The sequence below is a fragment of the Acanthochromis polyacanthus genome, chromosome 4 (genome assembly GCF_021347895.1).
Source record: "Acanthochromis polyacanthus isolate Apoly-LR-REF ecotype Palm Island chromosome 4, KAUST_Apoly_ChrSc, whole genome shotgun sequence".
In the NCBI taxonomy this organism is placed as follows: domain Eukaryota; kingdom Metazoa; phylum Chordata; class Actinopteri; family Pomacentridae; genus Acanthochromis; species Acanthochromis polyacanthus.
Window position 1 is genome coordinate 12,515,698 of NC_067116.1, and position 72,089 is coordinate 12,587,786.

General features: G+C 41.5%; 2 protein-coding genes across 2 annotated transcripts; one reads left to right on the forward strand and one right to left on the reverse strand.

Moving 5' to 3' along the window:
* Nucleotides 1–21,507: 21,507 nt before the first annotated feature.
* Nucleotides 21,508–24,208, forward strand: igfbp1a (insulin-like growth factor binding protein 1a). Its single transcript, XM_022200740.2, has 4 exons — nucleotides 21,508–22,028; nucleotides 22,176–22,345; nucleotides 22,632–22,760; nucleotides 23,081–24,208. Exons 1-4 carry the CDS (start codon nucleotides 21,641–21,643, stop codon nucleotides 23,189–23,191), a joined length of 798 nt encoding a protein of 265 aa, XP_022056432.1. The 5' UTR covers nucleotides 21,508–21,640; the 3' UTR covers nucleotides 23,192–24,208.
* A 525-nt stretch (nucleotides 24,209–24,733) lies between these two features.
* On the reverse strand, nucleotides 24,734–53,962 carry igfbp3 (insulin-like growth factor binding protein 3). Its single transcript, XM_022200741.2, has 4 exons — nucleotides 53,363–53,962; nucleotides 49,825–50,072; nucleotides 46,955–47,074; nucleotides 24,734–27,897 (listed from the first exon to the last, which is right to left on the reverse strand). The coding sequence occupies exons 1-4, from the start codon at nucleotides 53,724–53,726 to the stop codon at nucleotides 27,772–27,774; spliced, it is 858 nt and encodes a 285-aa protein (XP_022056433.1). The 5' UTR covers nucleotides 53,727–53,962; the 3' UTR covers nucleotides 24,734–27,771.
* Nucleotides 53,963–72,089: the final 18,127 nt, after the last annotated feature.

Genomic DNA, 72,089 nt, shown 5'->3' on the forward strand with positions numbered 1-72,089 from the left:
GCTCTACGCTACACAATGGTAAGTTGTAATATTGAAGCAATTTAGTCACACGTGCTCAAACAAGAGTGAAAGATTCCAGTGAAAGACCAGTTCTGAAAGATGATGATATGGACAGTATTGATTCTTTAGGTTTGTTACATATGAAACTAGAAAAGCACTCAGAGAGCGCATACCTCCACCATGGCGTTTGTCTGTTTGTCTGTCTGTCCGTCTGTGTGTGTGTGTGTGTGTGTGTGTGTGTGTGTGCGTGTGTGTACACTTGTTTCTGCTATACAGGTGGGGACTTTGACCTGACTATTTGCTATAAAGGTGGGGACTTGTCTTACGGTGGGGACCTAAAATGAGGTCCCCACGGGTGGCAACACCGTTTTCTTGGCCATATTGTTGTTAATAAAAAATGTAAAAGTGCAAAAACGTTTGTTTAGGGTTAGGCATTGATTTGGTGATGGTTAAGGTTAGGGTTAGGGTTAGGAGTTAGATATGAATGGGAGTCAATGGTAAGTCCCCACCGGTATAGAAAAACAAACGTGTGTGTGTGTGTGTGTGTGTGTGTGTGTGTGTGTGTGTGTGTGTGTGTGTGTGTGTGTGTGTGTGTGTGTGTGTGTGAGACTGGAATTGTCCTTTGACCTTCAAAAAAATCCTGGATCCAGACGGTGATCCGGATCACCTCCAAAATCTAATCGACTGTTACTTTACTCTTCCGGACATCCTGTAAAAATTTGGTGAAAATCCGTCCATGACTTTTTGAGTTATGCTGTTAACAGACAAACAGACACACAGACACACAGACACACAGACACACACACACACACACACACACACACACACGTTTGTTTTTCTATACCGGTGGGGACTTACCATTGACTCCCATTCATATCTAACTCCTAACCCTTACCCTAACCCTAACCTTAACCATCACCAAATCAATGCCTAACCCTAAACAAACGTTTTTGCACTTTTACATTTTTTATTAACAACAATATGGCCAAGAAAACGGTGTTGCCACCCGTGGGGACCTCATTTTAGGTCCCCACCGTAAGACAAGTCCCCACCTTTATAGCAAATAGTCAGGTCAAAGTCCCCACCGGTATAGCAGAAACAAGTACACACACACACACACACACACACACACACACACACACACACACACACACACACACACACACACACACACACACACAGACGGACAGACAGACAAACAAACTCCGGTGATTACAGGTGAGGTAATTATAGAAGCCTGATTCTGTATTTTGAGACTGTCATTGGTACATTGCTGAGTTTTAACTGCTCATTGTCCTTGTTATGTGTCTTCTAGCATATAAAAACCACTCGATCCTCATTACGGTCACGGGGCGGGGTTATGGGTGGGGGTGGGAGGTGAGTACCCCGAGAAAACCCACGCATGCTCAGGGAGAACATGCAAACTCCATGCAGAAAGATCCCAGGAGGGTGTTGACGCAAACAGGATCTTCTAGCTGCAAGGCAAAAGTGCTAACCACCAAGGCACTATGCAGCCCCATATGAACATCCATCCATTCTCTATACACCGCTTTATCCTCACTAGGGTCGCGGGAGGGCTGGAGTCTATCCCAGCTGACTCAGGGGAAGGCAGGGGACACCCTGGACAGGTCACCAGTCTGTCGCAGGGCTACATATATAGACAAACAATCACACTCACATTCACACCTACGGGCAATTTCGTCATCAATTAACCTCAGCATATTTCTGGACTGTGGGAGGAAGCCGGAGTGCCCGAAGAAAACCCACGCATGCACAGGGAGAACATGCAAACTCCATGCAGAAAGATCCCAGGGCCAGACCGGTATTTGAACTGGAGATCTTCTTGCTGCAAGGCAAAAGTGCTAACCACCAAGCCACTATGCAGCTCCATATGAACATGTTAGCAAAAAACATTTTCGCTGGAGGGAGTCTTTAAGTCAGTCTGTATCAATAGTTGCAGCATCAAGAGGAAAGAAAGTTTCTTTTTAAATATTATTTGTGTGAGGGGCCCTTTTATCTGTTATGGTTATTGCTGAGACTGTTGACAGTGTGTTGACCTTCCCCCTTCACACAGAATCTCTATTTTCATTCTCTGTTTAAAGGCGTCAAACAAAGCAGTGGAAATGCTTTTCAACCGCATAGTCAAAAATGAACTTTCAGCTCATTTATTATTCATCATACAAACATAGTACTGGTCAAAAGTCTCGCCAGATCGATTCATTCAAGGTTTTTTTTTTAAAACTATTTTCTACACTTAACAAAAGAAGACATCATTTTATTGTGTTGAAGACATCAACACAGTAAAATGGCATTCATGGTTTTCCATGTACTGGAAAAAACTGTTCTAAAGCAAAAATATGTTTTAAATGTAACTTTTTCAAAATTTCCTCCTTTTGTTTGGATCAGATCTTCATACACTTTTCATCCTCCAAGCAGCTTCATGATATTGTCGCCTGGAGTTTTTCTAGTAGTCTTGAAGTAATTCTCACATATGCTGAGCACATGTTGGCTGCTTCTACTACACTCTGTGCTCCAACTCACCCCTGACCATCTCAGCCAACTCTAGGTAGGAATTATGGATTCAGGTCATCGGATGCAGCTCTGCATCACTCTGCTTCTTGGTCAAACAGCCCTAATAGAGTTTGAAGGTTTTTTTGGATCATTGTCCAGCTAATATATATATATATATATATATATATATATACATATATATATATATATATAGTAATCCCAATGAGCTTAAACCAAATTAGATCGTGTCTATGCAGCATGCTGTTGTAGTCAGTCTTCTTAAGGAGATCTTTAAAAAAACAAAAAAAACAATGTCTAGTAAAGTAGTGCAAGCAGTTCTCTTTTTCTTCTTGGTCTCCTACAGCAGTGGTTTCTTTGCAGCAGTTCCACAATGAAGCTATGATTCACACAGTCATCTCCCACAGTTAATGTTAAAATTGCTGTTTGAGCTTTGGGAAGAGTTGGTGTGGGCTCTAATCGAAGGTGGCTTTAATAGTTTATTTCTGAGGCTATTCTGATGAACTCAGTTTTGTCACAGGGTTTGGTGATTTCTGACTCTGCACTTAAGCTTCTAAAACTGACATTTATAAAGGTGCAGCTGAACTGCAAACAGTAAGGATGACCTCATGAAGCTGGCCTAAAATACTACCGCTCTTTTTTATATTTATTATTTTTATGGCCTTTTTTCAGCTTTATTGGATAGACAAAGTGAGAGAGAGACAAGGAATGGGGAAAAGACATGCAGCAAAGGGCCACGAGCAGGAATCGAACCCGGGCAGCTGCATCACAGGCCAGCCCTTATACATGGTTTACCTGCGTAACCCGTTGAGCTATACAGGCACCCCATACTGCTACTATTTTGATAGTCTCCCTGTACAAATTGCTGATTTTATTTACTCCCTTTGACTGCCATTCTTTGCACTATATTATTCTTCACCTGATGATTGCTTTAACATTAGTCCTGGGCTTCTTCATTTCCACAGAAAATCCCTGACAATGCAATGTTTAGAAATCAAATCTGAAATCTTTAACAGAGGCATCACAGAGCATATCATGTAATAACCTGAGGACCTACAACTATTGTGACTGCATGCGCCTTAGCCTGAAGTCTTGGTGCTCCTCATTTGTCTAAATTTGCTTTGGGTGGATCATAGATGTAAGTAACTACTTAGCCCTGCTGTTGTATTTGTTTCTTAGCAACAATGTTCATAGGTCAGTTTGATCCGAGGCATGTTAATTGTCCAAAAGTGACAGAAACCAAAAAATCTCGATAAATATTGTTTATATCAATTAAGTCTTTCTTTTCCGGTGTTTTTTATTGTCATTGTCAATAAAACAATGAAATTTGTCATTATGAATTCCATTCCAAAACATTTCAGTCAATGTTTTTTGCAGTGTTGTTCTTTACCTCTCACAGATCATGGTTCAATGAGGATAATTCACTCATTTCTCATGAAAAATGCATGTTAATTTTTTATTATAATACATTGGAATGATGTATATATAAAATACAACAGTTTTACATGACACTGATTTTTTTCTTTTAATTTTAGGAGGTGATTTCGATAAACTTTATCGAACAAAAGACACCTCTTTTGTTTAGGGTCCAACTGACCTGCTGATTTAAAATTAACATGAATGAGTCATGATGATTTGTGTCCACAGGCATCGTGCCACAAAATATAGCCCTTTGAAATTAGTCATTTCAAGAATGATTTTCTCTATTGAGTTGAGCATGGGATCCGCACGGTAAAAGGTGGTTAGCATCGTCGCCTTGCCGCTAGAAGATCCTGGTCAGGGCTTGGGATCTTTCTGTATGGACTTTGCATGTTCTCCCTGTGCATATGTGGGCTTTCTCCCTGTACTCTGGCTTCCACCACAGTCCAAAAACATACAAATGTGAGTGTGATTGATTGTCTCTCCCTGCGATAGACATAGTGATAGGATCGTGATAGACTCCAGCCCCCCTGCAACCCTAATGAGGATTAAGAGGTGTATAGATAAAGGATGGATGGAGTTGGGCATGACCAGCTCAAAAGCTGACTTGATGCCTGTCACATGAGTGGGCCCTGGCACTGTCTTTGTTATATTTTGTGCATAGATTTGCCTGCCGTATATTTGAGGGTAAAGACCACTGTAATTCATCATTTTTTGACTTGAATGTCTCGCGTATAGGAGTATGAATAGCAGTTTCCTCATTTGGTTCACAATTAGAATTATTCAACTCAGAATTAACCTCAAGATGGTCTTCATTTTCTTTCTCTCTCTCTCTCTCTCTCTCTCTCTCTCTCTCTCTCTCTCTCTCCTCTCTCTCTCTCTGTGTGTGTGTGTGTGTGTGTGTGTGTGTGTGTGTGTGTGTGTGTGTGTGTGTGTGTGTGTGTGTGTGTGTGTGTGTGTGTGTACTTGTTTCTGCTATTCCGGTGGGGACTTTGACCTGACTATTTGCTATAAAGGTGGGGACTTGTCTTACGGTGGGGACCTAAAATGAGGTCTCCACGGGTGGCAACACCGTTTTCTTGGCCATATTGTTGTTAATAAAAAATGTAAAAGTGCAAAAACGTTTGTTTAGGGTTAGGCATTGATTTGGTGATGGTTAAGGTTAGGGTTAGGGTAAGGGTTAGGAGTTAGATATGAATGGGAGTCAATGGTAAGTCCCCACCGGTATAGAAAAACAAACATGTGTGTGTGTGTGTGTGTGTGTGTGTGTGTGTGTGTATTTGTGTGACTGGAGGATATGTCTCACAGCTGCAAAGAAACAAATAGTATTTGACACTTCTGACCCCTTTAAGTCTCCACTTTGACTGCAGGGTCAAATTGAACTGAACAGTATCTATGTAATATAAACATGCGGGGGAAGGGGTAGCAACGATGTGAAATGAACCATTTTCATTTTATACATTGAATGCACTTGTTAAGCCAAGCACATAAAATTTTCATACAAAAAAAATGCTTTTAACAATTATTTTTAGATTATCAGCCCCTCCAGGAATTACATCATGCGATTCAGTATGTACACATGCATGACACACACCTGTGTTGAGCACAAGGTCAGGTAATGAACAGTCTTGGTGGATTACTGTGCTCTGAATGCTTTTCTTGTTAACTGACGTGACAAGCCATGAGCGCATATGCCTGAATATGTGTGTGCCAGGAAGTGAAATTAACTTTTTAGGCCACTGACAGGTATGTCCAAATATGACATTTGTGCCCCATGTTAGGCTATTATTCTTCAAATTATGTTGTTTACTTTTAGTTTTCAATCACAGCTTTTTAAATGTATGCACCAAAACTACATGTCCAGGTTGCAAAAAATGGGAGATTTTTCTGATTTAAGCTACAGTGGACTGTCTGACTTGAGCAAGTAATGCATCCAGTCACTCACCTCATTGTTGAGACAATTTTGTCATTTTAAAGTTATCGAAAAATTGGTTGAGTTGCTCCTAATCATGGCATGATAGTGATATTTACACACTTAGAATTATTGGAAGACCTATTTCATTGCTTCAGGAGATCAGATTAAAGAATTAAAGGTGTATTACTATTTACGCTCTGCCGTTTTACCTATTCATAATCTAAACCGTATATACTCTAATATATGTTAGTTGGTTTAACTTGCCAGGTCTTCATTTAAAGCATATGTGTATTGTATTAGGAGAGCCTTTTTAATGTGCCTGTTTCTGCTTCCAACTTACTTATTTGTCCCATACTTTCTTTTTCCTTTTAGATGTCTGCACTAATAATTTTCCCCTCATACATGTCTTGAATATTTGCCAGAAGAAATTAGCCTCTCTGTGGTCACTCATTTAATCCATGAAACACAGTCAGGTCCTTGACCATCTGTAAGCGCAAGTGTCATTTTGGTTTTGCTCGATTTCAAGGGCAAAAACTGGTTTGCATTAACCCACTGACCCACTTTACACATCACATTTTTGCTCAGAGTGGGTTCATTTTACAAAAGCGTGGAGTTATGAACAACATTGTTAACTACAACTGTTACCAATACTGGAAAAAAAGCTAGCCGTACATACTTTTGTTATTTTACTATTTACATGTTTCATTTTTATAGTTGTCTTCTATATGTGCCTGCAGTCCAACCTAAAAAAATCCCCTGAATTTTTGTGAGTTGACTCTTGACTTCACTGTTGTGTGAAGGAATACTGATTTTTTTTTGTTTTGTTTTCTGCAGCTAAGCTAAACATCTGAATATGTCAAAGAGTTTATTTATAATGTCATAACTTATTTTTTAAAGGGATAAAGTAGAATTTTGTTGATTATTTGTTTTAACAACAACAACAATAATAATAACAGTAATTATTATTATTATTATTGTTATTATGTTGGATCTACATACTGGGGGTATTTTCTATTTAAATATTTACATTTTTCACACTACTCTGCACATCAGCTTCAGAGAAAGGTTTCACCATGATTAATGTTTTTTCTAACAACTAGCTGCCTCCTCTGTTTTTGAGCCATGCTGAATTTATTTGATTTATCAAGAACGTTTTATTTTAGTTTATCTTGTCATCTCTCTGCACACACTGCAGTGTATAAACTTTTGTCAGCATTAGGTGAGTTATTAGTGGCCTCTCAGTTGTTAAGTTAGAGATTTGACCTTCATTGTGTTGAAATTGTAGCTGAAATATCACAATCCTAATCTCATAAAGACTAAACTAGCTGCAAAGCTTTAGCATTAGACATAACAGAGAACTGTGGTTCATCTAAAGTCTGTCATGTCTTTACTTTTTCCTTTTTACTGTACAAAAGCAGCCTCCTCATAATCTCTCTTTTTGAACAAGAACAGCAGTTCCTTGCTGCACATATTTATCCGTCCCTCTTGGAGATAATAAAGTTAAAAATAAACTGAAGTGGAACCACAAAGAGTCAATACAGTCAACATCACAAAAGGTGGTGACTGTGTTTATCCTTCTGTAGCTCTTCCTCTTGTATATGATCCTTCAGTCTTTATTTACTGCAGTGGATTCTTTGATGTGGATGTTCTGGACAGATTGTTCTATTGTGAATGAAGAAAGGATCTGCACACATAGAAAGGATGGAAGGAAAGGGGAGGAGGGTGTCTAAAGTAACAGCGAATTTGAATGTAAAACTCTATTTTGCTGCATGGGGACTTAATAACAGCTAATCCTACCAACAGCTCTCCTGACCCATTCATGAGACTGTTTCCAGTTAACTTTGCCAAGTGCAATCCTCTGGCTTGAACTTCCTCCTACTTCTCATTAGAGCCACAGCGAGAGAGGGAAGCACTGCAGCTAAACACACACACAGTCACTCAGAAAGAGAGAGAGGAGGAAACTAAACACAATGGACGCTGGCGCATGGGAGACTGGATTTCCTGGGTTTCCCACACACAAGTGCACAATCACAAGCTCACAAACATATACACTCATTTGGAAACACACCGAAACACACAGTCAGGCACACACGTGAACCATTGCGCAGTATGCCAAGACGCTGCGGTCTAACAAATAAATCCATTCCCCCATTCACAACCTTAAAGCGATGAGAGTGGTCCAAGACTCCTCTGCCATGAATGACCCCGGTTCTGTCTTCAGTCTTTTTCTCCCAGACCTAAATCTGTGATCAGCACTGCCTGTTTAATAAGACATGAATTATCCGATTAAGGAAATCTTGTGAGAAGGGGAGGAGAAGAAAAAGAACAACTTTTCTGGGAATTAGCGTCATTGTGCCCAGTCACATCACATTCCTGGCTGCTGAATCTCAGCTCTGAGAGAGGACGCTGGTCAACCACACCATGCCATTGATGTGTCCTGGGACCAGAGACAGTACGGGTTCAGTCACTGGAACCAGAGCTTCCAGCTGCACCAATACACCAACTTTCGATAGTCATAACAACACGTAGGTAGTAATTTAAAGAAAGTCCTAAATTACTGCCATCAGTTCTCCTGACCCTAAAGTAAAGGCCAAATCATGGCTTCCTCATTTGTATGGACTAGTAAATGTAGACTTCGAATGCAGAAATGCTTCTATTCATGCTACAAAGGGTACGTATCAGTTTGCAGCATCGGTGCATCACCTTGCTGATTATGCTGAACACACAAATGCACACTGGCCACCTGTGGATGTTTCTGAAAGGCTGTGACTTAGTGCTTTTTGCAGTATCTAGCAGCTAGTTACAAAATGGGATGTAGCACTGTGCCTGTAACTATTCCTGACGTGTGCCAAGTGCTGTGGCACATCTAGAGCCTGCAGCCAGGGTTTGTAGCCTTTCCCTCCCAAGCACAGGGGTCAGACATAGGATTATAAATTCTTGTGGTGGCACAACTGACGGAAAACATGTACAAACAGAAGTTCCTCTGAAGTCCAGCAGTGCCTTCTTGAGCTGCTAGCTGAGCTGCGAAGCTGCCTGCCTGGCTAAATACTGGAGCTATGTCGAAAATTCATTTCTCCATCACTCACATGTATGAAATGACAAATGAAAACAGATCCCAGGTTGAAAATAAACGAAGTTCCCCTTTAAGTGCAGCTTTTTTGATGAAGAATATAAAATGTTGTGGATAATGGGCATCTCCTCATATACCCTCTCCTCAACAAGCACTTATTTTGCTTTCCTGGTGCATGAGTCAGTGAGCTTCCTCCTCTAAATGTCTAGATAATGCAAAGTAAGACATGGGGTCAGATTTAACAGGAAATGAAAAGAAAAGAAAAGAAGAATGGACATAGCTGGAGTTCCACAACCACCACCAGTATGCTAGCCAAATAGTCACGCTACATGTCACATCTCAGACAAAATGTGCAGGAATCTTCTTTGGATTACTTTGTAAAGAGGAAGAAAAAGTGCTGAAAATGTACTATGAGAAGTGTGAGGCATATATCATGCCAATTATGAGGAAATACAGGAAGCAAATGAACCATTTGAACGATTTTTGACACATTTGAGTCTGCTTGAGAAAGACTGCTTACGCATATAGTGACAGATGGTAAAGACCACATGGTTTTCGCCACCCATTTGCCTGCTGTAAGAGAAAGATTTCTTCTTGCTGGGTCTGAGCTCTCATTAAAAGAAAGTGGTGGATTTTGCCTGATCAGATGAAATTGCAAAGGTCTACCTTAAAACCATAGCACACAGATTCAGCAACTATTGAGAAGAGGCCATGCACGCAATTGACAATAAGTCAAGATGAATAGATGGTCTGATGTGGAAACAATGTCCACTATGACAGGGGAAGTGTCTGGCCAAAGGCAAGCAATGCAGAATGTGTGGAAAAAGAACCACTTGTTAAAATGTCACTAAACCAAATACAAGTGTTCACAAAAATCGGTGAGAGTGAGTTGAAGAACACTGTAGACAGCAGTGATATATATATATATATATATATATATATATATATATATATATATATATATATTTTCTTTTTTACTGAAGCCATTAAACAGAACAGGTAGAGCCGCAAAAACAAATTTTTGCAGATTTACAGGTCGGCTCAAATACAGCCGCTGTCAGTTTTAAGTTGGACAACGGCTCCTTGGCAAATGTTACACTCACATACATAATCAAAATACTGGGAAGAGTGCAGTCATTGAAACCTATCACCCACAGCTTTACATCTGGCTGTAAGGTGCAAATGTAGCTTGAAATGCAAACATCAGAATTAGTTTTCAGGCTCAAAAGTGCTTTAAAGTGTGCCTGGACTTGAACCTCATTCATTTGGCAATGAAAATTATAAACAAATTTGCTGACAAGTTCACAAGTACAGGATTGTGTCCTAGTAAGTGCATAATCCATGTTAAAGCTAATGCACATCTGTAGGACCCCAACCAGATGAGTTCCCCATGCACTGTGTGACAATCTTATAGAGATACTACAGAACATGGCACAGCAGATTATTGTAACAGTCGCTCAACCTCAAAAATGGGCACCATACAGGTAAAGTCAAGGTGGGTCTTGGCAGAATTCATCCAAACTGGAGACCTTTAATGCCATTTTGGTACCACAGATTCCTCAGGCTTCAGTGTGACCTAATTTCACCACTGGATAAAGATTGATGGGACATATGAAGGACCTAAAGGTGTTATAGCCATTTTTGATGGCATTTAGATCTATGGCAAAACAAAAGCTGTTTTATGCTATGCAGCAACTCTCCAAAATAAAGCACCATCTACGCAGCAGCAGTCAAGCTTTTCAGACAACCAATGGCATCAAACCAGATTCAGACAACGTCAAAGCCATTAAAAAGACAGAACCACCCAAAGACAAAACCATTTTGGGAATAGTTAACTACTGGTCAAAGTTTGCATCATGCCTTTCTGAAAGACATGCCCCTACACATCAACTCTTTTAAGGATCCAGTAGTTTATATAAGGTGCACAACATGAACAAGCACTCATCACACAGGAAACATATCTTGATTCCACAAAGCAGCTGAAACTTCAAGTCAATACATCAATATATGAGTTTGGTGCAACTGTAATTCAGCACATAGCTTATGCATCAAAATCACTAACTGACAGTGAAATCAATTGTGCACAGATTCAGAAGGTATAAAATCAAGTCAAGACATTTTATTGTCATTTGTCATTATGCAATTAGTTTTTACCAGCCACATAACAAATTATTTTTGGTAGTATTGGCTTAAAGGTCAACATTAAAAGACATGGGCAGTAAAACATACAGTGCATTAAAAAACAGTAAAAATACAGTAAAAGAAAATATATATAAACAATAGACTGATTAAAGTACAGCAGTGCAAGGTGCAGTTTCAGTTCCATTTCGTTTCAGGCTTTTACAGTGAGTGTGCTAGAGGTTGTACAGAGTTTACAGCTCTGGGGAAGAAGCTGTCCTTCATTCTGCCGGTTTAAGTTCTTTTAGACCTTAAACCTTCTTTTAGACCTTAGTTTGTTACCAGGGTGGGTTGAATCTGCAGCAATGCTGTCAGCCTTTCTCTGGACGTGACCAACATAAACAGAGCGTAGGTCTGACAGAGGGCATCCCACATTCCCCTGAGCTGTCTTTACCACCCTGACCAAGTGCTTCCTGTCCTGTGCTGTGCAGCTGCCATACCAGACCACCATACCGAGACAGAGAATGCTCTTTATGGTGGTTCTATAGATGTTTGTCAGCAGCTGAGAATGGAGTTCAGCCTGTATGAGCCTCCTGAGGAAATAAAGTCTTTGCTGGGCTTTCTTTACCAGATGAGAGGCGTTCAGGGTCCATGTGAGGTCAGTGGTGATGTGGATGCCCAGGAACGTGATGTTATCAACTTGCTCTATATTCTCCCCGTGTATGAGGAGAGGAGCATGGGATTTAATGTTATATTACTTGGCTTAAAGTATTTTGTTGTTATATTTATGGTATGTCATAGTAGAAAGTGACTACAGAGCAATTGATCATCCATAATCTCATAGCAGTATCTCATACATTTTAAAGGATCACAGCTCCACCATCATGAACAGTCCTGGAAAAGAAGTATTTGTTGCAGAAGTGAAGGAAAACAGTGTCCAACACTGTCTGATCAGAGAAGCAACCAAATAAAAGCATCGACTTTCACATGCACATTTTGTACAGCAGCCTGTCAGCAACAAGAACTTCCTGGAGATTAAAGAGGAAAATGACGAGGACACTCAGCTCTCACTACTAAAAATACAATAGAGAAGGAAATGTTCCCAAAGGTAATCAAAATTTTGGAAACACGGAAATTAACCGTCTGTGATGAATGGCATTCAAAAGAGTGAAGCTTTTCATTTCAGTTTTACTACGTGCAGAAATGCTGCCATACATTTACACAGGGCACATGGACAAAGATCCATACATACTATTCTGGCTTGGGGTAGACAATCTGTTGAGGACACTGACATTCAAACAGTAAAAGCTAACGATCATGGTAGCTCATTGCATCGATCTGTTAACTTGAAGTTATAAACACAACATGGTGAAGGTGGATTACTGCAGCAGATATTTTGAACCTTTAAGCTCAATACCAAAACATCAAATGCTGTCAAGAAATACAACTTTACAACAAGCCTGCAAGCCTTCCTACAAGCCTGCATTATTAACAAAGCAATGGACTTGCTTTGTTAATAATGCACTTGAAGTTTTTGCAAATAGCAAAGGCACTCCTGGGCAAGAGCAAGGATATATGAAGACATTCACTGGCACAGAAACAAATTCTGATCACTGGCACAGCTGCTCATGTGTTAACATCTCTCCGCCCTAACATCCATTAACATCTCAAGATTGAAGTGTCTATTCAAATAAACAACAACTAAGCCAGTATAGGCAATATGACAGATCAGCAAAGCTACTCACACTTCTCATGCAAAACGGAGTGTGAGGCTCAAGGAACATGGTGGCTGTAAATCTGTAGTTGTCATGAAACCTGTTGACAGGTTGTACCACGTGCTCCCAGCAGAAGCACAAGATGATCACTGCTACAAAGACCATTTGCTTAGGGTGGTTCATATATGATGAATAACTGAAATACCATGGTGGACGTGTCAAGGTTTTGAAATTAATATTCTGATATTGTGATACAACCCGGTCTCACGGAGATTCGTGAAACTGTCACGTAAGTTTTAGTTTCGGTTTCGTGCGCACCAACACGATTTCGTCATGTTTTTCGTGCCGCTCACCACGAAATGTTTTTCGCTGTGGTAATCACATCTGAAAGTGGTTTATACTGGCGGATTCATGACGATCTAAGCTGTCCATCGGCGTATACTGCTTGTGTGATCGCGTTTGCGGCCGCCGGCCGCTGGACATTCTTGAAATTCCTATGCAAATTGGTAAGTGTACCACCGGCTTATGGTTAGGTTATGGTTAGGTTATGGTTAGGGTTATGGTTAGGGTTATGTTTTGGGACGATGTCATGCAAAATATAGCGTTGGATTCGCCACGGTTTTACATTAAAAATATAATATACACATTCTTTTGAAATACGTTCTGAGTGGCACGAAAAGTCCGCCGTTTAAAATACATTGGTGCGCATTTCGTGGTGAGCGGCACGAAAAACATGACGAAATCGTGTTGGTGCGCACGAAACCGAAACTAAAACTTACGTGACAGTTTCACGAATCCTCGTGAGATCGGGCTGTGTGATACTGAAATTGATCCACTTAAGCAAAAACCTAATGCCTGGTAATTTGTGTAGAACTGTTTAAGGTAAACTGTTTGATCAGTCAGAATGGCTACATTTTACAGTAAGTTGTAAATTGCTGATATTTGTTTTTCTCACATACATGGCACTTTCTTTTGACAAGAAAAGAGGTGTAGTATATGGAACGCTGATGTTAGGTTCTTGAATGTTACTTTAAGCTATAATTAGCTGAAGAGTACTGATCATTAAAAACTGATATCTCATGATGCAACATACACTACCATTCAAAGCTTGGGATCACCCAGACAATTTCATGTTTTCCATGAAAAATCACACTTTTATTCATGTGAAAACATAATTCCACGAGGGTTTTCTAATCATCAATTCTCCTTTCAGCACCATTAGCTAACACAATGTGGCATTAGAACACAGGAGTGATGGTTGCTGGAAATGTTCCTCTTTCACCCCTATGTAGATATTCTATTATGAATCAGCCATTTCCAGCGAGAATACTCATTTACCACATTAACAATGTCTAGACTGTACTTCTGATTAATTTAATATTGTCTTCAATGAAAAATCAAGGACATTTTTAAGTGACCCCAAACTTTTGAATGGCAGTGTTGCTTTACTGTTAATGAAATTAAGTTATTTAGAGCACATGCTGCTCCTCAAGCTTTTAAACATCTACATGACACAAAAGTAACACAAGTACAGCCCACACATCCACAACGGAGTCCAAGTAGAGCTTCACTGGCTTACACAGATAATGATGTCTATGTCAAGTTGACCTTACAGACATGTGCAATTGCTCTCTATTTAAAGTGTCTGCAATCAAACCCCCCTGTAATGTTAGCTGTTCTACAGTGTGCACTCCAATGTTTCTCATACAAGGTGGTAGCCTGCCAACAGACTGAACTTGTGGTTCTGCTAAACAGCACTTTGCTTTAGTGGATAACCCATCCTACCACCTGAACCACACCCTTTCGCTGCATTCAGACTTAACTCACCTGTGCAATAAAATGCAGCCCTGTCACTCATTCCATCAGAACTAATCCACTTTGGTCCAGGTATAGCACCTTGTATATCAGAGAAAATTGAATCACCCTACATGTGAGTGACAGGGTGATGAATATACACAAACTTACACTCCTGGTCTATTACTTTACAGTCTGAAGTGCATATCTGTAATATTTACATTGCAAATTCTGTAACACAACAACTGTTGCATCTTTGGCAAATTGCCAGAGCTGTGAAATCTGTCTGTTACACTTATAATTGATCATGCAGTGTTTGAGAAGACTTCGCTCTGTTTTCTGATTTTAAATCGAACAGCATGTTAACAACTTGCCCAGCAACACTTTGTTGAGTCTGATTCCTGATTAAACTTTGTCACCTAGACTGACTGGTTGGAGAACGTTCTCATCCAACATAAGCTATTGCTGTCTTTGATTTTTTTATAAGTTTTTTGGGGGGCCTTTATAGCCTTTTATTTTTATTATAGACAGTGGAGAGAGACAGGAAACGTGGGGAGAAGAGTGGGGGAAAGACATGCACTAAAGGGCCGTGGGTTGGACTTGAACCCATGACCACTGCAATGGGGGACTATACCATGTTTACGGGTACCTGGGTACCCATTCATGCCTTTTTTAATCAGAACATCAATATTGAAACAAATATATTGCCAAGTTTATAATAGGTGATACTGTTAATTAATACGCAAACTTTATGTCTCTTTTATATGCAAGAAGTTTATGATCTTTTTCATCAGGAAATTGCTAGAAAATTACTAGTCTTATAGGCTTTTGCATGATGACCGCTGAAGTCAGCCAATCAGACTTCATCAAATCAAATCAAACTTTATTTGTACAGTATGATTCATACAGGCTCACACAGTGATAGGTGCTATGAGACAGCTTAAATGTAAGCAGTAAATGAAATAAAAGTGGTGAAAATGTAACAGAATAATTCAATTCAATTCAATTTTATTTATATACCGCCAATTACAGGTCAAATTGTCTCAAGACGCTTTACAGACCCTGTATGCCTGAACCTTAAACAGATTACAGTTCTTTTTAAAGAGAATATTAATATTTTAGCTTTATTCTCAGCAAATAAGTTGTTCCAAGCATCTCAGAGATGCCACAGGTACTCTGTGGATTTATTCTGCCACAGAGTCTTTTGTGTCTGCTTATGATCCCAGACTGTCTAAATGAATTTGACATCAGGGCTCTGTAGGGACCAAAACATCTGCTGCAGGACTCCTGCTGATTCCTGTGGCTGAAGAACAGCAATTGCAGAATGAATCATTGCAGAATTAGTGGATGCTTCACCAATGGTGTTGTGTAATGATATGAATCTAAAGTACTAAAGTGACTGTAAAATCTCAGTGAACTTGTGGGTTTCAGCCCATGCAGTATTCACATGGGTATGCATTCTTTCTGTGGGTGTGAGTCCAAACAACCCTGTTTTTCTGAGCTCATCTATCATGGATACCCTCCTTTTGACGCCCCCAAAAGGGCAAGGTTTTTAAATGCCATAAATTGATCCTGGAGGCCAGCATGCATGTTTGTGTGTGTGTCAGTGTGTGTTTGCGCGTGTTCATGGGCGTGAGCAGCTTCTGAGACACCAAAACTGTTTTTCCCGGTGCTCTTGTCAAAAGTAAACATTCCAGTCTTGGGACGTTCAATGCCAAGCACCGTTTGATCTCCTCATCATGTGACACCTGAAAGAGATGGAAAAGCCTTCTTATCATTGCTCTCTCAAACACAAACCCTGCAGCAGCCGCATGGGGGCTTTGTGGTTTTGTGGTTGAGGTCTTGGGCTTATGATGAAGCCTGCTGTGTACATGTGTTTTTGAAAAAAAGTAGGTCTGTCCCTGACCTGAAATAACTCTGCTTTGTTTGACCACTTTGCCTGATAGAAAAAAAAAAAACAACTCACATAACTTGTCTGCGAACACATGTGGCTCTTCCATGAGAATACTTCAAATGTTTTAATGTCTCTCATGTCTCTCCCTCTTTACATCAACCTGCTAATTACATAGATGATCTCAAGCCATGCCTTGGAGCTATATGAGGACATATACAATATTACACAGACCAACATTTGAGTCAGACAAGAATAAAAGTATAGCCAGCTCCCAACGGCCAGGAAAGCCACATTCCCTCACAAGGACTCAAACTGCAAGCGTCATCTTCGGTTCAGCTGAGGACAAACATTGCATGTACACCAGGAAATATGTGACTGTAGTTGTAAAACCTGAACTTTTAACACTCAGTGTTTTGTTTGAACAGGTAAACTAGCAGAGGTGGAATCTAGCATTTAGATTTGTTTTTAACAGAAATGACAGCAACTACGAAGCTCGATGGACCAAAGCAAGTTAGGCGCATTCATTCAATCTGTCAACAAAAACGATCTCACATAGTTTAAATCAATCTTTGACAATTTACTTAGCATTGTAGCAAATTGCTGTGATTACTCAGTCCTTTCACAAAGTTTAATTGTAGCTATCATTTTTCCACAGTAACATATTGTGAAATTATACTGATGCTGTATTCTGACTGTTGACAATATGCATTACAGTTAAATACTGTTCATATTTGTTTGCATTGCACAAAGAGAAGCTTGACATGAAAGCATCTGGTGATGGCAGCAGTAGATCAACATGGTGCCCATCCTTAATTGATCCACTTATGGATTTAAAGGTCAACACTTATACTCAGTGACTCCAGCACTAAATTGAAACTGAAAGACCTCAATAGTTAAAAGCTTTACTCTGAAGATCAACTTTTTCTTCAGTAAAATGTAAAGTCCTGATGCCTAACTATATATGGCTCAATGGGCAGCATGTCTACCACTGAGGCTCTGTTTTATGGTGATAATTTGCTCACAGCTTTGACTGTAACCAAAACATCAACTAATAGTAATTACTGGATGTAACTTCAGCACATAGACCAAAGAACAATGAAGGTCTGTTGGTTTTCCAGTAAAAGTACTGTTTTTCCAGTTTTTAGTGTAACATATGCATCAGTAGATATAACGCAGTAATAATTATAACACTCATAAAGTATCGCTGCTATACAGTCTTCCTTTAAAATTTTTATGTTGAGAATATTTCCATGATTGCGTTGTTTTGCAGACTAACTTTCAATGGAGTATTTTTACATTGTTGAATTGCTGCTTTTACTCAAGTAAGAGACCTAAATAATTTTTAAACTACTGTCAAAGTATCATATCATCATTCATAATGTATCCATTCATTAATATGATGCTTAGATTTTCAGCAATCTTGAAACACATTAAGCGTTTGTGTAACCATCACCAGGATAGAGTGAGATTTAAGATTATATTAGAGTGTATTAAACCTTTCATTGATGTAACAGAAATAAAGCACAACAAACTTTACATCTATCTTAATCATAGTAGAACCAGTCAGCCTCTTTATTGTGTGTCCTGTTGTGCTCTACATATATGATAGTGGAACTGTCATGTCATATATATATATATATATATATATATATATATATATATATATATATAGAGAGAGAGAGAGAGAGAGAGAGAGAGAGAGGGAGAGGCAGGGAGCGAGGGGGTGAAAAGAATGTTTCCATCCTTCCTGAAATGTAATAGGACATCTCAAATGAACTGCATCAGATGTAATGAAGCGTTTAGTTTGAAAAAATTAGGGTGTTCAAAGCAGGCCCGGTCGCCTGAATACCGCAGTCAGGAATAATGGAATAGGACTCCGGTTCTATTTTGTGAATAAATGTCTCTCCCTGCTGTGCGATGTGAAGGGTGCTGTTCTTGTTGTTATGCATTGAAGGACTTTCTATTCAGTGAGAGTGAGAAAAAACAAACAGCATTTGGACTTCCTGTAGGACATACTGTTTAAACGGCACATGTACAAAGATCACATGTTTTATTGGGGAGTGGATGAAAAGCAGCCTCTTTCCTTTTAACCCCTAAAACCCCACTGCGTCCACTGTAAACTCAATAATCAAAGCCACAAAAGCATATATTTTTTGACTTTCATTTGAGCACTTGGAAATTAAAATCTTTGTTTTGAGGGAGATTGGCCAATAAGGTTCACCATTATAAGGTTCCAAAAGAATAGAAAATCAAGCATGGCACCAACTGTCATAAGACAGAAGTAAAGCACATTAAAAACAACCCAGAGTTGAAAGATGCACAAAGCTAAATCCAGTTCAGGAACAGCAGTTGCACTCTTCAGTTACACATCTTTTGATCGGGGCTTTGAACTCTCCTGGGGACACAAAATCATGAAGGTGGAGTGTGTTCTAAAGGCGGTTCTACTAAGTTCAGAACAAAGCCTGGGGACATTTACATGAGTGACAATCATAACAGCTGTTTGCAAGTGATACAAAATTAAACAAATGAGAAGGAAGTTTATCCAGTACTGCTTTGTAGATAAAAATACACCAGTGCTGCTGTCTGCTTAGACTTAAAGAAGGTCAAGAAACTGGATCATAAAGCACATAGTGATGTGTACTGGACAAGGAGTTGGATGGAAAATCTAGAGAGCTGTGATAAACATACGGTGAAGAGTAGAGGCAGCAGTGTGCACATTAATACCATTGTTATAGTCTAAAACACTTAAAACACGCTGCTCAATATACACTCTGGAGGGAACCTATCATCCACCCAAACACCCAGTACTTACAAGAAGATACCTGTGCAAACTTTTTTTTTTAATTTCAAAGATTCTGAAAATGTCTGACAGAATTTGGTGAAATGTGCATAAAATTGTGCACCATTTGTCTCAGTTAGAAGAGTCTCAATTTGAATATTTTACTCTGTGTAAACACCACAAAGCTTTGATGAAAAGCTGGACAGAGCTGATAAAAGAATCTGTCACAAAGAGTTGAATAAATGGATTTTTACAACTTCAGTTCCTTTTTTCTGTGAAATCTCTAATATAAAACTACTTGATTACAAGTAAAGTTTCTCTTTTGTAAGCGCAGGAGCGCACAAGCATTCTCAGCAGTAGTATCAAATATGCAGACTAGCCCCTTTCAGAGGTGCAACAGTGGTACTGCACTTTGATACAATGTTAAGGTATTATGACTTTGCTCGAGTATTTCGATTTTGTTGGTGTGTGTACTTCTACTTCAAAGGCCACAACTCTACTGCATTTACCTGACAGGTACAGATATTTACTGATCCACATTTTACAAACACAACGAATAAAGAGATATAATGTACTATCACAAAATGGTTGTCGTAGTTTTATGTGACCAGCTAATTTAGCCATCAGAAGCAAAAGCAGTCACTGGTGAATATAACATACCATACATACACTACATATTGGATCATTTTAACTGATACTTTTCAGCAAATTAATGAGTTTAATTCGCTATACACTGAATTATATTTCATTAAATTAAAAAAAAAACTCAGCACCTAGGAAGTAACTAGTAAATGTAACTGTATATGTAATAAAAGCCCATACTTTCCAGTTACCTGTAGTGAAACAGAAATGTAAAACTCTTATATTTTATCTAAATGCTTGGCTTTCACTTTTGTTATTCACTTGCATAACCTGCACTTCAGGTGTGACTGGACTGAAACCCCCTCCACAGAAGTGAAGATGTGAGCGTGCCAAGGTGCAGAAAACGCTCTCACTCCGCATCAGATTACTCTAAAAGCTTTATTTCGCCCCAGGCTTTCAGGAATATAATCTGGGCATGAGAGAGAGAGCGACTGTTAACACCCGTTGACAGATGATGCAATCCTTTAAAGCAGTTGCGTGGAAAGTAAATGACACGGGGCTGCAGGTTGCATCAGAAACAGTCAGATATTAAGTGGTAATTCATTAAAATGTGAAAAGAAACATGGAAGGGGGTGTGGGGATAAAAAGAAGAAAAAAGAAAACAGCGGGGTGTTGTGGGGGTGCACTGAGATCAGAAGGGTTCTTTGGGCCTTTTGCAAATGGAAGGAACATTATCACACACTGGTCAGCAGTGACAGGACATTAAATGCCTTGCAGCGAGCCGTGAAGACGTACATGTTGTCCACCGTGGGACCATGAAAGCCCCCAGAGAGTGAGAGGCGAGGGACGTGTCCGTGGTCATGTCAGGCAGCCCTGATTCAGGCTCTGCTCTATTATTACCCCAGGAAACGGGTAATTACAACGGGACATCTCCTGGACGGAGCCCAAAGCCGGCTTCAGTGTGTGCGCAAGGGAGAGACACATACCACGGAGTCCCGAGCCCTCCTCTCACTGGCGAAAATGGTGACCCTCATTCGCGCAGCTATTTCTGAAACTCGAGTTTATTATCCCTCTGCAATGCTCGGATGCTTTCTCATGTCAAATTAGAGCCTCTCGGCGGGCCCACGCTCTCTGCGCGCAGCAGGGGCGTGCGTAATTTGCGCTCATTATTAGTTTTCTTCCCAAAGTTGTGTAAGAATTTTAGAGAACACAAATAATGGAAGGCTCCCATGAATAGACAACGTTGTTCAAAAAGAGAGGAGCTCATTTAGGGCAGAGCAGAAAACAAGGAACTGTTTCACTCCTCAAATCCTAAATCTGTTCCCATGTGACACTGCGTCAACTTACTCTCATTCAACTTGTGAAAACAAACAGCACGAACCAAACTTACTGCCCGTATGTTGTTATTATAATGTGGCACTTGGGGGCAAAGTAGTTTAGTGCAGCACCCGGGTGAGAAAAGGGGGGCTCTTGATTGCAACATCAAACACTGGTGTCGTCACTCGTCAGCGATACGTGCAGGCACTGGCTGTTCCAAAATAAATATTGACGTGATTGTTGTATTCAAATGAGCCGCCTGACCGGACATGTGCGGGCCAATCAGAGCCCATCGTATCATTACACCTTCTTTTCAGAAATCATTCATAACGCCGATGCGTCAAACACTCACAGAGGACCCGGCTATAAATACGGCTGCGCGCAACGCACAGTGAGACATTTTCCCAAAATCAAACGAAAGACAGAACTGAGCAAGAACCGCGGGAATCCTGCGTACACCTTGAATTATTCTCTCTATCTTGCTCTACATTCTATATTTAGTATCCAGATGACCATGTTGGCCATGGGTGGATTTTATTTGAAGCACGTCGTGGTCGCAGCGCTGTGCTCTGTGCTGGTCACACTGACGCTGGGGTCCCCGGTGGTGGGGCCAGAGCCGATCCGATGCGCCCCGTGTACTCCGGAGAAACAGAGCCAGTGTCCAGCGGTGGCGCCCGGATGCGCCGAGGTGCTTCGGGAGCCCGGCTGTCGATGCTGTCTCGCCTGCGCCCTGAAGGCGGGAGAGCTGTGTGGGATCTACACGGCGCCATGCGGCTCCGGACTGAGGTGCACCCCGAGACCCGGCGACCCCCGGCCGCTACACTCCCTCACCCGTGGACAAGCCTTGTGCACGGAGAGCACTGAGCCAGAGCCCACCCCTGAGCCCCAGACACAAGGTAGGCCCACAGCACCTCCACATTTTACATCTGTGTTTCTCCACATCTAGTAAATCCTCATGATCCCAATCATACAAACAAATGGCTTGTTATAGCTGAAGCCTTTTACAATCAGTTCAGTCACATTCAGTCTGTCCCTCTCTCCAGATCAGGGAGAGCCAGAGGCGGAGATGGAGAACGCAGCCATCATCTCGGACCCCGGCTCCAGCCACTACCTCCCCGGTCTCAGTAAGCCCTTCGACCCGAGGGCGGCTGCCGACGCTCAGGAAAGCATGAAAGCCAAACTCATCGCCATCCGCAAGAAGCTAGTGGAGCAGGTGAGACGCAGACAGTCTACCAGTATTACTGTGTGCATTTGGTGAAATTCTCAGTGTGATATGTTGCTAAAAGTTTTAGGGGAGGTTTGAGAGAAGACTGGTGCACCACAAGGGGGAGCTCGTGTGCTGTTTGAAATGCTGATGAGAGAAAGAGTATGGGGACGCTTGTTATTACAAGTTTTAAAGTCAGCCCACGTGCTCGCTGATAATAAAACAGTGGTGATTATCATTTCTGTGAGTTGGTACTGCTCGGTTAACCCTTCTCTGTCCTGGTTCCTCTGTGCAGGGGCCCTGCCACCTGGAGCTGCAGACAGCCTTGGAGAAGATTGCCAAATCTCAGCAGATATTAGGAGACAAATTAACCAGATTCTACCTCCCCAACTGTGACAAACACGGGCTTTACAAACCCAAACAGGTTGGTATCTTCAGTGAAATGCGTTTTGAGTGATTTTTTTTGTTGGTATGAATTGGATTCATGACTCCACTCATGAAAGAATCTCACAATTTGTGTGTGTGTGTGTGTGTGTGTGTGTGTGTGTGTGTGTGTGTGTGTAACCAAGATTATGTCAAGCACAGATTTAAAATGATTGTGTGTGTTGCATGCAGGGATTTGTTCAGCAACTCAGAGTTTTGTTTGAGTGTGATGTCACCCAGTTGCATGACCGTACATGTGTGTCTCACAAGTGCCCTGAAAATGAAAGCAGCTAAATAAGAGGATTTGTGTCTCCCCTGCAGTGTGAATCCTCTCTGGATGGACAGAGAGGTCGATGCTGGTGTGTGAATTCCTGGAATGGCAAGAAAATTTTAGGTTCGACCGACCTGCCTGCAGATGCCGAGTGCCCTTAAAGAGATCCACCACTGAAGCAGATCTCACAAAAAAGAAGCAAGCCACTGATTTTTCCTTTTTATAGCTGTTTATTTATTGATCTTGTCCATGGTGGTGTTTAATTCAGGTACACTGTCATTGCGGGACTGTGCCCCCCCACCCCACCCCCCCACCCGTCCCAAAGAGAGAAAAAAAAATCTATTTTTGTTTTTCTGAAAAGGAGATTTTAATATTGATGCATTTACTTCTACTTTTCAGCCTTATTTATTTCAATTTTATTGCATTCTATTTGTAATTATTTCATGGGTATTTATATCTTTTTTGCCGTATTGATATTATTATATTAATATTTTTATGTGTGTATAAAGTGTAAATATGTATCTTGGCCCTGAGTAACTCCACTGCTGAGTTGAGCTCGCTCTACCCTTAAGGAGTTGTCTGGAGGTTTGGTTTGAGACAAACCAAGCAAGAACAAAAGCACTGAGTGACCAAATGCCATTTAGAAATAATTTCTAAATGTTGTTTTTGTGATTTATTTTGTTGCCATTGTTATGTCTTCTTTTATGTCATTGTCTTTTATTTTCGGATGTGACATATCAGCTTTTGTCAGTGAATGCAAAACTCTCAGTCTTGAATCCTCAGTCTCAGAAAACATTTCCCATGGTTCCATGGGGTTGCGGATAGCATGACAGGCGGTGACTCCCAGCGTTGCCTCTCAGACGGGTATTTTTACATTTACCTACCTCCAATATTTACGTGTCTGCTGTCAGTTGTGTTGATGTATCTGTCAAACAAGAAGACTTGCTACTTTACTCTTATGTTGCTGTTCTCTCTGACCAAGAACACATGACCACAAAGAGCGAGTCCAGCAGTGAACTGTGTTGACTCAGCTCTGTCTACATGCTGCTGTTGGAGAGAGAATTATTGTTTATGTGAGTCTATTCCAAAGTGACAAACCGCTCACTCGTGTGTATGTACACTTTTGTAATTGAGATGTAAGAAAAAAGCTGATATATTTAATAAAAACATTAACCTCAGCTATGCGCTCCTGGCCTCTCTTTCACCTCAGGCAGGTTTATTTTGTGCACTCACAGGTGGCAAAACATGAGAAACATAACAGTTTCATCAAGACATGATTGTGAAACTCTGTGTGTAGATGCACTGTTGGACCACATTTTCTATATTCAGTGTGTTTGTGAGCAGTGTTATCACAGTGATCTAAAGTGGAGGTCCTTGTCCAACTTAAGCCAGTTCGCCGGGACATGCAAACCTGCTCTGCCTTTTGACCTGCTCTCTGTTTGCCTTGGTCGGGCACAGGAATTCAACCTCATGCCCACTGCCAGCCTGCCTGGCACCACCAGATTTATTTTTATTCTTTACAAATTGAACCTTTGCTTTATCCTTATTGACACATTCCAAGACTGAGGGGAGCCTGATTGCATTCAAGGACTTCAACGGGAGCAAATTTGTTGCCTGATTGCCTGCAGAAATAAAGACGAGATGATCGACTTATGAGTTGCCGATGACAATGCCAAGTCATAAAAAAAATCGCAGACAATGTCTTAAAATGTGTTCACTTTTTATTTAAAAAAAAACATTAAATACAAATTATATTTTGAATCAAAATCATTTCCTTTCTCAAAGAAAATAATAGCTGTGTGATTTCTAGTTTAATATCATGAAAAGCTTGAAACAAAACAAACAAAAAACTCTTTGAAGGATAAAGTTGAAATGAAAGACATAATACATTTACCCGTGAACAGAGAGAGTCTTAATGTGACCAGCAGGGAAAAATAAAAAGTGACATTACAGAAATGTGACTCTGGCTCTGCATGAACAGACTGAGGCGGGATGGCTGGGTGTGCATGGAGAGAAGTGACTTAGTGAGAGGTTCACTGGCCTTAAGAAGCAGTGAACTAAGATGACCAGAGACCTGAGTGCCTGACTGACACAGATTTGCTCGAGGCTGGAAGTGGCCTGCTGGGCACTGAGCTTTCCAACGACACTGCTGAGCAACAGAAGGAAAAGGTTCATTAAAAAATAAAACATTCATTAGTGATTATATTCCCCAAAATACACTGAATCCTATAGACTTTGCTGTGCAATCGGTGAGTCACTGAATTGTTCATAAGAAAACCTAGTTTGGATCAGCTTATAATTCTTTCTTAGATAAATAATTTTTATTTTTAAGTACTGTACATGATGTCTAGTCAGACACATAGCTGGCCAGGAAATAATAATAATAATAATAATAATAATATATAAAAAGACACACTTACAAATATTAGGGAGGGAATAGCTTAAACATATTTTTATGTATGTTCCTCCCCTTACATCAAGTCTTTGAATAGATGGGATATAGCACCAACAGGCTGGTTGTAGGTTGCTGCTGTCTATCAGAGGAAGTGTACAGCCGATTTCATGCTACCAAGCTACTGGGCAAGCATTCTCTGTCAGCACTCTCTCACTTTTCAAGTCTTTACACAGGATATGGGAGAGCATCGGGCAGGAAGCTCCTCGGGGAGGACCACGCCTCCTCCCTCAGACCCCCTACCACTTGTGTGAATGCATATTTGGTGCTATGTCCACCTTGTGGAGATTTGTTGGCATACGATCATACAAGCATTTTTTCAAAGAAACAAAAACAACAACAAAAAAGAAAATAGTTGCATTGAATGAAGAATTTCTGAGGGGCGTTCGCTAAGTTTGCTGTCAGAAGTCCTGGTGTAGCTTTTTCTTTCTTATTTTTGTTTCTCTTTCCTGGGTTATTATTGTTTTCCTACAATATCATGTTGTTTCATCTGACATTACCTCTGAGGAAAGGTATGCAGATGCAGATAGGTCCAATTGTCTTTAACTGCATGCATTGACGAGTAGCAGCACAGCTAAAGTGCTTTAAGTGCTTGTGCTTGAAGCATAGGGGCAGCTGGCACCTGCAGTTGGGTGAGCCGGTCACACCTGGCTCACCCAGTTCAAACAAGCCTACACCAGGTAGCACCACTGACAGGAAGAGGACCGGAGATGGGCAGGGTGCTGGAGTGAGGACAAACAGTTTGGGTCAGAGGGCTGGAGACAGGGACAGGGTTAGGCACAGACATGAGGACAACTTTTGGATGGGGAGAGGTGGTGAAATGAAAGACTGAAGGATATCAACTGCACCAGAGCTGTGACACACGAGGGACAAGGACGGGGATGAAGGCTAACGATAGCAGGACAGAGACACAGACAAAGAAAAGGGAGACATGGATGTGGACAGGAACAGCAGGAGGTGGGAAGGAGACAGAAGACAGCCTATTCTAAGCAAATTGACCTCTAAAACTAAAAGGAATACTCCACTGAAAAACAGTCTGCCGGGTACCAAACATCACATGTGTGAGCATGGAGGGGATTTCTGAAGAGTTTGTAGCTTGCTCCATTTGCAGGGATGATTGCACAACTTCTGTTTGTTGCTAGTGTGGGTTTTAGCTGAGTGTGAGATCTAACCACACTAGTGGAAAACAGAGTATTTAATTTTATTTAACATGTAAGAACTTTACTAAAGCTGGATCAACAGTAAAAAAGTGAACTACGCTACGCAAGTGGTTTCAGAAGCTTCAAATCACTGTAGCTGTGAATCCACACTAAAACTGTGACCACTGTCCTCAACAAAAGTGCAAGCGAGAAACTAACAAGGTGAATCTTCAGTGAAGTATTCCTTTGATAGTTAACTGAAGAGGCTGAAGGGGAGGGGAGGGATTAGAAGGTTGTTTTTTAAGGCACTGTAACTGCACGGTTTGCCTTTGTTCTCTTTGCCCTGCAGAGCAGTGACAAGGAGCTCGAGTCAGCAAGAAAGACCAGTGCTGGTGATCATGCTGAATAAAAAGTCAAAGCCCCGCCATCCCATAATCCTTCACTTCAAAATGGACCCTGAGCCAGAGAGTGTTATTGTCTGCATTGTTAAATGGAGCAGGGCCTGGGGATGGGCAGTCTGAGTGATTTACAGTATCTAGACAAATAAACACTTTTGGGAAAGCACACACACGCCATTTTGCACAGACATGCAGCTGTGCACACGTATGTTATGCAGGCGCTCAGACATTAAATACACGTACAGACTCATGGTTATACACACACGGACGGACACACACATTAGAAATGAAGTTGGTGCATTTTTTGGGGTCACAGTCACAAACAAGTCCTCTTTAAAGTGAGTGGAAAAGTCCCTCCTTCCTCTCTCTCTAAAAGAATAGTGCAGATGACAGGATTCTCTCTTTCTTCCCTTTCTGTCTAAGCTTTCAGCTTTATCTTTTTTTAAAGAAAGGACAGAGGTTCCCTAAAAGCACAGGACAGATAGCTGTGATGGACAGGAGGTTGTGCTCCACCCCTTCCCCCTCACCTCCCCCTTGTTCTCTCCCTCGCTCTCCGACAGAAATGGGACCTTAAATCAAAGGTCCAGAGTTCCTTCAAATGTTTACATAAAACTACATGCAAGAGCAAAGTGAGCTCTCTTTCTTTCTTTCTTTCTTTCTTTCTTTCTTTCTTTCTTTCTTTCTTTCTTTCCCCCTTCTCCTCCCCTTATGCTGTCCTCTTCTCTCCGTCCACTCGTCGTCCCTCCGTCCTCTTATTTGCTCTCCAGGTTGTAGCACTGCGTCTCGCCCCGCTCCCTGCCGTCGTAGCCTGGCAGAGGCTGCCCGTATTTGTCCACACACCAGCAGTAACCCCGCCTCCTGCCTTTGGATGGACGGCACTGAAAAAACGTGGAGAAAAGAACATGTTTGCTTTTTACGAAATGCTGAGCAAAGATTAATGTGTCCAACGTTTAGGTGGCACCAGCAGGGCACGGACAAACACAGCAACATCGCTCAACCAGCTCTGACTTCCATCTTTAGTTCAGAGGCAGGAGTTAAGGACTGGAAAGCAGCAGAGGATTTATCACTCTGAAACACACTGTGAAAACAGATTAGCGTTTCCACGGTGAGGAATTATTACCTTGACGCAGCTTTATCAACACCCCCTTCAATGTCCATGTTCGTATTATAATGACATTCAATCTCTCTGTTGGCTTTTAACTTTTGGATGCTTGTCAGGAGGTCAAGTCATGCCTCAGCAGAACTCTAATAAGACAAGCATGTCGTCGATCATGTAGTGGAATGCCTTGCTGTCTGGAACTATCACCAAGTTTGTTTTTTTTGCAGATAAACAATGCCAACTGTGCAGCTGCTCATTTTATGAAAGATAGCATCAAATCAAGATCAGATCAAGATCAGAGCAGGAGAGCCTCGCTCAGGCTTCCATGTGTGGCCAGCATGCTGTTGAGTTTGTCCAATTTAGGCACTATGAAGGAGTTTACTCTGTGCTCCTGACCACTGGGGGTAAAAATCAGATTATTTCTGATAGAGAGGTGCAGGGAATGAGGAGCACTCTGACGGAGTGAGAGTGAAGGAGTGTGAAGGTAAACACGGAGTTGCTAAAATATTTGCCAAGGCCAGTTGGAGGGCTGCAGGGAAACCAGCACTGCTATTCTGGGGTGCTGGCAGACACTCAAAATCATCTGGAGCTGATTATGGCCTGCGCGTACACATGTGCGCATGCACACATAAACACACATTAGCAAACATGGAGGCGCACATAAACAAGAGTCGTATGTACTGTACACATGCATACCCCCCACCTGCTTACACACATGTACGCAGTAATATCAGATGTCCCACAGGGGGCTGGGCTTTGTAGAGTGGCAACTTTATGAGCTCAATTTGGGGTACACATGAAACAACACAATCAGTGAAGCCAGGCTAAACTCTGGCTCCGAATAATCCTCAGCCCACCTCCTATCATCTCCCACCGTGGGAGTGGTGACAGAGAGGTGAGGAGACCAGCCAGAACCGAGACACGCCTGTCTGTCTCACTGGCAATGCTGTCAGAAAGCAGTGACAGTAGAGATACAATATGCAGTCACTATGTGTCTGTAGAATATGTTTGACTTTGTACATCATTCATTCACTGGTTTACTTTTTGTATGTATAGTATGAATTACACTTAGCAGACTTTACATGTCATGTTCAATGTGCATTTTAGATACATTGTAGATTTACATACATTCATAATACATACAGCTAGATAGATAGATAGTTTTGTCATATGTGCTGTAGTATATTGTAAGGTAAAAAGTAAAATTGCCATGGACAAATAAAGCAGGTATCTAGAAATGTACAGTACCGAGGAGAAGTATTTGCCTCCCTACAAAAATCTTCTATTTTTGCATATTTCTTATACTTAAATGCTCCAGATCATCAAACTAATATTTATATTTATCTAATATTATACAGATCCCACAAAACACAAAATGCAGTTTGTAAATGATGATTAATTAAAGACATATTGAAAACCTAAATCACCCTTGTGAAAAAGTAATTGCCCCCTGAAAGGAATAACTGGCCACCCTTGGAGACAACAATTGCAGTCAAATACTTGTTATCAATCTTTTACTTCACCATAGAGGAATTCTGGCCCACTGTTCTCTGCAGAACAGTTCAGGGGGTTAGAAGCAGAGTGGTCAAACTCACAGAAAATCAAAACTGAGGTTAATGTCATTTCTGTAATATTCTATGGTCTAGATTTTAGTGGCAAAGTGGTCTAACCTGCAATCCAAATATAGTGCTACAGCTGCTTTCAACCCGTCGGCCAGCAGGCAGATGAGTCCCCCCATATAAAGAGCTCAAGATTTCTTCCCATGAAAAGGGGAGTTTTTTTCTTGTCACTGTCACCTTAGGACTTGCTCTGGGGGTTCAGGCATATGGGTTCTGCAAAGTGTCTTGAGACAATTTGACCTGCAATTGGCACTATATAAATAAAATTGAATTGAACTGAACAGATGCACTTCGAACGAAAGATCATTCTTGAAAACATAAAATTTTCAACCCATTTTTCTTAAAAATTACAGAAAGTGGGTTAGACCATTCTGCTTCCAAACCCTTTAGTTGTAATTTGGTCACACCAGATGGTTTTCCAGCATGAAATGTCCATTCAAGGTCTTGCCACAGCATCTCAATTAGATTAAAGTCCAGATTTTGACTCAGCTATTTCAGAACCTTAATTTTGAACCAATCAGAGATGGACTTGCTTATGTGCTTTGGGTCATTGTCATGCTGAATAAACCATTGGTGTTGAGCTTTAGGTCATGAATTGATGGTGGACATTCTCCAGGAGGATTTCCTGATAGAGAGCAGAATTCATTGTTCCATCAGTTGTGACAAGTTGTCCAGGTCACAAACCATCAAACTACCACCATGTTTCACTGTTGGTATCATGCTGTTCTTGCAGAATGCAGCATTAGCTATACATCAGATGTAACAGACCCATGTCTTTGAGCTCATCTGGATATTTTTTTTGCAAATGCTGGACAAATCCTCATGCAACTCTCACAGACACCATTTTTGCTCAGCATCTTCCATATTGTGGAATGATGTACAGCCATGGCCATAAGTTTGGACACAAGTACCATGACGCTTGTGAATCTTAGAAAATACCACAAAATTGTCACTTACAATACAGTACACAACTCCTGAGAACTATATTAAGTTTCATATTTAAAAAAAAACATCAAAAGAGTTTGGTGTCATTTTGTTATTCTTACCAAATTCGGTTGTGAAAGTACTGCATTTTTTTGTTATTTTCTTCTAATATTATGTTTTGGGAACAAAGTTGTTCCAATTGTTGGAATTTATTGATAATATCATATCCCTTGTTGATTTGTTGACTAATTAAACTGGTGCTGTCAAAAAATATTAGTTATGTTCTGTAATAGACATCAAAACAGACATAGTAAGTCATGCTGTGTCCAAACTTATGGCCATGACTGTAGACAGACCTTAACTAAAGCCAGTGAGGTCTGCAGATCTTTTGATGTTCGTCTGGGTTCTTTTGTGACCTCCGGAATTAGACATCAATGTGCTTGAAGTAGGGCTGGCCCAAATAGCATTTTCTGGACTCCCGATATTCGGCCCAGATTATTGACGAATATCCAAATAACCGGTCTGCTCAGTAATGTCCAAGGGGGTGAGGGGGTGTGAGGGGGTGAATAATAGGATTGGTTCCTATGGTAACACCCGAAGGGGGAACACGTCGGGCGAATTCACGAGACGAATACTGTTCGTGCGACATCGTCAGGATGAGGGGGTGGACAATATTCCCTAACCCTAACCACCGTCATGACCAAGTATTTGGATATTCGGATATTCGGGTCTAGCCCGAGTTCCAAGAGCAGGTTGGTCAGTTGTTCGGTTGGCCACTCCTGGGATAGTTCACCACTGTTTCATTTTTCTCTATTTGTGGATAATGTCTCACTGTGGTTCTCTGGAGTCCCAGAGCCTCAGTAATGCCTTTGTAGCCCTTCAGACTGATAAATGTCAATGACTTTGTTTTGCATCTCTTCTTGAGTCTCTTTAGAACATGGCATCATGAGATGTTTTTTGAGACCCTTTAGCTACTTCACAAAACCAGACAGATTCTATTCTGTTACGTTTAGATTCAACAAGCCTGGAAGTAATTATATGTGGGTACGGCTAGTGAAATTAATTTGGCAGTTGGGTAGCAGCTTTGGTAGATTAATAACTAAGGGGACAATCACTTTTCACATTACGCAAGATGGGCTGGACAGTATTTTGCCTTCAAAAAATAAAATCATTGTTTAAAAACTGCATTTCCGTTTTCTTGGGTTATCTTTATCTTATATTAAAATTAGTTTGATGTGAAATATTTAAAGGCATTAGAGGAGATTTAATTTCCTACGACTTTGAACGTAGCATGCGCATGCACACATACAACCTCTCCCTCACCCCCCTCTAACCTCCCCCTCTTAACATTTACGAAGAAACGCCCCCCTCCAGAAACTTGCGTAGGACTCGTGAAGTTGCCTACAGCCGCGGTATAGGTGGCTTGCAAATGACGTCACATCCGCTTCATTACCTATGCATATCATGAAGTGGTGGTCAGCGGAGCTGATTGTTGACTGCAGCGAGCGTGGCTAACGTTCACTCATTGGTCAAAAATGCCTTTTGCGTGTGTTTTAGGTTGTTCTAATCGATCAAATCGCGAAATTGATAAAGGATACTTCAGGGTTCCTCGTGAAGAGATTAAAAAAAGGGCCTCGCACTAAGGATTTTACGAATAGACGCAGAGAAAAATGGCTCGCTAACATTTCCTTAAGTTTGAAGGGAGCGGAGTCAAAGAATGCCAGAGTCTGTGGCGATCACTTCGTTAAAGGTTAGTGAATTATTATGATATACATGCTTAGAGCCTTTCTGTGTTGGTTTTAAGACCCGTTCTTTAAAGATTGGTAACACTAACTACCCACTTAACAAGCTAACGTTCGCTGTTTTTAGCTTGTTTACTGTCTCAAAACTGTCACATTGAAGGATTATTTACCCTGCCATGCAGTCGCAGTGCGCGGTTATTTCTCCATCTTCTTTTATCAACAACCAGGTATGAGTTGGTGTTTTTGATAAACATTGCGAATGTTTCACCTGAAAAGAACAGCAGAAACACGTTTTAGCATCCACCGAGCTAACACACCTAACAAGTACAAGTTTACATAAATCGTTACTTACACGGCTTTTTATGATGCAAGATTTGTCTTTCAGGATCTTAACTCCGACTTCTTTAACCCATCCACAAACAAAGGAATTGTATGAATCCATGCTTTTCCAAGCCTTCATTTGTTTAGCAGTGCAAAAGCTTGTTTGTAGCACCAGATAGTTTGAGATATCAGGGAACTGAACTGGCGGATATTTTTCCAACTCGTAGGTCAAATCCTTCGTGGATAACGCATACGGATCTATGCCATTACAAAATTTGAGTTTTTCCGATGTATTGAGTTTGAGAATTAGAATCTAAAGCACGAAAATACTCTGAAAAAGAGTCGCGTTTTCCTTGCTCTGCGGCAGTCCTTTTGGTTGGCCTGACCACTACTTCATTAACCGGAAGTTAATGCCACCGCTAAAGTCACGTGCTTGCAAGCCATCTATAATAAAATAATACAATTTACCTGTCCAGAAGGAATCTAGCAACCAAGGCATCTGTCTTTAGGTCCATTTGTTGCTTGAGCTGACGCCATCGCCCAAGTGACTCGCCAATAATCACTTTTGTTTTTGCATTCTTTTAGAAACCATACATACAAGTCCACTAAAGGCCAGTATATTAATTTTATGTGAATCAGACAAATTAAACAACAAAAACATCCTCCATAATGCCTTTAAGCGTGACAAACATGACTGCAAGTACTGCTGCACGGCACTGTATATGTTTATACGTAGCAACTAATTAGGACCTGTCCATCTCTGGTGAACCCATTTGCAGCATTTTGCCTTCAGGAGACTACATAAAAATAAATTGTACATTGCTTATCAGATCAAAGTAAATGTAAAGAAAACTAGCACTTTAATGCCAAAGTCATTGTAGCACATAAATATCCAACACCCAGGATTGCAAAGCCAAAACCCAACTCTTTTAATACTTACAGACTGCATTGCAGGCAGACAGACAGGCTTTAGACTGTGACCAGGTGTCTGTTTCCGCCGTAATCAACTTCCACGTGCAGCCTGAGTGCATGATCAAAGGCAGCTTTATAGAGACACAGGCCTATTAAAATACCTCTCCAACAACTACTGCAGGAGTCTGGGGGCAAGTACGCGGGCCAGCACGCCCCATTCTCACACACAAGCATCATCAAGGGATTCTTCTCAGTGAACTGAGTTTCTCTCCTACCTACCTCTACATACCCATTCTTCCTCCTCCTCATCTGTCTCACTCTTGTTTTCTGTCTCTCTCCACTCCTCCCTACATCCCCCCTCAAGGTGCCATCGTCTAAGTCTGCGGACAGCTTCTATTTTAGCCCTGACCCAGCGGACGAGACTGCAGAGAGGAGCTTAACAATGTGTTCCTCTGCTCTGTTTAATGATGATAGAGTTCTGCATGTGCCTGGTGTGTGTGTGTGTGTGGGTGTGTGTGTGTATTGTGTGTATATGTCAGGGTTGAAAAGCCAAAAGAAAGGCGGAAGGGAGAGGAAGAGCAAAATGTACATGTGTGCATTCCCCTGTTGCTTGGCTACCTTTCCGCTCAGTCTCTCTTTCATCTGTGAACTATTAGCAGTCATCTCAAGCAATCCTTTCTTTACTGCTTCAGTCCACACACACACACACACACACACACACACACACACACACACACACACACACACACACACACACACACACAATGTAGGGCAAGGCTAAAAAAAAACTAAATAAAAAACATAATAAACAAAGCAGCCAGGCATCTACTGGATGTCACTTGGAAGCTTTCTAATGAAGTTGCTGGAAGCAACATTACATCCAATATATCACTTATTTGAGCTTGTCTGTACATTTTGCTGTAAAATTTGCTTGAATTTTGTAGATGTTTTACACAACTGCACAAATGTTCTCTTGTTAAAAGGGTACAATGAAATGTACTCAACCTCGTCTTGCCTCTACATTGAGCTGTGAATTCAACAACCAGGGCCTTGAAAAGGTATACTAATCCTGAGAGATATAGAAAAAATACTTGTAGAAGATATCGAACACTAAGTCCGAATAAACTTGAATGGAAGTTATAATGAGATTGAAGCTTGCTTAGATCCATAAGGACACAAGTGACCCATTTTCACAGAGAAAAAAGTACAAGAGATAAAAAGAATTTTTTTCATTCTTGATGGTGTACTCACATACCGTACTACATTTATAGTAAAGGAGGTCATTGTACTTAGTCCTCATCTCCATGCTAGTCATGGCATGACACCTTCCTATACTGTAGAAATTAAAATCCATCCATCCATTATATTGTTACATACTATGAAGACTAAACTTTGGAGCTCTAATTGCTGAAACCTCTTATTATCTTTGGCTTGAAGTCAGAAGTCATGTTTGCATTAAAAGCAGGTTGTAACTTTTGATTCCCATGTTTTACAATGAAGTCCATGATTGCCACCTCTTTCAAAGTACTCATGACATGCAAGTAACTTAACAAACTTGAAAAAAATCCAAACCTGTTCTTTCATAGAAAGTGTTAATTTCACTTGTCCTTTGTGCATTTGTATATCCATGGTGTCTTAAAAACATATTTTCGCTGAAACATTGCGAAATACACAACTTTGATTTGTTGCTAGCATGGTTAGCTCAATGTTTGTGACCAACATGAGCAAACACAGTTGAAAATAGCAGGTATAAATCAGCAACAGGCAAATGTTAGGATTGATTGGAATTTTTAGGATAATGCAGATATTGATATTTGAGAGTTTAAAAAAAAAGTACAAAATCAGTCTGTACTCATCCTTTAACACAAACTCCTTAACTCCCTAATCTTTCTGACAAAGATCCATTATAATCATGATCTCTATTTGATAGCAGATGATAGATAACACTATGGGAAGAGGGGGAGAGTGAGGAAGAGGTTCTTCCAGCCAGGATTCAGAATGGCAGCTGTGAAAGGCATTTTGACCCATGTGCACACAAGCACACAAATGGACAATAGAGAAAAAAAAGTCCTTTGAGCATTTTGATACTGTTGTGTTTTGCCGTGTAACTGCACTATTGGAATTGTATGATATCAATGTTTAATCTAAGCGGACTTCCCTCCATGAAGGAGCAAGTCACAAACTTTTCAATTTTCAAACTTCCATACGGTGAGTAGCTGACAGTCCACACCTGTTTTTTTTTATAAGAATACCCCTTTAATGTGCTTGCTGATCCCACCATGCTGAACCACAGAGTCTAAACACTGGGTCAGCCTAGACCTCGTGCCCTACATTCCTTGCCTCACAGTTCCAACACTGGCCCTGCGTGGTCCACACAACCGTCACTAAAAAAACTAATTTCATTCACCCTTCACATTCATAATGCTACCTTTATGAGGTTAGTATGCCTGTGTGTTGTGTGTATGAATGCGTGCTCTTGTGATGCTGGTCTTTATAGCTAATAGCAGTGCCGCTGGGCTTCATGGACATTAAAAAGAGCCTGGTCTGACCACAGGATAAACACAAGCTCATAAAATGCAATGTGTTTCTGTGTGCGTGTGTGTGTGTGTGTGTGGTCAGGTGCTGGCTATACTTGTGGGGACCAAATGTCCCCACAACTGTAGGAAAACCGAAAACAATGTCACTTGTGGGGACCTCATTTCGGTCCCCACAAGTTTAAACAGTATTTTCTTGGCCATGTTGTTGTTACTGAAAAAAAAGTAAAAGTGCAAAAACGTTTCTTTAGGGTTAGGCATTGTTTTGGTCTGGGTTAAGGTTATGGTTAGGGTAAGGGTTAGGGGTTAGGTATGAATGGGAGTCAACGGTATGTCCCCACAATGATAGAAAAACATAGTATGTGTGTGTGTGTGTGTGTGTGTGTGTGTGTGTGTGTGTGTGTGTGTGTGTGTGTGTGTGTGTGTGTGTACTTGTTTCTGCTATTCCGGTGGGGACTTTGACCTGACTATTTGCTATAAAGGTGGGGACTTGTCTTACGGTGGGGACCTAAAATGAAATCCCCACGGGTGGCAACACCGTTTTCTTGGCCATATTGTTGTTAAAAAAAAATGTAAAAGTGCAAAAACGTTTGTTTAGGGTTAGGCATTGATTTGGTGATGGTTAAGGTTAGGGTTAGGGTAAGGGTTAGGAGTTAGATATGAATGGGAGTCAATGGTAAGTTCCCACCGGTATAGAAAAACAAACGTGTGTGTGTGTGTGTGTGTGTGTGTGTGTGTGTGTGTGTGTGTATGCGCGTGTGTGCATGCGTGTGTGTGTTTCTAAGTGCACTGGGAGTAGCTGCAAGATATTGCTTTTTTCTAAAAAAAATAAAGCTAAAAAAAACTAGTTTAATGAGAGTGAATTCAGTTCTATATTCATAATAAATGGACATGATGAAACACTTCGGAAGGAGTGATGGGACAACATGAAAGAAAGAACAGACAATTTTTATACGAAGGAGATGTAGTCAATTATTATTTAATCATAAATCATTGTTAAATCTGACTTCGACTTATGTAAATAATACATTCACAATATTTGCATGCACAGCTTCTCTAATATAAAAAAAACAAATCAGCTGCTTTGCTCTATTTAATATCATTGTAATGTGTGATGGAAACAGTTCTTAAACTTTAACAGACGGCAGTCACAGTATAGTGACTGTCCAAAACAGTGTCTTTTTGTCATCACAAAGTTGGCACGTGTACTATGAAACCTCACAGACACAGAGTTTAATCCAGACTTTTATTATTTGCCAGAAAAAAAACACAGAAATAAACATAATGAATATGATCATTAGTTAGGATTAGAGCCTTAACATACTGGTGTAAGTTGGGTACTTAGTTGCTAAAGTTGAGATGATACAGTATATTGACAATTTCTAAATGAAAAAACGGATTTTGTAGAAAATGTTATTATTCTCCAACAAGTGCTAAAAAGCATAATTCTGGTATTAGCATACAAAATATTTTTCTTATTACACATAATCTTCAATCATAATAAATAATTCTTTGAGTCAGACTGAGTAATTACTTAAGATATTGCAGCTAAATTATGTTCACATGGCTGTCAAAGCCAAACCACAAATGTTATGCCAGAGGCCTCCAAAGGGGATAAGACTTCCACTACACATGCCTTATGGTGACGTTGACTGTTTTCCCAAGGCTCAGCTATGTTAAACACACCTGCCCAAACACGATAGAAAGTCAAAACCCAATTCATCCCATTGGTGTCCATCTTAGAAGTCTTGATCTAATTTTTCACCCACCACCTCTTTGTTCAGTAGGATAAGTGAGAGTGGCCAGACTGCCTGTAGGCTGCAGTGCTAGATGAACATGTAAGTCTGGACAAGACTTACAGTGCCTTGCGAAAGTATTCGGCCCCCTTGAACTTTTCAACCTTTCGCCACATTTCAGGCTTCAAACATAAAGATATAAAATTTTAATTTTTGTCAAGAATCAACAACAATTGGGACACAATCGTGAAATGGAATGAAATTTATTGGATATTTTATACTTTTTTAACAAATAAAAAACTGAAAAGTGGGGTGTGCAATATTATTTGGCCCCTTTACTTTCAGTGCAGCAAACTCACTCCAGAAGTTCAGTGAGGATCTCTGAATGATCCAGTGTTGTCCTAAATGACTGATGATGATAAATAGAATCCACCTGTGTGTAATCAAGTCTCCGTATAAATGCACCTGCTCTGTGATAGTCTCAGGTTTCTGTTTAAAGTGCAGAGAGCATCATGAAGACCAAGGAACACACAAGGCAGGTCCGAGATACTGTTGTGGAGAAGTTTAAAGCCGGATTTGGATACAAAAAGATTTCCCAAGCTTTAAACATCTAAAGGAGCACTGTGCAAACAATCATATTGAAATGGAAGGAGTATCAGACCACTGCAAATCTACCAAGACCCGGCCGTCCCTCTAAACTTTCACCTCGAACAAGGAGAAGACTGATCAGAGATGCAGCCAAGAGGCCCATGATCACTCTGGATGAACTGCAGAGATCTACAGCTGAGGTGGGAGAGTCTGTCCATAGGACAACAATCAGTCGTACACTGCACAAATCTGGCCTTTATGGAAGAGTGGCAAGAAAAAAGCCATTTCTCAAAGATATCCATAAAAAGTCTCATTTAAAGTTTGCCACAAGCCACCTGGGAGACACACCAAACATGTGGAAGAAGGTGCTCTGGTCAGATGAAACCAAAATCCAACTTTTTGGCCACAATGCAAAACGATATGTTTGGCGTAAAAGCAACACAGCTCATCACCCTGAACACACCATCCCCACTGTCAAACATGGTGGTGGCAGCCTCATGGTTTGGGCCTGCTTTTCTTCAGCAGGGACAGGGAAGATGGTTCAAATTGATGGGAAGATGAATGGAGCCAAATACAGGAGCATTCTGGAAGAAAACCTGTTGGAGTCTGCAAAAGACCTGAGACTGGGACGGAGATTTATCTTCCAACAGGACAATGATCCAAAACATAAAGCCAAATCTACAATGGAATGGTTCACAAATAAACGTATCCAGGTGTTAGAATGGCCAAGTCAAAGTCCAGACCTGAATCCAATCCAGAATCTGTGGGCAGAGCTGAAGACTGCTGTTCACAAACGCTCTCCATCCAACCTCACTGAGCTCGAGCTGTTTTGCAAGGAAGAATGGGCAAGAATTTCAGTCTCTCGATGTGCAAAACTGATAGAGACATACCCCAAGCAACTTGCAGTTGTAATTGCAGCAAAAGGTGGCGCTACAAAGTATTAATGCAAGGGGGTCGAATAATATTGCACGCCCCACTTTTCAGGTTTTTATTTGTTAAAAAAGTTTAAAATATCCAATAAATTTCGTTCCACTTCACGATTGTGTCCCACTTGTTGTTGATTCTTGACAAAAAATTAAAATTTTATATCTTTATGTTTGAAGCCTGAAATGTGGCGAAAGGTTGAAAAGTTCAAGGGGGCCGAATACTTTCACAAGGCACTGTAGTTGGGAATTGCAAAGCTTCACGAGTCTCTTAGAGAGCCCAGGGTAAAAGCAGAAATGTCTCTATATTAAGGTAGTCACCCTGGAAGCTGAGCTCCGTCACCATGTTATAAAGTTGTAGCAGATCTATATATATATATATATCAATGAGAAGCATTTGGCCAGATTGTAAAACAGGATAAGCAGACCTCAGACACTACGAGAATAAAGGTGAATGGAAAAAACTGTTATGTGACTCCTCTCCTTCACTGACATTACTGCCACGATCTTCAAGCCACAAAGCATGTAGTTTTACTTTGTCTATGAAGTTTTGAGAGAAGATTTGTCAAGTCTCATGGAACTCTGCAGAGAGATGCAGAAACTGGGATGGAATAGATATGTGATTATTGTATCAAGAATTCAAAGGATCCTGGTATTTGCCTCATAGTCAAACACAACGGCAGAGACTGGTTGTCATTAGCTGTTCATTGATTTACAAGGGACAGTCACTGAGTAGTCAGTTGCTCCCACTGTTGGTTCTTTTCTCCTTGGAGAGGTTCTTAGACTTCTGGTGACTGTCAGTGGTGATATCAAAGACAAGTTTCACCCAGCTAGGGTTGTTCCCACTGACAGTCACCAACTGAGCAACCCTTTGGAGGGTATGTCTGTACAGCGAGATCTTGTGTGGTGCTCAACAAGCAGCTTTTCATGGCCTGTCTCAAAGTCGTGTGACACTTGGTAGCTCTCAGTTGACACTGGCCCTACTGACCGAACTGACACTGCGAGTTCCAACCATCACCCTATGGTTTAAAAACACTTGCATCCTGTAGTGGTTGAAGTCTGCAGCTTACAACATACAAATTATTAGTTGGAGTCCTGTTTGCAGAAATTGAGAAACTTATTGGCTCAGCAAACTAGAGGTAGAGTATGTGACTGAGGACAACTGAGGAATAAGTGTTTTTAGGGTCCGAGCACCGGCGGTGCCAAGGACAGACAGTGCAAGGGCACCAACTATCCAAAGCCCCGCGGTGCCTCGGACCCTATTGAAACTCTAGGGTTTATTATTTTTTTATACATTTTTTTCTGGGCAAATGAATTGCATTTTTGGCAGCCTTATCATACCCCAAAATGTGTGAAAGTTTGCATGCACATCAGGACTGGCGAAAATTTCTATATTTCATAGGAGTTGCGCATGTGTGTGGTAAAATGGCTCCATAGCGCCCCCTGCAAAATTGAAAAAGTGGTCATTAGGCCAACTGCCACGACATTTCACCTGCAGCTACAATATTTGGGGGGCATATGCACCACATCAGAACACACAAAAAAGTCAATCATGACCATGCTGTAAACCCAACAGGAAGTCGCCCATCTTGAAATACTTGTAAATTTTTTGAGATTCATAACTCATCGGAGGTAAGGCCAAGACACCTCCAATTTGGCCAGTATATGCAGTAGACCTCCCTGATGAAAAGTTATCAATATGCTCAAAGGGTGTAGCCATGGCGGCTCCCCAAAATTTTGATCCTTCGCCATGAAACAGGAAGTGGTGTCTAACTCTGCTGAACATGCTCCAATCTGCCCGAAACTTTACATGTATGATAGGAGTTGTGCCCTGATGACATCCATGTAGTTATGCCCACTGACAGTCATAGTGCCACCTTCTGGTATCAGGAAGTACACATTTTTTACACTTTCATGTATTATTCTTACTCAGTTGATCAGATTCACCTCAAATTTGGTGACAGAAGCCTAGACACGTTGATGATGATTTCCACAGAAAATGGTGACTCGTTGTCAAAGAGTGTGGCCATGGCGTTGCAGCAAATTTTGTGAAAATTAAATTATTCATATCTCAGCTGCAAAAGGTCCAATCTGGACCAAACTTCATGTGATGGACACCAGTCAGGGTCTGAACACATCCACAATCATAAATTTGAAACTTCCCATAGCACCACCTATTGGCAATAACAAGTATTTGTCATTACATTTGCAGGTACCATTGCCCGATACTTTATCACATCATTCTAAAAATTTGACAGATGAGTGTTCACGCCTTGATGATGCCACGGTGTGAAGATTTTAATGATTCATAAAACACTGTTGCCGTGGCAATGGATTGTTGCCATAAAAAACAAAGTGCTTGTTGACTGGTTAAAAATGCTCAAACACTCACCAAAATTGACACACGTATCTAGACTCGTGGACCATTTGATGTTTTAGGGGAATTTCACCTGATTATGGCCAAATGGCTCCTTAGCGCCACCTGGAAAATTTGAAACAATTACTATGGCCAGTACGTGTCACCTACAGGTATGAAATTTGGTCGGCATATGTAACTCATCAAAATGCACAAAAATGTAATTGACACCCATGCTCCAAATCCAACAGGAAGTTGGCCACTTTGAATTATGTGTCAGATTTATTTACGATTTTGGGTAATTTTTGACCATTTTCAAAAGCTCAAAAGTTATTAAAATGCACCGCAAAAGTCTCACGGTGTGTAAATGGCGATCCCTGGAATTTGACAATTCGCTATGACACAGGAAATACTGTGTAACTGTCCCGTACATGCTCCAATCTGCATCAAAATTTACATGTATGATCACAGTTCTGCCCTGATCACATCTATATGCCGATATACAGTCATAGTCATAGCACCACCTACTGGATGGAAGGAAATGCTCTATAACTAGCCTACACATTCTCCGATCTGACTGAAACTTTACATGTGTCATCAGAGTCCAGTCCTGATCACATCCATGGACCAATATACACTCTCTGTTGCAGCGCCACCTGGTGGATGGACAGGAAAAGCTGTAAAACTAGTCTGAACATGCTCCAATCTGCCTGAAATTTTGCATGTGTGATCAGAGTCCACTTCTCATGTCTCATGCCATCCATAGGCCGACATGCACTCTCGGGTTGCAGTGCCACCTGGTGGACATGCTTGGATTCGCCGACCAGCAAGGATGCGAGGACCTGTTCAACACTGCTTGCAGCTTTAGTTACATTTGGGATTCTCTAAAGGCCACCAGCTGAGCAGTAGATTGCTCTCTGTTTTAACCCATCTAACTTGCTGCACCTGGGAGGACTGTGGGGAAAAAGGAGTAAAGAGTGTGAAAGTTGCTCTATAAAGAGTATAGAAATACCAAATAAACATCTAAGACATTGTATAGTTTTGTCTCTGCTGTTGTGGCAGTACTCAATTCAATTCAACTGCCTTTAAATCTGTGGGGAGTACTATGATTTAAGTTGTGGATTGTGATTGTACCCTGGAAGATTTTAACATGATCTTTTGGACAGATTGTCCAACTTTAATCATAACATCATATCTGATATCATTCTAAGTCCTGCTAATTATTTCAGGCTGTTGTTGTGGTAGGACAGAATCAAGTTGATTTCAGTTCATTATGTATAATCCATATAAGAATAATTAATGGATATTCGATATTATCCCTATGTTGGGAATAATATTAACTCATAAAGCCATATTCTTTGTTCTTTTGTCTGTACATTCTGTTTATTGCAGACCACTGGGAGCACTACCTAGTCTATCATCAGCAAAGGATGTTAATAACTGTACCAGATGCCTCACTCTGAGTTATATACACGCAACTTACAAATTTTAGGCCTCCACCATAAGTTCTCACTGGAGTGATATCTGTAGGATTACTCTGACAGCCTAGGCGATATTCTGGAAGAAACCTTCCTTCCATAATAATTGCTGCGCTCTCTATATTGTGCAACAGCAACCACAACAAAATGAAATGGAAAAATGGACCAAAGTGAGAACGAAGAACAGATGGATTTGAAATCCAGAGAGTAGTGATGACACAATAGCTGTCTGGTTAGTGCAAACCCCTTAAACAGTGAGTTCCCGGTTTGATTCCCAGCTGGCTGGATCTTTACTGCATGTCATTGCCCTGCTCTCTTTCTCCACCTTTCCTGTCTGTCTCTACTTGGACTATAAAAAAGGCAAAAATGCCAAAAAACTATCTTAAAAAAATCCTGAGAGGGAAGAGAACCAGGGAGAGAGACAGAGTGAAAATAGCTGTCTGGCTCCCCGAAGGTTGGCCAGTTATTATAAAGCCATTGTGGTCAGTGTGTACGTTTCCACAGATCATTCTGAGTCACGCTCAATAAGTCAGCCCTTATGGGCCTGGCAGTCAGGACTCAGTGAGGGAGGAGGCAGAAGGGTACGCAGGCACCTGGCTCACATCCTTAACCCACGGCCTCCTCCTCCTCTTCTTCCTCTCAACACACACCGAACTCTAAAAGAGTACACAGAGACGCAGACACTGTCGTCCCATTCACAACCCTCTGCGGGGTGATTCCTGGCCAAACAAGGAAGGAAAAGCCAGGTGGGCGGAAGGGCAGGATGGACAGAATGATGGAGCGGGCAGGCAGAACAAAAGATGGGTGGATGACTGTAGGCAGGGCACAATGGGAGTAATGATGGGTGGGTGAAATGATGAATAAGAGAGAGAGAGTGAGACTTTGAGGTGTAATGAGTGGCTCAGTGTTGGGAATGCATGGCCTGAACTGGGATACTGAGCCAATTCATATAACTGCTGCTAAAAATAGGCTTCTCTGTACTGCAGCTGAGGTAGGCCTACACTGCTCAACTTCTCTGACAGGCCTGAAGCACTCATATTACCAGCAACATACAGAAAACCACACATATATACATGCAACTACTTCCTGGCCCTGTTGTCAATGTTGATCAACTTGAAATTATATTGATTAATTTAGATATCAAGCATTAAAGGTGGATAAATTATCACCTCACCTGCTGGATATTGTACTTAATCACTCATCCGCTTGCTGCTTCTTTCTGTAACCTCAACTATCACATCAACTTTACAGGAGTGAGTTCAACTTTTCTAAATCTCTCTTATTAACAAACAAGAGCAACATGATGAATTCTTTCAAGAAACATGTTGGATGAATATCATCCTGCAACAGCAGACTTTACACCCCACTTTTGACTGGCTATTCTGAAAAAGCTCTATACAAACTTTACTTTAGATGTGGTCAGACAGCACATTGTAAAAACTCCTGTTTTCAGCCTTTAGGCTCTTCTTTACATTCCATCCACTCATTTAATAGTCAAATAGTTGCTGTTTCTCAAAAAAGCGTGAGATACTATCTTAATCACCAAATAAACCAACTTAATTACAGATGTTTATTTTTTTCATCAACTGAGCAGAGTACATAGAGATTTAAGTGAGGAAGCAAATTTTATGGTCATTTTGGCACTTTCAATGCCTGTTAAAACTGTTGGAATCCATTGTAAAGAACATAGATCTAATCAAACAGTTGCCTTACCCAGACACCTTTAAGGAACTCTCAACATTTTCCTAGTTTTGACCAGGAAAAACATCTTTCCAATTTGAGTCTCTGCCTCAGCACTAAATACGGGACAGGGTGTGTGTGTGTGTGTGTGTGTGTGTGTGTGTGTGTGTGTGTGTGTGTGTGTGTGTGTGTGTGTGTGTGTGTGTGTGTGTGTGTGGGGTGGGGGGGGGGTTCTGCAAGTGTCAGTATTAAGAGCTAGCAAGATAGCAAGAAAAAAATACAACTTAAACTTAATCTCTGCTAATTACCTGTGTTAAATAATATACATAAAATAACTGGAAAAATACTTCACCTGCCTTTTAGGCTTTTCTATGTTCCATTTTCAACTTTGCACGCGACACAAAGCATGTAGAATTTACATCTAAAATGAATCTCACTTTTTAATCTGTCATCAGACAGATTGCATTTCTGGATGCCTTTATGTGTGAAAATGCTAATCCACTATCAGAACAAATCTCACAGTTCACCATTCTCGGAACCACTGTCATTAGTTCCATTTTTTCCTGGTGTATATAAAAGATGACACCAGCTACATTTCAACAATGTGTGAGTGTCTGATATTAAAACATCTTGGCTGGTTCATCACTTTAAGATACAGACATAGCTTGTATATCACATGTATAGGTATGCTTCTTTTTCCTCTGTTTAGTGCTCCACCCCCACCCCACCAGCTCCTCATCCATCCCTCCCCCACCCTCCTGCTCCCTTCTTTTCACAGTATTGTCACCCTAGACGGTTCACACGGTCTCCTCTTCGCTGTGTTTCCGGTCATAAATCTCTGCAACACACCGTGAAGGCACATCCCCTCAGATGGATTTAACCCAACACCCGGCACCCCACTGGCCCTCTGAGAAAAAGGCGATGAGAGCTGGCACACCGCTCCGCACACATTTACACACACTTAGACCAGATCTCACACTTTCTGGGGAGATATTTGTTTAAGAAATCCAGGAAAAGAACAAGGAAAAGTCTGACTTCAATAAAAGTAACAATGAAACCACACTTTACAGACTGTGGGGAGAGAGTGAGGTAAGAATCGAGAGGATGATTTTACTCTCTGTCTGTGTGAGTTATGGCTTGAGCTGGACTCTGACTCATGGTGCTTATGGGGGGTTTTTGGTGACTCATGCTTTCTCAGAATGGGCTCTAACTCGGTGGAATTCCTTCGATAAGACTCCCAATCTGTGGAAATAGGATGGTGGTATTTATTGGACATGCTCTATGTTCTAGCAATGTCCCACAAGCCCTCCCCTCCACCAGTCACCTCCTCGTGTCTTGCCCCTCCTTCCATCAGGTCAGTACATGTCACCCATTGTATTACTCTGATGAATTTCCTTGCTTTTTTCCCTGTCTTTAAAATGAGCAGGCTATGGGTGGCCCCAGTCTGCTGCACCACGGACAAGAAAAACTAAACCAGTGACAGCTTGTTTGTTTTTTTTACCTCACCAACAGCACCCCACACCTACACACCCTCACCAAAACTACCACCATCAAACAAGCGCCATACATACACTCCACTGCTGCCACATCTACCGTGCCACACACACTCCCAGACCACATTCTTACATCCCTACCCCCCACACTCTCCCACACCACACACCCACAAACACACCTGACCGACTTCATTTCCTGTGAGGCATGAGTCAGACGGCTGCAGTGCATTTACCGGAGTAATACATGGTTATTAGCCATTCTGATAATACAGTGTTGATGTGGCTGTCAAGGCAACCTGAGCTGCAAAAACAGGGGATTGTGTATGTGTGGGTGGTTGGGATGAGTCTTTGAGGATTCTTTGGAAGTGTTCAGGCATGTGGTGGGTCTATCTGCATGTCCGGAGGTGTGTGCGTGCACGTATGTGTGTGTGTGTGTGTAGGTGTGTGTGTGTCTGTAGGAGTGTGTGTATATATGTGAGACAGTGTGTTAAAAAAACAACTGAGATGAAACAGCAGGGAGAGCTATTCACCTGTTTTTTCTTGTAGAAGCCCTTTCTGTCACAGTTGGGTATGCGGAAGCCTCTCGGGTTGAGCACGTTGCTGATTTTAAGACTGTTCAAGATGCTCTCCATCTCCCGCCGACACGGCCCCTAGAGACAAAGCAAGCACATCCCAGTGATGCAAATATTACACACTCATCCCCACACAAGCATGAACATCATCAGGTATGTTCATACGACTTCAAAAGTTTGTGGTGAACATGAAAGTCTATAAAAGTTGATCTCTTGAGCACCAAATGTCCCCATTAAGCATCCTACAAAACAGCTCTATCTAGTAAGCTAAAGGTATCATCACATGACAGTATGGGTTACATCCTTTAGGCCATATGATGCTTATACAATAAGCAAAACACTAACATCAAATATGGCCATACATTTTATGACTGTATTATTATAATAATAAAATCAAATATTCTAAATGTCTTGTGAATCAGCTTGCAAAAATATCTGAATTGCACTGTTGAGCTTCAAGTAATGTTTTTAAATTCGAGCATTGCTTATCTGAGGAACATCGAGCTACAGAAATAGACCCACTGTTAGGTCCAAGTTGGAGAAGTTAAATCCCAAAATCACAGATCAACTTGGTAAAAAAGTGGCACCTTCCATTACAAAACATTTGTAATCTAATCTGATAGTGTTTAAATGATGGTAGATAACTTAAAGGTCTCTTTGTGGCGCTTTTGACCACAAATTGCATTGTATGACAATGTTTTGATGCAAGGTACCCCATACTATTTGTATCTTGTGCTTTTCCAACACGTGCCTCGCATTACACATGTATACCACCTACTATGGGTTGATTGTGATATGCATTTTGCTGCAAAGGGCTGAGGTTAAATGGAGAGCCACTATGTCTATAGGTCCAAACAATTATTCCATGTTCTCTAATCAGTAGTTTGGTTTTAGTCAGAACAGAATTTCAAGTTCAGTGCAAAGGTTCACGAGGACAGTTTGTTTTAGCATACTTTCTCATACACCTATCATCATCCACTCTTTGTTAGTTTAAAAACAATAGTGGTGCCATTTTTCTGATGAAATGTTAGTAAGCTACCTAACAAGCAGTTAAGCAAGCAAGATACCTGGCTCCATTTCATTGTTGTGTGCAAAATACAAGAATGCTAGAGAGTTAACTCGGTTAAACAAGCTTTCAGCCTCTTAATGACTCCCATTCTCTCTCAGGGTATGTGAGTTTTATGTGGGATTCTATTTTCACAGTTGCCAAATTTATTGATGTCAAAATAAATGTTACATGCAAAAACACTAAGTAGCAGAAAAAGTTAATTGCTACTAGTTCTTCTTTTTATTGAATACAGTAAACTGACTGTCTATCCATATATATTTTTCCGCTTGTCCAGTGTTGGGTTGAGGTGGCAGCAGGCTAAACAGGTCATTTCAGACAGCCCCCTCCCCAGCAACACTTTCCAGTTCTTCCTGTAGGATCCTAAGATGATCCCAGGCCAGATGAGATATGTTAACATTCCAGTGGGTTGTGGGTCTACCCCAGGGTTTTCTCCTGGTTGGACGTGCCCTGAAAACCTCCAACGGAAGGTGCCCTGAAGACATCCTAATCAGGTGTTCAAAAAACCTTAACTGACTCCTTTCAGAGCAAAGGAGCAGTGACCTTACTCAGAGTCCTTCACCCTATCGCTAAGGTTGAGCACAGCCACCTTACCGAAAAAACTCATTCTGCTACCTCATTCTTTTGGTCACTAGCCAGAGTTCATGACAGGTGAGAGTAGGTATGCCGATCATCTACCCACTTTGCTCTCTCATTACCACAAGTGTTTTTTTGTTTTTTGCTTTCTGGGGTTTTTTGCAGTTGAGTGTGAAGAGGCTGGTATGGGGATAACCACCTCCAAATCTAAGATCCTGGTTCCTTACAGTTGGAGGTGAGTTGCGGCCCAAATCAAAGGAGTTTAACTATCTGTGGATCTTGTTTAGTTTAGTAAATAGTCTTACTCACCGGACACAGATTGCAAGTATAAACCTGACATTGGTCACTGACTTTTTCTTTCTGCTGTGTATGTGTTTTCAACCGCAGCTTTTCATGCGATGTGAGACTACTTCATGAACCAAAAGAGTAAATGAGCATGAGAGGGACAAAGCACTAACTGGCTAGACAGAAATCTAGCAAACTAAAAATATTTGCCTCTCAGTGACTCTTTCATTGAGCTTGTGATGCATAGTTGTCAAAACACCAATATTACCAATTTCATAATGGAATTTGTTCAAAGCTAAATACTGTTTACAACATACGGAGTACATCTGTTTTTGATATGCCAGCACTATCAGTTTTAACACTGAATTTGTTCAAAGGTCGGTGCTGTATCCAGAAAGCTAACCTTTCATGGCAAGTAAAAACACAAAGCAAGCTAACAGACTTCAGCCCCTTATAACACACTTTCTTCCTTTAACCCTGGGTTTCACATTTATCATTGTAGGCCATGGACAGGCCTACAATGTCAGTTTCAAATGTGAATTGGTTTAAAGGTAAATATTGTTAACTACTTAGAAGTCTAACAAAAAAAGCAGAATAATGAGAGATTCTCTTCTTTGTGCAATCGGTGGCATGGGATTCATGAAGTGTGTGTGCCAGTGTTGCTGTTGTCAGAAAACAAATTTAGTGTATTTATATGTAAGGGACCATGTACAATAATAAACAGAAATGTTGCCACTTATTATGCTGTACAATAGTCAGCCTAAACCTAATTTGGACCTGCAGTCTTTGTGGAATCCTTGCCAACGATAGTCTTTACTCAACTCTATGCAATTACGTTTTTTCTCCCAGGAACAGTGTCACAGTTTACAACAGAAAATTCATTGCCTCGGGTGTGACTTACATACTCAGTCTCCCTCTTGTTCTCCAGGGAGAAGTTGTGCATGTCCATATTGGCTCCTCCTGACACTGATTCCACCTTGTAGCTCTGCGTCTTCCTGTTCTGTTCCTTCTGGATCAGCTTGTTATGCAGCGGAGGCCTGGTGTCCATTGATCCCCGACTGTGCCCACCCTTCACAGTGGCTACACCAGGCAACACCGTCATCATCTGGGTAACGTTGGCACAATCTTCAACCTGATTTCCAGCATTTTCTGTATGGACAAAAGTAAGTCATCAGTGTCAAAATGTTTCATTTATACTAACATTTAAAAAAAACAATAATCACAATTATGTTGCACCAGTTATTGTTGTAGGAAAAGAGTTACATATTATATTATAAGCTTAAAGGCAATACAAGAACTTGTCAGGCTTGGACTAAATTAAGAGTAGGCTACAGAGTCAGGCTTTCAATCGTCTTATGGTCTATATTCAGTTTGACTATAGAAATAAAAAGGTGAATTCTCATTTTTCTGTTTGCTTTAAATACCTACGTATCTTGGTATCTTGACTAATGGTAAATCATTCCTGGTGTTGCATGGTCTTGAAATTGCCCTTCTTCGTATTAAGTCTCTATGTGTAGTCCTGTGATAGACTGGTGACCTGTCCAGGGTGTCCCCTGCCTTCACCCTAAGACAGCTGGGATAGACTCCAGCCCCCCATGACCCTAATGAGGATTAAGTGGTGTATAGAAAATCAAAAGGGCAAATGTTGTACAAAAATCCTCATTCTCAATCATGTGTTGTGCAAAAACTGAGATTGAGCTGTAAAATATAATAAATTCTTTTCCCCCAACTTTATCCTAAACTTCAGAATCCAAGTGGTGTTTTAGTCTGCTTGTGAAAAACTGTGATACAAAATGATACATTCCTGCATCTCTTTCACTTTATCCAGTAGAGAATTCCTGACTGTGTAAGAGAGGCCTGTTTAAAACGGTCAAAATAAAGTTAGCTCATAGCCTTGTGGACTGTTTGGAGCCAGAAATGAAGCCAAGTAATAAACAGAAACATGACGATTTCATATCCACAAATTTCCACAGTATGCAGACCAAGAGATAGGGTCACATAGAGGAACTGAGTGTAAACAAGACATTTTAAGGCCGCTGAGAAGAAAATGTTGTGTCTATGTCTATATGTGTGCTATAGTGGTGTGGAGAGGAGGCTAGGGCAGGTAAAGTGGAGGATGAGGGGGCAGATGTATTAATAGCCCGTGGTGCTGGCAAAGATTCCTGTCAAATCGTTACAGAGCAGAGCAGAGCAGGGCCCATCTGACTGAGAAGAAGAGAGGAGGGGGCTTCAAATACTCCTCCCTAATATAGTAGAGGACCAAACTACCCACCATGTGCCACCCGGGCGACCACACCGTCACAAGGCCACAGCCAAAGGAGCTAACTGAGCTTGGAGACAACGTCCCGGAGAGGCAGAGGGATGCTGGGAACACACATGTAGCAACTCACACACACCCAAACATAGTTTTAAACCGTTAACTCAAAGCAGATTTTGTGTTCAAGAGCTGTGGTGAGGGCGGTGGACGGGCATGTAGGGGTGTAGCTCGTGTGGGCAGGCAGGCTGGCAGCCCACCCTTTCTCTGTGACCACCTGATCAATTAAGTGAGGTGGTGGAGCTCCACAGTCTCCCAGGCTCACCAGAACTTAGAATAACAACATGGATGTCAACAACAGCATCAACTGCAAAACGACAGAGTCAGAAAGCGCTTTTTAACCTGAGACACTCTCAGCATGTTTTTTTTTTTAATCTTTTCAACTATGTCTGTAAATGCCCATAACCGAGGACAAAAATATTGAGCCCTGTTTTAGATTCCTGCAAGCATTAATTTTTATTGTCAATATAAGCTTTTATATAACCTTTCTAGGAAGTCTGGGGTGTTTTAGATAAACACATTACGCAATTTGTTTGTATAATGGCATAGGGTAAACAGCACAAACTGCGGTGTGGAGAGCTTGTTAATGTCTGGGAGGAGAGGCTGCTCTCAAGCTAGGGACTAATGGCAGTGGAAACCACTGGTCTGCATTGACACACTCTGACCAAAAGGGGCGCTTGGGATCATTTCCCTCCTTTTTTCCCATCCCCAATAGTGAAGATGCTGTAAAAAAGCATGAATTGATGCCTGTCTCACGGCTGGTATTGCTTGTGTTCACCTGAAAATGAATGGCCTTGCTCCAACATTGGAAAAAAAAATGGTTTTGTCTTAAATCAGGGAAGGCAGAGGTTAAGAAACAAAGATAAGTAAGAAGATGATGAGGATGAATAAACCAGTGATAATGTATGTGTCAATGGTGTATGACAATGTGACTGTAAATTGCTTGCACATCACACTTTACTGTGGCAAAACCAAATAACCAAGAAGATAAAAACACACACAGAGACTCCTGGAGGCCTGATGTCAGCAGAGCCTAAACACACAACTGTGTGTATTCACACAGAGGTGGCATGTGTGCCGTTTGACCCGTGTGAGCAGCAAGCATCCGTTCACACAAAACACTCCCCACAGGATGCTTCTCGATATTGTACAAGTAATTAGGAATTAGGAAATTTGCAGTTGGTGCTCATTGATAATGGGCTGTGATTGTGTGTCTGCTTGCTTAGAGGGAACTCGGAGAAATGGCCCCCACCTCTAACTTCCCATACAGTCGAGATGTGTTGGCCCATGTCCTGGACCAGGGAAGCAGCAACATATATTTTCATGCTGTACAAAAATCCATGAGCTTTACTTGAAGGAAAATAAGAACATTACAGAAGACAAGGACATGGTCTGCGCTCAGCCTCAGCTAAATAGTGTATACTTACAGTATGTATGTGGCATTCTTAACTATTGGTTTGAGGGAGCCAGGCTGTGTGTGTGTGTGTGTGTGTGTGTGTGTGTGTGTGTGTGTGTGTGTGTGTGTGTGTGTGTGTGTGTGTGTGTGTGTGTGTGTGTGCGCGAGAGCAGTGTTGCCCTTTTCTGAAAAGAAACATCCTGCAAACCCCCCAACGACAGACAATAAATGTATAACATTCTATTCTGCATTTTACGTACGATGGTCCACAGCTGTGCGCACTTACAAAACGATAGCAGCTGTGGAAAACAGTTGCTGCGCGAACAATACCCATAACGGGTATTATTCACTCAAACTTTCAGGAGCCCGTGGGATTTCTTTAACCCAGGCGGGCATAACACTGTGCAATGTCAAACCTACTGCTCAAACCCAGTCCAGCCAGGACTGGTGTTCTTCGTGGTGGTATGTTGCAAAACATCCCAAAGAATAAGTTTACGCACGTTTGTTTGTACCTCGTATCTCAAAGCTATTATCTTTATCTCACTCTCAATACTACGCACTTAAACTCTGCATCCCGGAGGAGGGAGCTCCCCAGACCTGGTCAGCGCAGAGCAACACCTCATGGATTGAGCGCCTGTCAAAGAAGCCGACAAATAACTCGTACCCACAAGCAACAAGGTAGGCTATCTGCAAACCATAAAAGTACGAATGCAAAACACCACTTCCTACCTTGCTTTCGTGTCGGTATGAGAATGCTGTTGAGTTTTTTGGACACGGCGCTGGAGCACACTCCCCGTCCCTCCAGCAGAGCTTGCAGGGGTCGGCTCTCCCCCGGCTGGTGCTGACAGGTCAAGCCGGAGCCGCAGCGCGCCGTGTACACTCCACACGCTTGTCTCTCACCCAGGGCGCACGTCATGCAACAGCCGCAGCCGGGCTCCCTGACCCGCTCCGCGCAGTCCTTCGGTAGCGGCTTGCACTGGAGCAGCGCACCGGCGTCGCACGGTTCACATCGGACCACCGGCCCCACCGTGCCGGCGAGCCGGGCGAACGCAGCCAGCGCGGCGGCGAGACAAAACACACAGAGACCGGGCATTCTGCCGATTAAGCTGGTCACAAAGGGACAGTATGTGAGTTGTCACGTAGGCTTAAGGGGACTCTCTGTGACACAGCGAGCAGGCTAGCCTTCTCCATCTGTATTTTCTTTTACGCGAACTTCTCGTTTTATACAGGCGGAAAAAGAGCCAGCAAGTCACACCCTCCTCCGTATGAATAATGTAAACGGAGAGCCCCGATATGAGGGACCGCTACATCAGTCTCAGGGGAGAGCTCCTCAAACATTCCCCTCTTTTAGTCCTTTATAATAATTTACTGAGGACTGTTCATCTGCACACTGTCCTGGGGGGGGGGGGGGCGGCAGTGGTTCTCGTTTCCATCTGGAAATGTTCCCTCTTGTCACAGGACAGGCAAGTTTCTGTGAGCTGCAGATGACATGCAGCTTTAAACTGGGGGCTACATTTCACTTCAGTGTTCACAAATGATAATAATTTTCATTTCACAGACGAAATGTACATATGCAGGTTGCCACAAGGGAACTAGAAACGCTGCAACTGAGAGAGTTTTTATGTGTACTGACCATAGACTCTATGGTACTGACTGCTCCCAAACCTCTGGAGGTTTCTGCACCACTGGCCACATCCCCTGCTGGCACCAATGGTATGTGAGAGAATGCCATTGGTGGTACCCCCCACATGCAATACTGATAAAACATTCCTCTGGGCAGGTGTGTAGGTGGCCTCTATATTAACTCACTGAAACAGTAATTTTTTTGCATATAGCCCTTGTGTATTTGTGACGACATGCTCAGTGGTGGGTGCAGCCGGAGAGGTATTGTTTTACTGTTCTGGTCTGTTAATGCTGCAGAGTTCGGATGCACATGTCAGTCAGAACACCAGCCAGCTACCAAGCACGTGCCAACCAGACTGCATACCTGAACCTTTCCCTCAGTAGTTTCTGTAGCCGTGCTCACCTTTCACATACCCTGAACAGACCTGGTGATCTGGCACTAGCATTGCCCACCCACCCCCCACCTCCACATTCCCTCCTGTACGCTCCCCACCCCGTCATCGACCCCACAGGATTTCAAATTATTAGAAAGAAAATGTTCAGATTCTGCAGGCTCAGCATCGCCCCCCTGTCCGGCATATCCTCCTGTTCTGCAATAACAAACGTGGGAGGGGGGTACACACTGAGAAAATAAAGCAATCAGTATCGGCCATTGTGTGATTTCCACCACAGAAGCAGAAAAAGTGTTGAGACTGCATTATGAAAAACAAGCACAGGGTAAGGAAACACCCCCAGAATAGCAAGAAAATGTCTCCAGCTAAGATTAGTTTTCTTATTACATGAATTTTTTTCTCTTTCTGCATTTTTTCATGTCTGAAATATTCAGCTTGTGACCTTTGGCTTGTTTATTGTCTGCCTGTCTGTGCAGGGTGTGATTTACCTAAAGCGCCCTTACAGTTTAAACAAATTCAGCAAAAAGAACCCTTTCGACAAACCTTCTTGTATGAATACAGTTCTCTTCTGGTTTTGTTTTGTCATCCTCCAAAGGTGACAGGGTTCACTGTGATGTGCTGTTAATGTTTCCCTGCCTGAAGGCAACTCCCAAACTGGTCTTAACGTATGAGCAGCCTAAATGGATATGACATTCTCAACTTTTATGATAGTTTGCTTGATTAGATATTGTGCAATGCAGAAGAGACACAACAGTGCGTGATAAAGGTCAACAGATCAGGACATCCACTGGGATCCTCGTGATTTCAAGATTCAAGAGTCAAAACAGAGTATGTTGTAATATGCCTCAGGATGGTTTGGGTATAATAAAAAGATAAAATTAAATCAGATAACTGCTGGCACAAACCTGCGTGTCTTATTTCCCAAACCATATGTTAGGTTCATCTCTGTTGCAGTCTCAGCGAACTGCAATAAGAGACGCTATTTGTCATAGTCAATGATCTTGTCTTCGTCTTGCATCTGCACTTTTGTCTTTCACCCTCTCCATCTTCTCTGCCTCAAGGAATCTGATATCCTCTCGTTATTAATCTCTCTTTCTTTTAAGTGTCTCTGTCCCAGTCAACATTCCTCTGTGTTACATTCCCACAATGCAGCACATTTCAGACCATAAATCATTAACTGGAAACACAAAGTTGGTGACCGTCCTCAGTAACACTGGCACAATGCAGTTTATAATTTGAGGTTTTGTGGGAAGGAAAGGTTCTGGACTGATTTATTTGTTTCCTTCCTCCATGAGTGACTCAAGCTGCAAATTTCCTTTCTGTCAACATACGCTGTCTTCGTATGCGAACTATGACATCAGCACGCGCTGTGCTCACTGACCACATTGTGAGCTGCTTATCATTTTATACAAAAACAGCCATTTTACATGCGATACTACATACATCAAGCTGACAGCACTCTTACTTCGTGTTTTGTCGCTTGGCTGACTTTCAGATCCATCGCAGTGTGCTGCAGTCGCTTTCGTGTCTTGTTTGGGTGTTTTTCACCCCGAGACAGAGAAATATTCAGTCAATGCAAGGGATAAAAGTTCACAGATTCCTCAAATGTTTCTCAACACTTTTGTATGGCGTTCAGCACAGGACAATGAACTCACAGGATTGCAATTCATTAAGCATTGCTTTAGGAGGTATTTCTTATCAACAGGATCCCTTCCAGTTTCATAAAACCCTCAAAATGCAGTGAAAATATTTTAAGATTGTCAGTTTCATGTCACTGTTTTTACTGCGCTGCTCAGCCAGCACAGCCATCTTCAATCTAAACTTTTATTTCAGATGGGTTTGCTTTCCCATCAGGAGAATGATTAACATGTAATTTTGTTGAATCATGTTTACTGTGGTTTACAGGCAAAATGCATAAATAATGTGCACTGCCAACTTTGTGTTGAAGAAATTCATTTGGTGCTTCTTAACTCAGTCGGGGTGCTGACAGCAGAGACCGAAGTCGTCTGTCATTCAAGAACATGTAGATACGCTAATGGAGCAGTTCTGCAGGGCTGATTACTGCCTCTGAGATGTTTTTGGACAAGATGATACAGCATGAAGTAAAATGGATAAACTTACAAAAATGTAAGGTTGGATGCTGAGAATCTGTTATTTGCATTATAATTACAATTGACATCTAACATTACTATTTAATATTTTAACTGTCTTTTTCCTTTAGTAGAGCAAAGATGAAGTGATGTAACTGGATGTAGTATGCCAACTTGGGTGGCAGACATCTGCCTTTGTTAACCACCATCCTCAGACTGTTTTGAGGTTAGGACAAGGTTGGGGGCGCATGGCTCAGTGGGTAGAGTGGCCGTCTTGCAACCGGAGGGTTGCCGGTTCAATCCTTGGCCCGTTGTGCTCATGTCGAGGTGTCCCTGAGCAAGACACCTAATCCCTAATTGCTCCTGATGGGTCGTGGTTAGCGCCTTGCATGGCAGCTTCCGCCATCAGTGTGTAAATGTGACGTATCTTTTAAAGCGCTGTAGCACCCCTCACACTCATCACACAGCCCCACTATCCTGTGCACAGTCATCACGAGTCAGGTTCCACACCCACGGGCCTTGCAGCACCACTCCCATTCACCAATGCCCCGCGCTGTTCAGTCTGATCCAGGAAATAGAATAAGAGAGCATGTCCGGAGAGTCCATAGAGAGGGAAACAGTGAATGAGGAAGAGATCGGCATACGTGTGCGTTGTAAGCATCATGTAAGTCCGCGTCTCATGCTCTGTTCTGGAGGTCTGTGCGTTGTTCAAAGTGGGCATCAGTCGAAGACGGATTTTACCCGGGGCATTGTGTCTGTGAGGAATATCAGGAGGAGCGCCTCGTCGCTGTTGGGTCCGGAGTCCGACAGTGGGATGGAGTGACCACTGGTTGACTGTCCGACTGACCTTAACCGACTATGGTTCCGTGAGTGATTCTTGAGTGTGTGTAGATTTATGATTGAGTGTTTCTGAACGGCGAAAAGACGCTGAGGTATTATTTCCGGGTTCGGGCAAAAGAGTAGGTCCGCGGTAAAACCCGGACTGGATTCATAATTTCAAGTTGGTTTTCATTTGGTTTATACTGGACTGAACTGTGTGGGAAATTTATGTTGAAAACCCGAAATGGACTTTGCGTTTAAACTGAACTGAACTCTCGAACTGAACTGAGTTTACCTAAGTGCACACACAGCTAGGTTTGTTATTTTATGATTGGTTCTGACTTGCATATTGCATTGAATATAATTTGAAAAATCTACTTTGCTTTGTTTTTTTTTCTCCCTCTCTGGTTGATATGTGCATGATATCTTGTTTTTGCTTTTCATGATGTACTTGATTTGTGCAGGTATAAAAAAGGTTTTCTTTCTTGAATTGTCAAACGTGTCTCTGGCTGGCACCCCAGTCTAACCCGTTACAGCGCTTTGGGTACCTTGCAGGTATAGTAAAGCGGTATATAAATACAGACCATTTACCATTTAGGACTAAAAGTTGAACCATTTTCCAGAAACGTCAAAGCCTATACTTGCTGTTGTAACTGTATCCAAATCAGGGAGAATTTCTCTTAATGGGGAACTTTGGTTTTTTTCAACCTGGGGTCTGTTTTCATATGTCATTTCATACATGTGAGTGATGGAGAAATGAATTTTCGACATAGCTCCAGTATTTAGCCAGGCAGGTAGCTTCGCAGCTCAGCTAGCAGCTCAGCTAGCGAAAAGTATGGGGCAACTTGCCCCCCCGCGTCAAAGTCCGCCCTAACGTAACGAATCTGCGAGGACACCCGTTGAGACTATCCGATCCGGTCAGTGTGGGAAAAAAAGCACGTTAGGGTGGACTTTGACGCTGGGGGGCCAGTTGCCCCATACTTTTCGCTAGCTGAGCTGCAAAGCTGCTTGCCTGGCTAAATACTGGAGCTATGTCGAAAATTCATTTCTCCATCAATCACATGTATGAAATGACATATGAAAACAGACCCCAGGTTGAAAAAAACCGAAGTTCCCCTTTAAAGCTGCTGTCCGGAGTTTGAATCGCAGCGTCTCCTAAAACACTCTTGGTGCCACCCTCCCTCCCTCCCTCTGATTTCGCCCCTTTATTTGTGCATGCGCGCAGTACATGAGAGGAGTGCCCGGAGTGCTGCAGCATCCTGCCTGTTTTGCTGTTTTCCACTCTTCTACATTTAGTACATTTAGTAAATAATAAAGGAATTACGTTAGAATTCTGTATTGAGTCTAACTTGTCCTAATACCAAAATAACATGAATCTGCTAGGACGAACGAGTAAAGTTTCAATATGTGATTACACTCGTGTATCCCTCTCGATGACGTTGTTTATCAAACTTAGTGCATTTACGCGTGTATATGTGTTACATTGTTTATTTATTTCTATCTAGAGTTCAGAATTGCATGACTCCTCTGACGAAGAGTATGTCCCAGACGCCCCAACATCTTCCTCCAGAGGTCGGGCATCTAAACGAAGCCGTCAGGCGGGCTATGGAGGCCGTGGTCGGGGAGCGACGCGAGCACCCCGAGCCAAAAAACGTCCTGCAGTCTCTTGGCCTGACAAGCTGTGGGATTGGTAACTTTTCTGGAAGTTGCTGGACCTGATGCTCTCTCCTCCACAAGCAAAACAAATGTGCACGCGGTTGCGTAGTGCGTAGCTCGCCCACCTCTGCATGGGCTTGCTTGCTGTGCGCGTAACCGTTGATTGACAGCATGACAAAGCTGAAGCTCGAACTTGATTGGTCGGCAGCGACCGGTGCTTTTTGGAATAACATGGGGGTCTATGAGAGGAAGGCGGAGCTCAGGAATAAATTTTCATATCGCGTTATACTAACTTTATATTATAGTATCGAACTAGACTAACACATTTAAGCTTTGTTAAAAAATGATACATAAATTGAAAACAAACGGAAACTCCGGACAGCAGCTTTAAGACTGTCAGTCAAGTGAAAGCAGGTAACTTACTGTGTCTATATAGTCCTGTTTAGGTTTTATGTGTTTTCCAGCTTGCATTATCCTTAGATTTTCCACACAACAGCCGTAAAAATGACGTAAGTGTGTACTTTCTTGGAAATCATAGCGCTGACTTTTGAATAAATCTCCTAGAAAATATGTGTTCTTGTTATGACTTTAGTGACCTTTATGGCACAGGTCTTGTTGCTGTAACACAATAGAAAAATGATGCACCTTTTATTGAAATCTGTTAAATGCTGCACATGCTTTTAAAACTGGGCATTCATTATTGATTGTTGTAATGGGATTGCGCTAGAGCAGGGATCGGCAACCTGCGGCTCCGGAGCCGCATGCGGCTCTTTCATCCCTCTGTTGTGGCTCCCTGTAACTTTGAAAAATAAATAATCAGCAGGCTATTTAATTAAAATTTCTTTTATTTTAGATTGTTAATTTTTAAAATTTAATTCTAAATTTGAAGATTATGGTGATCTTGTAACATCAAAATAAAACGTCTTAATTTTTTGTCTGTAAAAATATGCGTTCCAACCGTCAATCTCCGACACTCACCGGCCTGCGGGTATTCATTTGGAGTCCTGTTGATCTTTGGATCCCAGTGTTTGCTCTACATTCATTCAGCAGCAGCGGGCCACCATTCCTAAATCCTCGCCGTCGCTTCTTCAAATTTCTTTCTTTTTCTTATTGTCGCAAATACATCACTGTCACACGTCTCCGCCTTCACAGCAGAATCCTGCATTGTGTGGGGTACTCGTGAGTACTAAGGTAAACTACGGATAATTGTCTTGCTCAGTATCTACTCTTTGATATGTCAGGGTAATACGACGTTACTCGCGAGAGCACGACTTGATGTCACGTCCAGCATCCAGGCAGCAGGTCAGAGAGTCAGAGGAGTGTCGTCTCGGAAAGCAGTGGCAGCGACTTACCGGAGAAAAGTTATTAGCTTAAGATAAATAGATTTTACAAGTTAAATAGACATTCGCAAATTATTGATTTCCAGCTAACATTACGTAGCATTTGAGGTTCAAGAGCAAAAATGACATTCACCAAGTAAGATAAATATTAGTGGTAGGACACAATTTAAAAAATGAATCTATCTAATTAGATGCTTTGTAATTAATTAATCACAACTGATTAACAAGGGCATAGAGGTAAAAAAGCGATATATGCAGTGTTGTCTTCATTTTAAATGCCAAAAGGATTTTGCGGCTCCCGGTGTTTTCTTTTCTGTGGGAAACGGGTCGAAATGGCTCTTTGGGTGTTAAAGGTTGCCGACCCCTGCGCTAGAGGAATGAACTCTGTGATCAGTAAATTGATGGAATGAGCATAGCTTGACTGCTCTCTGTCACTGTCTGTGTGTCATGCTCAGAGAAACATATGGAGACAAGCAGAGAAAGACAAGAATGTGTAGAGCAAGAAAGGTGAACAATGCCCCCCCTCCAAAAAATCTAAATCATCTTGCTGTAGGTTTTTTTAATCAAGATAGCTGCATGTGGGAGAGAGAACAAGATGGCACAGAGGTTAGGGTTCGAACATGTGTTATGATGTGTTTGTGGTGAAGTCTGTGCTATTTGCTGGGCTGCAGTTAGATATGCCTGGCAGCTCTCAGCAGGAGGCCAGAGTCCTGCCCAGCAGAGGCTCACTCTAATTGGCCAAACAGGCAGTGTGGCACCTTGGATTGTTCTAATGCCTGGAGTCCAGGTACGACATACTTAGAAGCATATCGAGGAAAGATCAGTCACGTGCTCACAGTCACAGACTGTCTTTAGGTCAGCAGTCCTCCCATGGCTAGTTGGGCGGAGAAGAAGGTTGCTATGAGAAGGAGATACAAGGCTAGACAATCTCGCCTGGCGCTCTCAGGTTGACCAACTCAAGTGACACTTTCCTGAGTGTGGGCCAATTCCAGGCTGCTAAGAGGATCAGTTTCTCCTTCCTGTCCTGACACACATATCCAGCTAGCGCCACTCAGTAGTCTTTAGGTTTGCTGCTCACCAGGCACAGCCACTTCAGACACTCTTCCATGCTTTCTGTAACCAATGTGGTCCTGCTGTATGGATGGGATCAAAGAGTGTTGCACTGGAAAGACAAAGTCCTCACTAAGAGGATTGGAATCTTAAACCTAACTCTCACAAAGTCTAACTGTGACCGCTGGTAGGCAGGCAAAGGCCTACATGGCAGCACACACAACGCGCCAGCTCTGTTCCAACAAGCTAGACCAGAGCAGAATAGATTTATGAGGGAATGCACTGGGACAGACTAAAAAAGACTGAAGGGATAAAGGCAGCCAGAAGAAAAGCATGACACGGTGGGGGAGATAGACAGAGCAGTGTCTAATCTTGGATCTTGGAGTGGCAAGGCTTGCACCGAGCCGGTCACATGTAGTGATGTCACCTCCGGAGAGGCAGGCGGGGTGATCCAAGCCAACAGATCCTTAGGAAGAATCTGTGAATGTATGCTTAGGAGAGAGGGATTTCCACTACCTCTGCTATTGTAGTTACATAAATCTAATAGACACAGCTTTAGACAACACTAATCAATATTCTTATGTAAAAAAAGAACAAACAATAATATTACAAATTTTTATGATATATGTATCGCTCAGAGTGATAGAACCGTCTAGAATTATCCTCAGCTCTATGGAAAATACTGTCATCTTTCAGCTGTTTTGGTTTTACACTTGGGAAATATAATGTTTTTGTTACGCAGTTTTGTTTCTAGTCACAGAAAGCAGCTGTTACAGTAAAAGAAAATTACAGTAAAAAAATTAACTAACTTTTATGTTAATGTTCCTCACAGCTTCAGACATACTCACCGCTTTGACAAAGCCATGGTACGTAAATGATCATTCACACAAGGACAGACGGTACATCTGAACAGTACATCTCAATGAATGTACTAATAAACAAAACTAAATCTTAAAGAATAGCAAACTACTTATACTGGCCAAATAACTAACAGTACAATTTATTTCTGATTTTGCAAATCACTGAACAGTCTGCCCATGTTTGTTGATAATTTAACTAAATGTTACCACCAGTGATATCAAAATATCCTGACAGCTATGATGGAGCTCAGGACTCAACCTGTGGATGTAACAAATTAATTACCTGCAGCTGATAGACTGTGACTCTTTGTGACAGTGCTCCTGTCTGAGGTGAAGAAAGGACACAGAGTAACTTTCTGACATTGTCTCCATTTAAAAGTATTGACTGAAGTTGCTACATGTGCATAAATGTGCTCAACTCTCTGTCTTTAGAGATGCTCATATGGATCCTGTTACTGTCTGATTCTGCAGGTGTCTAATACACTCAGAGGAAAGACTCCTACAATCAGCTGGAAATAACAAACTGAACTTCAGCTCCGGTTAATGTTTAGTTAAAATAAAGCCAGATTACATTTATTATTGGTAAGAATCATTAATCTGACCCATTAAAGACTGTTTTCATTGCAGTAACATGTAGTTTTTTTTTAAAATATACATTCCCTACATTGCTTTATGCAACTTGAATTAGCATCACTTGAACATGGACATCAGTGAATGTGACTGTATGCAGTTAAGACTGCATAAAGTGACTTTGAAAAAGTAGAAGCCAGGAACCAAGTAAAATTGCTGTTTCGACTTTAATATGAAAGTGAGCAGGGTGCTTAATCAGACATTTAGCCGACACATGCTGTCAGCTTGTTGGAAAGAAGTGCATGTCTGAAATGTGCTTTGGATGATGGCAAACAAAGTGGAGCATTTAGCAACTTAAAACAAGAAATTGACCCCAAGATTTAAGGTCAGGAGCCCAAACAGAGCTAAAAAGGAGTGAATATCAGACTTAACATTGGTCATGTGGCCAGAAATATGACTTCAGATGACTGCTACTGTTGCCCTGTAACTGCAGACTATTTCTTAACAAGCTGACTCAGTGGTTGCTAAGTTTATAGCTCATTGCTCTGCCCCCATTTGGCAAAATAAAATAGATGAATGCAGGAATCTTGACTTGAATCTTACCACTGTAAGATCTGGCAGACGTAAGAATTGTCACACTAAAGTTTTCAGATTTAAGCACAAATATTGCACTGGTTGAAATTTGTAATGAGAAAATACTAAATAAGGACAGCATCAGACAGACTTTGCATAGTTAACCAACTTTGCAGTAGAATGACATGCTGCCTCTTAAAAATAACATCTGAAACTCACAAATTTGAAATATGATATTTAATGTTTAGTTTTAGTGGTAAGCATTCAAAACTCTGAATCACAGGTAAAGTTTTCTGAATCTGAAGGTCTCTCACAGGCACTTCGTGAAAGTTTTGAGTTGCCTTTGACTCAACTAAAAACGGCTCTGCAAAAAAGAAACTCTACATCAGTGTTTTTTGGGGGGCTTTGCACTTTGGGTGAGCTGACTCTTTAATGTGTTATTACAAGGAGTTGATGAAATGCAAAAGGGGCTTATGGATTTTAAATTAAAAGATGAAAGCCCTGCTCTCTCTGATAAAGGGACCGGTGTTACCAGTGCAGAGAGTGCTGCCAAAAAGGTGAGAGTACAGCCCATTATGTACAAGTGTAACATTCTCAACCCTTGTATATTTTGACACATGTTGGAGCCTGACCTGACACTGAGCAGGTGTGTGCCAGAATGGGCTAAAAGGCAGCATGTCCTGCACACCAGCTGCAGAGTGGCTCTGGCTGAACCTTGCCGCCTCCTAAACCTGTGCATTTGACGTGCTGTTTGGATTGTGGGTGACTGATTAGCTCATGATGTGGAGGCCTTCCACCACAACGCCTCTTAGCTGATACATTCAGGCGGCCAACAGCTGCTCTAAGGGGCACCTAGCCGTATCCTAATGGATGGCTTCCATGGTGGACAAGCGCAGGGGATAGAAAGGAAAATCCAGGTGTGGCCATAATGTTCAACATGTAGGACTGTATATGGCTCTGTCTCAGACCTCTGTTCCTCTGACTATGTTTTAAATGCAATGCTCAACCAAAAGCCGATGTTAGGAAAAAGCTGCAGCTAATGTTTCCTCATTAATAAATTTTTTGTTTTTCTGATTTATAAATAAAATGTCTATGTTGGATTCACCACTTCCTAGATCAGTGATCATCAACTGGCGGCCCGCGGGCCGAATCCGGCCCGCCGAACCGTCCAATCCGGCCCGCCGAACCGTCCAATCCGACTGGATTCCAAAATTGTGAGGATCAAAGAGAAAATATCATGTGTTCCACACTATTAAAGCAGTCAGTCCAGTCATTATTAAAGGATCTGTTTTCCACATCAACTTTTTGTTTCGTGGCCTTAGAGAGTGCCATTTTACCCGTGTTAAGAGGCCTTTTCCTGTCACTTCTGCGGTGTTTCTTTTTCAAGTGCTCTGTGAATAAAGTTGACTTGAGATGAGGCAAAATATCTCTATCACTCCTAGTGGTTGACTGTGGTACAGGTGATAGGAGGACTGACTCATAAAGGCTAAAAATGCCTTCAGTTTTGTAATGAAATTGAAAAAATATAAAAAAAATAAACATCAAATAATAATGTTATGCCAAAATTCGATTTTTATTTAATTTTTGTTTGAGGGTCCGGCCCCCAAAGTGACTGTCCGGTAAAATTCTGGTCCTCTGGCAAATATAGTTGGTGACCCCTGTCCGAGATGCTAATACTCCATCTTCAAACTGTTTATTTTGTATATTTTGTAGCAAACAGTAGGCTACACAACTCAAAGTTACTTACTGCACAAAAGCTGCAAACTGAAATTTGAGATTCAAGATGTTTTGCATTTTTGCTTCATAAAGATGTCAAAATGGTTTTCTTTCCAGAAAATTAAAAAATGGACGATGACAGTTCGAAGTCACAAATGATTATTCAAATAATCAATTAGTTGTCAGCTAATAAATTATTGACCAATTATTTGAATGTCTATCTATCTATCTATAGATATGCATATACATATATGGACAAGGTACGTTTTATCAGTCCGTTTCCTGGCTATAAAAGACACCAGCAGAAACAAAAAATCAAGCCGTTTTTTCGTTTTTTTGAGCAAAAAACAAAAAAAACAGGAAATGGTTCGTTTTTTAGTTTTGAACAAAAAAACAGGAAATGGTTCGTTTTTTCGTTTTCACCCCCAAAATGAAAATACGACTCCATATTTCGTGGGCGGGGCTTCGGAGCCCACTGGTGCACAATAAAGCTCCTGCCCATCACAATAAAGCCCCTGCGCTGGCAGGCATAGACAGACTGACTTTCATTGTATTGCCTGCCCCCACTGCACTTCCCCTAACTCTAAATCAAAGCAAGTCGAGTACACAGTAATGACAGTCATAACCAGTGGTGTAGTCTAGTTTTTTCTACTGGGTATACTCCAACCTCATAAACCAAAGCCAGGTCAGGTTCTCATATATGTGCGCGTGCACTCACACGTCCACGCGTACACACGCGCGCGCGCGCACACACACACACACACACACACACACACACACACACACACACACACACACATGTTTGTTTTTCTATACCGGTGGGGACTTACCATTGACTCCCATTCATATCTAACTCCTAACCCTTACCCTAACCCTAACCATCACTAAATCAATGCCTAACCCTAAACAAACGTTTTTGCACTTTTACATTTTTATTAACAACAATATGGCCAAGAAAACGGTGTTGCCACCCGTGGGGACCTCATTTTAGGTCCCCACCGTAAGACAAGTCCCCACCTTTATAGCAAATAGTCAGGTCAAAGTCCCCACCGGTATAGCAGAAACAAGTACACACACACACACACACACACACACACACACACACACACACACACACACACACACACACACACACACACACACACACACACACACACACACACACACACACAGCAGCAGCAGCAGCTCCTTTATTTCAAACTACCAATTAGATACTTATAGACATTATAGCGTCAGCAGCTCCTCCTCCTGCTATCAGGTAGAGCTGATGTTTCCTCTCCATCAGGTAGAGCTGATGTTTCCTCTCCATCAGGTAGAGCTGATGTTTCCTCTCCATCAGGTAGACCTGATGTTTCCTCTTCATCAGGCTCCCTTTCCTAAACATTAACCTTAGCTCCAGCTGTAGTGTTCCCTAAAGCGGCAGTATTCACAGGACAAGCAACAGGCTTATTAAAACACTGAAATAGTTTCATTTAGCTTTGCTTTCTTTTCTTATTTTTTCTCCACTGACTGATGTTGGGTCATTAGAAGTTGTAGACTCATATCCCTCTTCTTCTAAGCCAGGGGTATTCAGCTTAAATTCAGAGAGGTCCAGTCAGCAAAGGTCTAGAACATCATAATGTCTAACTTGAGTTACTGTGATATATGCTGATGTAACCTGGTGGTTTTATTATAGTCTGCCTGTAATCAAAAACTGACTGTCAAATAAATTCAGTACGGTTCAAAAACATTTTGACATTTATTAATAAATAACTTATATATAACTGTATATCTTAAAATAAAGTGCAGAACTTAAAAAAGCATGACTGAACAATCTGAATCAACTTCTATACATCTTTAACAATACATAAATCTCATAAATGTAAACATTTGAACACTTTTACATTTTTGTCCGTCTCATATTACTCCCCTAATATCTCTGCGGCTTAATGGGAGAGCTGAGCTGCTGCTTGTTTGAGCCGTTCTCAAAACATTTTGATTATGTTCATAGTTGAGAAAGCTGCCTTACAGCTGTTTGCTGAGCCAAACATGGTCAGCATGTGACCACAGTCTGTCCTCTAGAGATGTATAAGGCACAAAAGATACGACTCTCAGAGCCGATGCTTTGTAGTGAATCCGAAGAGCCGACTCCTAACGTATTTAATGGAGTATGCAGTTTAACACTGTCCTCGCAGAAAACATGTTACTGGATCCTAGATTAAAGAAGCTTGCCTTCAGTGACAACAGAGCTGTTGATGAGACACTTCAGAGAATAAGAGCAGCAGCCTGACACCTCCACCATTAGAGGACCAAGTGGAGAAGGAACCTCAAACTTCTGCTGTGTGGAGGCTCTTTGATGGAAGAGCTACAGGAGATGATTCAGGAGAAATCCTACAGCTGATATGGTAATGGAGGATCATATCTAGAGGAACCCCTCATCCAACCAGCAGACGACCCACTGAGCTGGAGGCAGGACAAGGCCTCAGTCTGCCCCACCTGGTGAAGGTGATGGAGGAGAGACAACTTCTTCCATCTGAGAGAATCTTCTCAAAAACATGGCAGATATTCACTGAAAGAAGAAATGTATCAGCCCATCCAAGCTCAGCCATCTGATTTTTCTGAATGTCAGCCTGCTCTGAGGACATTTATACTGTTTGAACACTGAGTCTGGTTCTGTTTCTGTTCTGGTTCTGTGGGTTCATGTGCAGAGTTTTGTTCATTTGTTTTTGTTCAAAAAAGTTTGGTTGAAATAATAAACAAAAGCAAGAATACTTGTTTTTGTAACAGCAAATGTACAAAATGAGTCAATTATAAGGCTTCTCATAAAAACACTGAATGAAAAAGAGTTTGTCAAAATACAAATGATTCATATTTACCAGGTTAGGCAAAAACATGAGACTACAAAGAATAATAAATTAGGAGCCGTTTGGAAGTCGAAAGAACCGGCTTTTCTTTGGAAGCAGTGCCAAAAGCTCTCTAAAAAAGAGCCGAACTCCCATCACTACTGTCCTCTCTGTCCCTCATCTCTCAGCTGCTTTTTGAAGGCAGAGCTGCGATGCGATTCAGCGACGTCATTGGCTGAGTAGTGTCACGTGGGATGCCTGAACTCGTACATAATTGGTCTGTGCGTTTCTGAGCTGATAGACCAATCATAAACACTGGAAAGCTGCACCGGTAAAATAGAAGCGACCTGTCAAATTTACACCCGTATAGACGGCGTCTGGGTCCGGATCCGGACCTCGGGCCGCCTTTTAGTGAGCCCTGTTCTCAGCCAGACACCTTCCCCCATCCCATACAGCTTCACCGCTTCCTGACACAGAGAAAAGTGAACGTTATGTCAAAAAAACATACTAATACATGTGTTTGCGCATTTTTAAGTGGTTATATGGAAATTCGGGACCTTTTCTAGCGGGTATAAGGCGTATACCTGCGTGTTTACACCCCTGGGTATACGTGTCTTTGCGCATTTTTAAGTGGGTATACAGAAATTTGGAAAATTTTCTAGTGGTGGGGCGTATACCTGCGTATCACATAGACTACACCACTGATCATAGCTACATGTATGACGTTTGTAGCAAAAAAAAAAAAAAACGCGTGAAAATCAGTTTAATATTCAGAGTTAAGATGGATTAAATGCGCTGTCAAACAGCGCTGAGTGGAGCGGCTGAGTCGGACCAAGACGGCGGCCGTATTTCTCGCTGCGCAGCACCCCGAGCGGCGTTGCGCGAGCAAAGCACATTGGGAAATGGGTACCAATAATAGCTAAATTACAGTTATTATTTCGGGAGCTTTATTGTGATGGGCACCTCACCAGCGGGCTCTGAAGCCTCGCCCACCAATGAAACGAAATATGGAGTCGTATTTTCATTTTGGGGGTGAAAACGAAAAAATGAACCGTTTCCTGTTTTTTTTTTTTTTTTGCTCAAAACTAAAAAACTAAAAAACGGCTTGATTTTTTGTTTCTGCTGGTGTCTTTTATAGCCAGGAAACGGACTGATAAAGCGTACCTTGTCCATATATAAAGCATTTTTTAATGAAGATAATATTAAATTAATTAGAAATTCAGTCCAGTTTTTACTGGAATATCTTCATATGGGTACAGAGGAACATTTCCAGCAACCATCACTCCTGTGTTCTAATGCTACATTGTGTTAGCTAGTGATGTTGAAAAGCTAATTGATGATTAGAAAACCCTTGTGCAATTATGTTAGCACATGAATAAAAGTGTGGGTTTCCATGGAAAACGTGAACTGACCTGGGTGGCCCCAAACTTTTGAAGGGTACTGTGTGTGTGTGTGTGTGTGTGTGTGTGTGTGTGTGTGTGTGTGTGTGTGTGTGTGTGTGTGTGGTCAGGTGCTGTCTATACTTGTGGGGACCGAAATGAGGTCCCCACAAGTGACATAGTTTTCGGTTTTCCTACAGTTGTGGGGACATTTGGTCCCCACAAGTATAGCCAGCACCTGACCACACAACAGTGTTTTATTGGCCATGTTGTTGTTACTGAAAAAAGTAAAAGTGCAAAAACATTTCTTTCGGGTTAGCCATTGTTTTGGTTAGGGTTAGGGTTTGGTTAAGGTTAGGGTTAGGGTTAGGGTAAGGGTTAGGGGTTGGATATGAATGGGAGTCAATGGTATGTCCCCACAATGATAGCAAGACACACACACGTGTGTGTGTGTGTGTGTGTGTGTGTGTGTGTGTGTGTGTGTGTGTGTGTGTGTGTGTGTGTCTGTGTGTGTGTGTGTGTGTGTCTGTGTGTCTGTGTGTGTCTGTGTAACGTGTTAATTTCAGTTAATTAATAACAGAAGAAATAACATGTTAAATAAATTAACACATTTAATCGCACCTTTCTCAGTTCCCTAATTTGTGGGCAGCAGTAACACTAATGAATACTCCAGCCCAGCTGGTGGTGGTAATGATCCTAAGGTCTGTCTGCAGCATACAATCTATGGTCTCTATGGTCTGCAGAAGATACACAGTACAAGGAGGTTTGGTGAACCATAGATATGAATCAGTAGATACTCCACGACCCTCTGAGTGGCATGCCTAAGGTGACACTAAGCTAGTGGGGGCAAAGTTTCAGTGTTTTTCATTGATCTGTACGGCGCAAAACCTAAAACAAGAAGAACGCCGGCTCATTGTGTTGCATACAATTGCACAATACGTGCAATCAATCGAGACAAGGAAACTTGGAAAAACTTTTCATAGGTAAGAATAGTTTTTAGCTCTTTTTTTCATTATTAAATCTTGAGAGCTTTCAGTCTATGAGAGCTTTCAGTCTATGAGAGCTAGCTAGTTAGCCACTAGCAAAACACTAACAGCTGGACAACCAAATACCAGATGATTATTAGTAGCTGTAGTATACTTGTAGTAGTAGTAATACTAAAAGTACAAGCAGCAGTAACAGTAATACCAAAAGTTCAAGCAGCAGTAGTAGTATAAATAGCCATTAGAGTCGTAGAAGTAGTCTCAGCATTTGTAATAGTATTACAAGTTGTAGTAGCAGAGACAGTATCAGCAGCAGTAGTTGGTGTATTACCACTACTACTAGTAGTAGTAGTCACATTACTATTAATACCACCAATACTACCTGTAGTAGTTATAAAGCTTAACTCATATACATCCAGATTACCAAGAAACTCTATCCTGTTCTAGTCAAGCTCCATATGTATATAACAGCCTAGAGAGAGAGATATAAGTAAATGATAAATAATAATAAATTAATATTAATAAGAAATAAATAAATAGATTACATTTACAAGTAAATCTTTTGATCTCAAAACATTTTTTTTTTTAAATCTAGGTATTTACATTTATGTAATGACTGAACTTAAAAGATTCCCTGGCCTCTGGACCTAAAGAATAAGATAAATAAAATTACAGGCTATATTTGTAGGAAGCCTTTTTTGTTTTTTTGTTTAGATCAAATATTCTCTATTAATAGTACATGTTTTGACGTTGACAATAAAGTAAACCACATGAAAATCGGTTGAGAAATGAACAAATTATGATTTATTTTCAATGTACATGCATTGCTTTGAATGGGGACTTTTCCCCCTCCAAGATGGCCCCCACGTAGGCACGTCGCTTAGCCAGCTGCTACAGCGCACTGGCATATCTACTCTTCTATACATATATATGTGGTGAACAGTGAAAGAAGGTGACTCATTGTGCTTGTTGGGAGGAAAGTTTCCTTTTAAAAATCTTCCCGATGTCAGCTTGGATAAAAGTGTGGTTGTGTGCAAAAAAGGGTGTTCTGATTACTGTGGAACCGATAGCATCACGCTAAACATGTTGCTATTGGTACATTCACCTATTCACACACTGATGAAGCTGCCATGCAAGGCAGTAACCACGACCTACCAGGAGCAATTAAGGGTTCGGTGTCTTGCTCAGGGACACCTCGACATGAGCTCTCCGGGCCAAGGATCGAACCGGCAACCTTCCGGTTGCAAGATGGCCACTCTACCCACTGAAGCCACGCCACCCCATGGGTAAAGTGTCTTGCTCAAGGACACAACAGCACATGACTAGGACAGAGCAGGAATCAAACTGCCTCGACCCTTAATTGACCATTTGATCATTGGACAAGCCACTCTACCACCTGAACCACAGCCGCCCATTATTTATGATAATACAACAATGTTGTGTCCTTAAACTTTTTGTATTGTAGTAATAATAATCTTTGCTATTAAAATTGAGGTCCTAGTCTTAATTCCTATGCATGTGGGTGTATCACCAGCATCACAGTTTGTTGACATTAAAAAGCATTTTCTTTTTAAAGTATGAAT

Excerpts from the sequence above, each read along its gene's own strand:
- igfbp3 (XM_022200741.2), bottom strand. The coding sequence starts at position 53,726 with ATGCCCGGTCTCTGTGTGTTTTGTCTCGCCGCCGCGCTGGCTGCGTTC. Across the intron at positions 50,073-53,362 it reads CATACCGACACGAAAGCAAG|AAAATGCTGGAAATCAGGTT; the intron begins GTAGGAAGTGGT and ends TTGTCCATACAG. Across the intron at positions 47,075-49,824 it reads ACAAGAGGGAGACTGAGTAT|GGGCCGTGTCGGCGGGAGAT; the intron begins GTAAGTCACACC and ends CTTTGTCTCTAG.
- igfbp1a (XM_022200740.2), top strand. The coding sequence starts at position 21,641 with ATGACCATGTTGGCCATGGGTGGATTTTATTTGAAGCACGTCGTGGTC. Across the intron at positions 22,029-22,175 it reads CCCTGAGCCCCAGACACAAG|ATCAGGGAGAGCCAGAGGCG; the intron begins GTAGGCCCACAG and ends CCCTCTCTCCAG. Across the intron at positions 22,761-23,080 it reads GGCTTTACAAACCCAAACAG|TGTGAATCCTCTCTGGATGG; the intron begins GTTGGTATCTTC and ends TCTCCCCTGCAG.